The sequence below is a fragment of the Heptranchias perlo genome, chromosome 1 (assembly GCF_035084215.1).
Source record: "Heptranchias perlo isolate sHepPer1 chromosome 1, sHepPer1.hap1, whole genome shotgun sequence".
NCBI classification, from domain to species: Eukaryota; Metazoa; Chordata; class Chondrichthyes; order Hexanchiformes; family Hexanchidae; genus Heptranchias; species Heptranchias perlo.
In genome coordinates this window covers 74,961,995-75,034,083 of record NC_090325.1, presented here as the reverse complement: position 1 = coordinate 75,034,083, position 72,089 = coordinate 74,961,995, and positions in this window count along the sequence as shown.

Below are 72,089 nucleotides of genomic sequence, written 5' to 3'. Positions count from 1 at the left end.
AAACAATAGAAGTCTCATCACGAATAACGTAAATTGTAATGTTAGATTGATATCCTGGAGTTTTTGCTTGATTGACTTCAAGGTTCAGAGGGGAAAAAAATCATGTTTTATTCTCCTTGGAGGTTTTTCCTGTGGCTGTTCATTTCCCTTGGGAGACCAGATACATTATAGTCTATGACAGCACAAATTGTACATGGTGTGCTGACAGGAGTGTTCGATGAGATGAGTGACCTTCTCGCATTTCATACCGTCTAATGTTCTTATTAGGGAAGATTACATATTGGAATTGTACCACCACCTCACACCAGGCCTCCAGGTATTTCAGCCACATCTGCCATCTTATAGCATTGTGAGTTTAAGTAGCATCATAAACAGAATTGTATTGTTCTAGCAAAGTGCCAGCACAGCCATGATGTGCCACATGGCCTCCTTCAGTGCTGTAAACTTCTATAGTTGCATGGTTCTGTGCTCTTCCTGTAGTTTGTTTCTTCACAACTGTCTACCACTTTGGGGCAGATGGATTGGTCAGATCAGATGAGCCACACTTTCTAACATACAAAAAGAATACATGGAGATACAGGATGACCTGCAATGGGCCATTCACCCATAAAACACAATTATCAAAAATGATTTCCTGGACATCAGAATCCTGGGAATTCTTTTTTTACGTTTGTTTTTACTGAACTTTAGTACATCAAAATGAACAATATTACAACTGTGAAATGGAACAGTTTTCCATTGCAGGCACCCAATGGCAGCATTAAGCTTTCCCAGATCAGATATGGCATAGCCAACTGTAGAATAAAGCTATTACTTGCCTTCACTCCAACTTCAGAAAAGTACATCTACTACATTACCTACATCATTCATATTGTGAACTCTCTAAGAAAGTTTGACAATTTGGTGTCATCTTTTTGTTGTGGATCTAAACCCCCTAGGACAAATTAATTTTCTGTGAAAAAAGATGTCTGTGTTTTTATTATTGTGGTACAGTATCCTTCCTCATCCTCCTCGACCTGTATACAGCCTTTGACACCGCTGACCACACCATCATCCATTTATGCCTCTCCTCCATTGTCCAGCTTGTTGGGAATGTCCTTACTTGCTTTTACTCTCACCTATCTGATCATGGCCAGTACATCTCAATCTGTGGTTCTTTGCCATAGACCATTGGTGAAGCGGAGTCCATCAATTCTTTTAAAAAGGAATTAACTAGTTTGAAAAAGAGGAATATTAAAGGGTTTGTAGAGTAACCAGGAAAGTAGAATTACACTAGGTGGCTCCTAGAAAAAACAACACTGGTGCAGACTGTTTCTTTACTTTGTCGGATTCTACGATCCTTAGGGCATTCTGGGCTGGATTTGAACCCAGGCACCTGATGTGAAAGGACAGTGTGCTGACACACTGCTCTATATAGTCTTAATATTAATCTAATCCTTGGACAATCTTAATTCATTAATTTTTATTTGTGAATTCTGGACAAGTATTATATGTGCAATTTTTTGTTTTACAAAATAGATCCATTGTTTTTATTACTGTGATCTACAGAAATAAATCAGTGCATAACTTGCCATCGTTAGCATCTGGTAAAAAGGATTGACCTCATAACATAGCACACATTTATGTTAGATGACTTATCGCTGTGCAAAAATGTTCTGCTTAAAGCTCTTCATATTTTACAAAATGCTGCTCCTGTGACAGCTGCCTGCTCCATCAAACTGACAGAAGTTGAGAAAGTTGTTATTAATGACTAACTGCATGCCATCAGACCCCAAGTGTTAAACAAGAGAACACATTATATTCTTAATCTGCTCACACACGAAGTGCTGAAACATTATCTCTTTGGCTGGCATCTCTCAGTCTCCCTCACTCTGCCTGAATGTGAGGAGACTTGACTTCAGGACTCCTGAGGTCAGACAGGAATGCAGATCCCAATCAGTCTTTGCCCACAGACCAGAACACTTGTTCAGTTTCAGATTTGCTGAGCTTTACACCCTACAGGATATGGCTTGCTGTTATTTGTTAGAAATTACTATTCATTAAGCAGCTGTGAAACATGTTATTTTCAATTTAATGCTAACTTTGGAGTAATAATGTAACTTAGCTTATTTATTTAAAACAAACTGACGGAAGGAACAGGTCTGAACAATATTGATGGCAAGGTGAAATGCAAGTTAAACTCACTCCTTGTATGCATCTTTGTATGATGCCATTTTGTTGGGCAAATTAGAAGAGATACTTTGGCAATCATGCACTCAATTTGGTGCTTTGCAAATTTTCCTATTAACCCTTTGAATGTTTATCATGAGTTGTAAAATATACATGGCCAGTTGTTGGGGTGTGCTGGACTCCAGTACGATGCCAGCAGTAGCCCGAAATTTGGGGTGGTACACGGGTCCGCCGGGCCTCCGCCTAACTTAAGTTCCCTCAGATTGCACTTCGAGGAGGGTGCAGGTGCTTCTTAAGCCCATCCCCGTAACACTGAATATCGACTTTTAGGGCGCATCTGGGACCATTCCTAGGTTTCCCTGGGAATTCCACTCAGTTCATTGTGCAAAATGCTCAGCAGGACCTGCATCTGCTGAGAGCAGGCGTCGGGCCTGTCTGGGCATTAAGTAGGCCCCAAGAAGAAAAACATCAAAAGTAATTGATCCAGAAGGATTGATTGCTTTTACAAGGTTGCCCCTCTACTTCCTCAGGGCAAACATCTTCAGCCCAAACCGGACTTTGGGTAGGACCTCTTCAGCGGAGCGGGCACCTCCGATATTCCGCCACAGGCATTGGCACTCGGCCTGAAAATTTAAATGATGCTATCCCTCGGATTTGGCAGGCTAAAGCAGTGGTGCAAGCCTGTTTTCTGTCATTTGCAAGGATCATTTTCTGTAAATTGCAAATGCTTAATGTATAATTAGTTGAAAAATATGAGGAGTCACAGAATACATTGTAAAAGTTGCTCCTAATGCTTAATTATAATGTAAAATATCACTTGACAACATCATATCAAAATAAATTTAAAGTGAAAAATGGAGACATTTTTGTGCAATTGAGGCTGGGATTGACTTGGCAGATTCAGAGTGGATTGTACGTGGCACATCCATCAGCATAAACTGCAATGATTGTGTTCTGCTGAATGCTACATATTTTCTATCGCAACATATCTAAAATAATATGGAGTTTAATGCAGGTATGTTTTAATGTTATGTGTATTAACGTGTCTGATAACACATTACATAACAAAAAGGTGCGGAGGAATGTTAATCAAAAAGGTTCTTTGAATAATGAATTCTGCCAAAGTCCTTGAGATGTTTCAAATTATGGAAAGTTAAATAAAGCAAAAACCACGGCAGGACTTGAAGCAATAAGCTCAAAAAATATTTTAAACTTTTAACAAACAGATTTGACCTGAAGTAATTCTAGTTAGAATATTTTCCTTATTTATGTGTTTTTATGTTATATTAGGAACATAGGAACAGGAGTAGGCCACTCAGCCCCTGGAGCATGTTCCGCCATTCAATGAAATCATGGCTGATCTGTATCCTAACTCCATCATTGTTGTTCAAATGATAAAGGAAAACAACTAGATTTATTACAGTTGAAAATAATACATGTAGTAGTTGAGGCGAATAGTATAGATACATTTAAGGGGAAGCTAGACAAGTACAAAGGGAGAAAGGAATAGAAGGATATGTTGATAGGGTGAGATGAAGTAAGGTGGGAAGAGGCTCGTGTTGAGCATATACACTGGCACAGACCCGATGGACAAATAGCCTGTTTCTGTGTTGTAAAATTCGATGTAATTCTATGTAATAATGTTATACACAGCAGCTCACTGTTAGCTTAAAAACTCCATTTTGCCGACTAGCTCCTTCAATTCTAATATACCTGATTGCTTAATTGCAACAAAAATGCAGTACTTAAGTATTAAGGGAACATCTATAATTTCTCACACTCAGACTGATATATCATTGGAACTTGGGTATGAGTAGATAGAGACATGAAGAATACCTCTGTATTTTTACATAATGCTTACCAAATTCTCCTGCATTGACATCATTCCCAGGTCTGGTTTAGCTAAATAAAAACAACAGAAATATCAAAGCTTTTCTAAATAGATTTAATGTAAGAAGTCAAGAAATTTTATTACATTTCAGCTCCTCCTGGCCCCACAAAAATAAAAGATGAGAATGGTTTTGGGGCATTTTTTGAGTGGCCTCCAGCGGCCCCTTTAAGAAATGCTGGTTAGGCCGCAAAACGTCATTACAAATGGGCGAAGCGTCCACCGTACACGCTTCAGACATTTTTACCTCAAATTCTGTCATAGGACCCTGATTTGCACATTAATAGGTGGCTGCTTTTGCCGACATTTAAGGCTGGAGTGCCAGTATAAATGGGATGATAAGTGACCTGATGCCATTTTCAGGCCACAGTTAAAACCAGTCCCAGGAAGAGGAATCCTTTTCTGTTCATGAATGGGGGTGCCACTGGGGGTAGTGGCCCATTTGGACTAATGCATGTCATCAATAATGCCCTGCTCGTTGGGGTATACAGCCAGAGAGTAAAAGTACAACGCACTCTCATATTACAGTGCCTTTTCCTTGAAGAAGTAGATGAATTGAAGGAAGGCATCAGTGGCCTGCATGGTACAACTGCATACTGTAGGTATGGGCGACTTGGCAGATATCTCCTGCTGTTGTTTGTAAAGGACCCAAACTCAACTTTCACAGAGAAACGGGCGGAACGTGCATGGCACAAGTCAGCCCCACACTCCAGGTGTTGAGAGGCCTAACCCTTAAAGGGACTGCTGGAAGCCTCAACCAAAAAGATAAGTTTTTTTTAAAAAGATTTTTGTGCGACCAGGAAAAGCAGGAGTGCTTCTCTGGGCTCACAAAAATCTTACGGCCCACTGCCAACCAGTTCTCACCACCTCTGGCAACCATCACCCCCCACCCCCCACCTTTCCCAAAATAGGCCAACTGCATGCACTAACCAGCTGATTTCCCTCCCAATGAAACTGGCAAGCTGTAGCGAGGCGGCCATTTGGCGTCTGCAACTCGCCTTAAAAATGTTAATGAGGCCTGATCCTGAAAGTGGTTCAGGCCTCCTGACTGCCATGTTGGGTGGGTGCCAGGTACACACCACCAATATCGTGTGTATTCTGTGCCCAACTCAAAAATCTCCCCCATAGTCTCTGCATGCAGTTGTCTTCAAACATGTCCAGATATGATTTTCTGGCTTAATATACTGTGGTGGCATAAGTGAGAGTACTAACTGAACGTCTCTGGTGGAAAATGTACCTTCTTGGTGTGCTTTCTCTGACCCGCCTCTCCCTACAAAATCTGCAACCTGCAAGAGGGATGCCAGCAGGGATACCCATAGAGGCAGCATAGTATGAGATATCCCTAGGGAAACAGGCTGAGCTAGCAGATGGACTGTAGCTTTCAGAACTGACTGTATTTTCCTCCGTGGGACAACAGCCACACTGCAAAGCAGCAAAACTACTACGCAGCTTAACAGCAAAGAAGTAAAGTAGATGGAAAAGCAAACAGCAGGTGTGGCCCCTTTAAGAACAAAGATTCAACATGAGGAAAGGGGTTCTCTTTGTACTTTGTGCAGACACCAAGCATAGACTCGCTGTCTAGGCTCACACATGAAGAAGAATAGACACTTGATCATGATACCAGCCTTCTGTGAGTCCCCATGGAGCCATGCCCCAGCAACTGTCTTCGAGACAGATATAGAGAAAAAAATGACAAAATTGAGTGAAGAAAAATCTAAAAGTGAAACTCTTGTATGTTACTAGATCCAGAGCTGACTTGCTTTGTTGTGCTGCTCTTTTTCATTAGGGGCTGCAAGGGAGCAGTGAGCAATAATTCCATCAGAATTGTAACTATACAGTTTAAGAACAGATCTCTCTTGAAAGACTGAATTTCTACCATTTAGAGAACAGGACACCAGATGATAATATGGCCAGGACATCTAGTGGCTTTAAGCTAGTTTCATCTCTATCAATATTAATACACAGCAAAAAAGGTGAAAATGTGATGGTTTGGTCCAACAAATCTCCCTTTTGTCCCTCAGTACTAGTTTCCTACTACCGGTGTTCAGAACAGAGGTAAATTAGAAACTTGCCAAGTGTACATTTTTCCTCAATGTTGCCAGGCAACAAATTCTGTTACTGCCAAAGGCAATGTCACTCTACACAACCACATATAGAAAAATTGGGCCCTATCACTTTATTATTTGCATTTGTTACTGTTTAGCTCTGGTACCACTATTGCATACAAATTTCCATTGGAAATCTTTACTTTAACATTCTATTTATTATGGAATGCATTATGAATAATTTAAAATATTACAAAGTATATTCCAAGGTACTAACACTTTTCAGAATTCAAATAACATTGAAATCTGGGATGGCTTTGCTCTCAGAGAGCTTTAACTCTGTTGCTGTCATATACCATGTTCCCAGACATCTATTTTCTATATATACTGTTGTTCCTGTATTAAATGGTTACATTTAAAGGTAAATCAAACTGGTTGCTCCCTGTTATAACTAAAAATCTAGTTACTTTGAAAATTTCCCCAGTTACTTGGCTGTCACCTTTTCCAACACTCTTGAAATGATCCCAGTTTATGTGCAAGAACTATTGCCTTGCAATCCAGAAATCCCTGACCATGCCCATTTAAGAATGCTTTCATTATCCGGGTGAAGGTTCCATTTATTTGAACCATATCTGTCACTATAACTAGATACAGCTTCTGTAAATTTATACCATATTGTCAGCCTGTCATTTTAAGTAGTGGCTGTGACCATGTTTGCAGGTGGCTGTGCAATCTGTGAGATGAATCTGAGAAGAAAACTAGCTGCAGGTATAAACCACATTTAAAATGAATGGACAACTCTTTTTTATGATGAACTGCTGCGTACAATATGCAGCATATTAATTTATACATATTTTGAGACGGTAACAACTGCTTGTTTCAACACTTCTCCTTTTCTCCTTTATAAAATGGGATAGCTTTAGAGAAACATCAATACAAGGAATCTGGAATCCATCCATTTTTTTGGGTAAAACAATCCATGAAGTGGTTTCATATGCCTCAATAATTGGCTGACAGGTTACATTGTCCTGATGCACAAGAATATCCAATTTCACTATGAAAGATGCACAATGGTGAACAGTAGTTACATAAAAGAGGAGATTATCAATTTCTACTGGACCATGTAACTCACAGGTAGCAGACACATACAATGCATATCAATATGTTACTGCTGATGTATTCCTTCTGAATTCTGTGCATGAAAGTCAGCATGCTGCAAAAACATAGGGGGCCAGGAGAAGGGAAGAAGATAATTAGTGCTGAGGTTTAGACCAAATAAATCAATTCCTGAGCTCTTTTCCAGCAAACATATGTGTGTCAAATACTGTGCAGCTACCCTAAGGAACAAATATACCCTCAGCGTTCCAGAGCATATTTGTGGTTTCTATTCACAAGAAAGGGGAATCCTGGAGGGCCCAAAACTACACGGAGTCTCAGTGGTTCTTAAGATGCTTTTGTCATGTCATCATGCCAAGTATATTGGATACTTTGGAAGCCATAGGCCCCGAATTTCCTCAGAGCTGCTCCCGATTTGCTGCCATAACTTCACCGGAGAAGCGGAAATTCCAGGCCATGGAGTATTCTGAAAGGAACAGCTTAGATTTTACATGGGTGGAATATACAAACATATGAAAAGAAAAGTGAGGAAAGACCAAAAGGCCTAACCTATCCATTAGACAGCGAGACTTTGTGGATCGCTCTTCCCCACCACTAGTAAGACTAACTCCTGGAAAGGCACAAAAAGGTGAAGAAAACCTAGTCCCAAAAACCCATGTCACTGTTTGTGCTGCAGTAACGTTGACAGGGCAGGACTTCCACCCACTGGTCAATTGCACTGCTGACTCCATCGGGATCGGCTTATTTAAATATTGAATCGTAGGCCAGGAGCGCAACTCTTTTGTAACACGGGAGTAAATTGCTTGGGGATGTGGGGCTGGGGGTGGGGGAAGGAGGAAACTTGTTGCTGAAGGTATTAAAAGCCTGCAGCAACTTAAGGAGGCACACCAGGTATGTGCTGTGTGCTTTCTCCTCCAGCTTTTGTCAGTGTTCAGCTGCAATGGTTTCTTATGAAAGGGTTCCTTTGTGCTTCCTTGAGACTTCACCATGACGTCAATATCATACACTGATGGCTCACAAGGAAGGACTCAGGTAAGTGGTGCCAGAAGGAGGTGAGTCCCAAATTTTTCAGATACAGATTTACACATCGCCCTGGATAAGATCTGCCAGAGGAGAGACCCTGTGCTGGGCTCATAGGAAAGGAGACCACCGAAGGCAGTCGCTGGAGCCATGTGGAGGGAGGTGGCAGTGGCATGAAGTGGCACCTTTCTTACCCCCAGAACAACAGACCAGTGCCAGAAAAAGTTTAATGACCTGACAAGGGCAAACAAGGTAAGAGACCTGCAACCTTCCCCTTTTCACTTTGGCACAATGGTATCCCATCTATTAACCATACTTACTTCTTAAATGGAATGACAAGTCTTCATTAACAGTGCACCATGATACAATGACTCTCTAACTCTTTCAATTGGAATCTGTGTTTGTAACACCCCTCACAAACTATTCTTGCATGCTGCCCTTTACAGCTCCATCATCTAGCATTACATGGTCCTTTTAGCACTTGTCCTTTTGGTTACATCATTCTGTCATCTGGGAAATTTCCTTCAGATGCTGCTCTTCACCTACTGCAGTTAATTTTGTTCCAGGAGAAAATGGCATACAATCCCTAGAAAGACAGGTCACTGGTGGGGGCGGGGGACAGCCCTGATAGATTTTGAGGACCAAGCTTTGAGCTCCAGAGAAGGCAAACAGATTTGGTAGTCAGTGATGGTGAGGTTGGAGGGCGGGGCCAGCTGCAGGTGTGTTGATGTTAACTAACACCTGTTCCTGCTGCAGCAATTTAAAGAATAAAGCTGCCACAGAATTCTAGGCTGTCACTGTCTTGTCACCCTCTCTGGGTGCTGCACACACATACTTCCCTCATTTCCTCTTCTTCTCCAGCTCAATGAACATTAGACATATATGCAAGCACAGAGTTTGATCTCCAAGGATGTGCAGCAGATGACAAGGATCTCGATTTGGTCCACTGGACTCATATGCAGCAACGTCAAGGAAGTTTTTTTCTGGTCGTAGAGATTAATGCAGCATGTGGCAACTTCATTTCAGCCTGTAACTGCCTCCCCATCCCAGAGGTCACAGATCAAATTTAGAGAGCCCTGCATTCCGGCTTTCAGACACTTGGGGCTGGCTTGTGGGAATGCTGAGAAATGGAATAAAGTTGTCCAGACAGTAAGCACTTTAAATGGATCACTTGCACCAAATGGGTCAGCTCATGAGAAGGCTACACCTCATTTATGTACATGTAAGTTACATAGATGAAAATGATGCCTAATTAATAAATGATGGGAATTCTAACACCTTATACCATGCATGTCATTTGCATGTATATTCTGATGAAAAGGCAGACATAGAAGATGATCCCTCCCACCTGGACCACAAATCTTGGTGGTAAGGAGGGACTCTCTGGAGTTGGGCTGTCTCCAGGATAATACGCCTGATGATGGAAGATAGGAACTGAGCCATCCTTCTGTGGTAGACTCAGTAATGTGATACATAAGCCAGAGAGGCCTGCAGTACTCTAGTGCACTGTGATGATCGACCAGTCAGCCAGGCTCATTAAGGGGAAACAAAAGCCTTTCAATGGAGACTGGAATTCCAGCTGCAGATAACTCTGTAAAGCTGGGAGAGTGGTCCTAGCTGGACAAACACCTGGAAGCTTTCCTGTGCTCTTTGCTAGTAGGGTACATCATTTTAGCTGGTTAAACTCCAGCAGTATCCTGTTTACACTTAAAAGTCCCTTGCCTGTAAGCTCTCCAAACAGGAGGAAAATTTACACTCCATATCAGACAAACTGAAATTCTAGTGGGGTTGATTTTCAAGTGACTACTTCCATTGGGCGAGAGGAGGCCTGACTGAGCCTGCTGCCTGCCCAATAGAAGTAGTCAGAAACCCAAACCATTTTCATAGTCAGCCTCATTAACATTTCATTGGCAAGCTGCTCACACTTTTTGAGCAGCTTATCAATCAGACGGGACGGGCAATCTGGCGGATCCACCACAGAGGGTCGTGGGCAGTTGGGTTTCGGGGTCAATTTTTGTGAGGCCAGGACAGTCTTTACTCTTCCTCCTGGCCCCACAAAAATCATTTAAAAATTTTTTTGAGCAGCCTGAAGAGGCCACTTTAAGGACCGCTAGTTAGGCCGCTCTATGGCAAGTACCAATAGGCAAAGTGTGCACGGCCACCCCATTCCTGCTCGATAGGGGGAGAGAGGATGATAATTGGCTCCACTGTGCGGATCTCTTAGTTGCTTGGTTTGGAGGCTCAACCATGGTGATGGGATTGTACATTTGTCAGACACCTGGCTGACCAAAAAAAATTTACATTTAATTAAAATTCCTCATAAGAAGATATGATCTTTCTACTTTCCAATTCAACTAAAAATTTCTATGTGTCCATAAGAGAAAATTATTCTTAAAACACTATGTGGGACCTACACGTGGCATTGTCAACATTAACATGTAAGGGTAAGTTTACCAATTGTACACTCCAGCAGGAGAACCACGCAGGTTGGAGAATCTGCACTATAGTGTCGTAATCCTATCTGCGATCTGTGCTCCCTTTAAATGTAACTCTTCACTAGGAGCGTACAATCGGTAAATTTACCATGAAATTAAACCCAGGGTTTCACACACAACACACATAACATCAGATATAAACAAGGACACTGTTAATCGTAGTGTCATTCTGGTGACTCTTCTCTCTCGGTTATTCTAAGCTGAATTTTGTACTTATTTTCTCACTAAGTGTAATTGTACTAACGGTACTAAAAGCTAACAGTACTATCAGCTACATCCAGCACTGAAAATGTACTTCTGACCAGCAGTTGACATTTAGCAGGAACACTTTTTCTTTTGATCTTAGCACACAGATGGCATTCTATTATTTTCCCTTCTATGATGTGGACCTTGCTCCAATATAGAGTTATTATAAACCATTTGCACCCAACCATTTCATCTAGTGGAACAGTGATTAGTCAATATTTGATTAAAGAGGAAATCTCTTACTGTAACTTCAGAGGTTAGAGGGGCCTCTGCAAAAATTCATACCAGATTTTAAACCATCTCTTTGGAAAAGCAATTGCTAACATATAGTTTTCATTACTTTCTTCCTGGTTGTATAAAGCTGCCATTTGCAGATTTTAAACTTACTTTAAATTTTTTACATGAAGGGCAATGCCCACCACTTCACTGTTACCAGCCTTACATAAATTGAGCTGCTAGTGTGTGCCTCTTCTGTAGCCATGTTTGTTGTGCTCATAAGAATTACCAGCACAGAAAGACTAGGTCTGGAACCATGAAAGGTTTTTTGCCTGATTTATGGCACCCAGCTTTCATTCTTCTCCAAAAAAAATATCCAAGTATGCTTATTCATCTCCTGTCCTAATGGCACCAGGAGTCCATTTAAACAATTTTAATTGCCAGGAGTCCATTTTTATTGGCAGGTGGGTTGGTAACCAGACGACACAGATTTAAGATAATTGGCCAAAAAGCCAGTTATGATCTGAAATGCACGGTCTGAAAGGGTGGTGGAAGCAGATTCAATAGTAACTTCCAAAGGGGAATTGGTTAAAAACTTAAAAAGGAAAAATCTGCATGGCTATGGGGAAAGAGCAAAGGAGTGGGGCTAATTGGTAGCCCTTTCAGAGAGTTGGCATAGGCATGATGGGCCGAATGGCCTTCTTCTGTGCTGCATGATTCTATGATTCTATGAAATGTCATTGTAAGCAGTGTAGTAGTGCAGACATCAGGACAGCACAGAGTAGTAGAATATGGGTTGGCATCGACCACTCCCCACACTTGTGGACTTTTATTTTATACATGTGCCTTTCAGCACTATCTCAAAGATGGTCTCAAATACATTATTTTCCCACAGTATGAATTAATCAGACTTCACAAATACAGAACATGTGCAGCACCAATACTCACGGTGTTGACCCAGCATGACCCCTCTAAAGCTCCTCATTGCAAGTAGTTAACACCTTTGCAAATAGACACAGCAAAACACACTGGTACTGACTCTCCAATTCTGGTCATGCCTGGTACAAAAAATATTTTCACTTGAGCCTTAAGGGGAAAATAAAACCCAGTATGCCTTACAGTACACTCTTTGTTATAGGTACTGTTCAGTTTAGTGGAATGTTCATCTTATAAAACTAAAAAATGTGCAGCATGTGCAGGTCCTGCAGTGCGACAATCTGTTTCTTATGCTAATAGTTAGACTCATTGTGGTTATCAAACATTAATTGGCCAGTTTGAATGTTACTGGTTAGCTAAAGGCCCCATCGATATGACCTAAATTACATTTAATAATATATGATCATTAATGAATAGACAGCTTGACCACAAGCAGCTCATTGACATTTTGCTTGTAAAGCTGCTAATATTCTGGCAATGCCTTAGGTAATTCCATGTAGCTTGGCAGTTTTCACTAGATGATTAAAATGTTTGCATTAATACATCTGGAGTCCTAATAAATGTATTTTTCATTAAGGTTGTAAGCATTTTGATAGTGACTGCTTTCAACCATTATATTCCAGTTGCATCTGGCACCATGTTGAAGTATACGATTTTCATTATGCTTAATGGCCCGGAATTTGCGCTGAGCGGCAAACGACTGGCATCCGCCACTTGTTAAATTTAAACTCATCCACAATCTATCCACGGGCTTCTGGGCACCAACTTGCTGCAATGGGGAACTGAAAAAAGTGCAACGCCCTCTCCTGGACATCTGTGAGCTGTGTGAGCGGGCAAAGGAATGGTCTGTCCCCTCAACCAATCAGATTGAAGCATCCTTGACGAACCGCGTAGAGTCAGAATCAGGAAGTGCAAGCTACAACATTTAATTCAATATAAAATCAGTTAGAGAAAGTGAAATAAAGAGAGGGTAAGAAATATTTAATTAAAACACAGAGATAAAAGAGACAGAAAGAAAAAGTAAAAATATAAAAATTTAAACATTTTTTAAATGTCTACCAACAATTAAAATCAGAAGGAATGAGACTCCACATTCTTAAAAGTTGATTTTCAGTGCCAAAGAGGTTGTTTGGCAGTTATTAAGACCTTTTTTTATTCATTCCTGGGATATGGGCATCACTGGCAAGGCCGACATTTATTGCCTATCCCTAGTTGCCCTTGAGAAGGTGGTGGTGAGCTGCCTTCTTGAACCTCTGCAGTCCGTGTGGTGAAGGTTCTCCCACAGTGCTGGAATTCCAGGATTTTGACTCAGCGACGATAAAGGAATGATGATATATTTCTAAATCAGGATGGTGTGTGACTAGGAGGGGAACGTGCAGGTGGTGTTGTTCACATGTACCTGCTGCCCTTGTCCTTCTAGGTGGTAGAGGTCGCGGGTTTGGGAGGTGCTGTCGAAGAAACCTTGACGAGTCGCTGCAGTGCATCGTGTGGATGGTGCACACTGCAGCCACTGTGCGACGATGGTGAAGGGAGTGAATGTTTAAGATGGTGGATGGGGTGCCAATCAAGTGGTCTGCTTTGTCTTGGATGGCATTGACTTCTTGAGTGTTGTTGGAACTGCACTCATCCAGGCAAGTGGAGAGTATTCCATCACACTCCTGACTTGTGCCTTGCAGGTGGTGGAAAGACTTTGGGGAGTCAGGAGGTGAGTCACTCGCCACATAATACCCAGCCTCTGACCTTCTCTTGTAGCCACAGTATTTATATGGCTGGTCCAGTTAAGTTTCTGGTCAATGGTGACCCCCAGATGCTGATGGTAGGGGATTCAGTGATGGTAATGCCGTTGAATGTCAAGGGGAGGTGGTTAGACTCACTCTTGTTGGAGATAGTCATTGCCTGGCACTTGTCTGCTATGAATGTTACTTGCCCTTCTCAGCCCAAGCCTGGGTGTTGTCCAGGTCTTGCTGCGAACGGGCACGGGTGGATTTGCCATGCCATTAAAAGTTAGCTTAAACCTAAAAAACTGAGCGTACCTTTTTCTGGATAGATTAGTTCGTTTCCAGCTAGGCAGGAGAGCAACTTCGCGCTGGTCCATTCATTCCAATGGGGATCCATTTGGCAATCTGTCCTTTCCGCGCAACCTTTGGAAGAGCAGGGCATTTGGTGGAGCAACTTCCAGATTTCCGCGTTTGTCTGCACTTGTGCGCTCGCCGGAAGTTGCTATACCAGATGCACAAAAATAATGGTGAACGCTCTTAGCCTCACCGTTATTTTATGAGCAAATTCTGGGCCATTGTATCTTACAGAGGAAACTGGGTGGCACAATTGATTAGCACATGTCTTTTCATCTTTACAACCTGGATTTGAATTTAGCTACAGACTGAGTCGTTAAAAGTCTCCTCTCTCTGAAGGTGTTAAGAGTCCTGTGTGAAACAGGACAATTTCAACCCAGCTTTACATGTGTATGAACCCACTGCACAAAACTGGGCTTAATGTAGCATCAAATGACAATTAATTGGCAGTCTAATTGAGAGAGAGATCGTGAGAATGTGTGATGCAGGAACGTTGAATGATCGCACTAGTGCAGTGGGGCAACAGTGACCAAGTGTTTTGTTTTCATGCGCTGTGTACATAAAGCCTCAAGTGACACATACAAGGGTGAATTTTACAAATTCTCTCTCCCACCGGGAGTGCATATTGGAAATTTGGGCATGACGATCAGTGGGCACTGCAGAATTTTCCATCCATCAAAATGTATGGACGGAGAATCCTGCAGGGCCTGCTGACTTCACATGCAAATTTCCAGAGTGCGCTGAAAGCAGGTGAAACTCTATGCTGGAAGTGAATTCAGAAATTTCACCCTATTATGTATCATTCCATGTTCCCATGAATTTGCATATATCTGAAGCTGCTGATACTAACAGATCTTGGTGTCCTGATTTAGGAATTAGCCACCAACAAGGCAACGGAAACAAGAGAAGCCTTTTCCAAATGTCCAGATCCACTAAATTTTTAAATATATTAATTCTTGGGATGTGAGTGTTGCTGGCATCTCTAGTTGCTCACAGTTTGATAGCCACTTCAGAGAGCAGTTAAGAATCAACCGCGTTGGTGTGGGACTGAAGTCACATATAGGCCAGACCGGGTAAGGATGGAAGGTTCCTTTCCCTAAATTACATTAATGAATCAGTTGGGATTTTATGACAATCTGACATTTTCATGGTCACCACTAATACCAACTTTTTGTTTCCAAATTTTAAAAATTGAATTCAAATCCCCAAACGGCCATGATGGGATTTGAACCCATAGTTTTCTGGATTATTCATCAAGGCCTCTAAATTACTGATTCAATAACATAACCACTATGCTACTGTACCCTTATAAATTCAACCAGGGCAGACCATCAAATAAGAAATAATCACAAAAGGAGTTGCTTGAAGTTCTAAAGATGTTCCATTGAGCTATTTATCTGAGGAAACCCCCTATTGCTGACTTTTATCTATATCCTGTGTTTGATCATAAAAACAACATTCTGTTAGCAGGTTCAATTAGTCTATTACATTGCAGATATTTTTGAATTGCTTTTAATATTTAACCAGAGAAAAAATGACCCCTACATTCATGGACCTTTTGATGGATATTGCACTGAAGCTGTGGAGGAGTCTTTCATCAGTCCAGTCGCCCTCTAGAAGAAATGTAAGTGGAAATTAAATAAAAAGCACATTTCTTCTTCAGTAATTTCCTGTGACTTAACATTGTTTCAGACAGACATTGGAGATGAGTGTTCAGATAAATTGGAACTTCAGATCTGAAAGGTCCAAAACTGGAGTCTTTGAATTTGGTTCAAATATTGAAGTCACACTTACAAGTAACTATAAGGCCTTCCTTAGTCTGCTTCCTTTTTTAATATGCTGCCTTCCTTCCTTAGTCTTCTCCCTTCCATCGTCTGCTCCCTTCCTTTTTTAATCTGTTTCCTTCTTTAGTCTGCTTTCTCTCAGATCATCAGGGTCAAATCCAGACCAACTCTACACTAAATCAATAGGAATCTGTCTCATCCACCTTAATATTTGCTACTGGATTAAATACACAAGGATGGATTTTCCTGTCACCATTAGAACCGGACCAAATCAAGTGATTGGGAGCTGGAAAATTGAGCAAATATTCATACAGCTGGATCTGCACTTATACAGCTGGATCTGCGCTACTTCTGTGCTAAGGGTGGTCTTTCAGTCAGGCTTTTTAGGCCAGTCTAAAGTGATTTTGCCCAAAACAGGCAAGGATTTAATTTAAATATTCTAACGCATTTACATTAAGCACAGCACAATTTTCCATCCACTTCAGATGGAATATTTCAGTGGGTGCTTCTTTTGCCCATCTGGAGAATGCCTAAGGGATGCTGTGTGTAATATGGAATTCTTAAAGAGGCATAGGCTTTTTAGCCATTCATTTTTATTTCCAGATTTACCACACATTTTATAATTTTTTTGGCAACTTTATGAAAAACATTTTCATCTCTGTTTTTGATTTTATATTTGTTTGTGGTGATTTTTGTTTATCAGGGTCCTTGCCATCCACAATGTGAATAATTGCATTGAGATTCTGACTTTGACAGAAACTTGGCTCATGGGCGATGACACCTTGCCTCTCACTGAAGCCTTCACCCAGATATACTTTTGACCACCTACTTTGCCCAAACCACTGCAATGATGGTGTGGACCTTATCACCAAATCGTACCTTGGTCTCTCCTTTACATTCTCTGGTACCTTCTCCTCCTTCAAGCACCTCACCTTTTTCCACCCCTCGCCTCCCTAAAATTCTCATTCTTTACCACTCCACAAGCTCTTCCCCAATTTTCTTACCAAGATATCCTCCCTCAGCCTTTGCACTTCAATCTCCTTCTCAACCCAACTTGCCCTCCTGTCCTCCCTATCCATATATATTCTACCCATATTCACGGCCTTCCCCTTGACTTTGCCATTTTATATGGCCTCTCTACTCCCATCACCTCAATCTCACACAAAGCCATCTCCTTTCAAGCTCGCAACTGCTTAGCCTTTCACTCTCCATTTGCCAGAATACCTCTGCAGCTGTTGATTTTCTCAACCACACTCTCACTTCCACCTTTTATGCCCTTGTCCCCAGCAAAACATTTACTATCTCCCATCAAGGTCAATCCCCCTGTACTGCTCCCATCTTTGCTGCCTCGAGTACAAAGGGGGCAAGCTTGAGCATATTTGATGAACAGCTGGCTTAGCCATCCATCATCAGATCTGGTTGAACCACATCAAGTGCTATTGCACCTCATTCCCCTCTCCCCAAACCACCCACTACTCCAGGATCATCTGGGAGATCATAGAGAACCTGCTGGCCTCTTTTCTCCACTATCAACTATCTGTTTAAAGACCTCTTCCCTTTCCTCCACCCTCACCTCCAACAAGTGTGAGGAACACATGGCCTTCTTTTTCACCAAGATTGAGACCATCCGTTCAACTGTCTCAGCTGCTTCTACCCCTGCCCCTTCCGTTCCAAGTGAAACCTCTTCCCTCATTCTCACCTTCCCTCGTCCTTTCTCTAGCTTCTCGCCCATCTCCTTGTATATTTACTCTGAACTCATGTCATCCATGAGAGCTACCTCCTGCTCTCTTGATCCCCATTCCCAGTAAACTGCTGAACCTGGCCCCCATGGTAACTGACACTGTAAATGGCGCCCTCTCCTCAGTTACTGTAACCCTCCCTTTCAAAGCCACCATTATCAACCACCCACTGCCCTCAAAAAAATATCCTTAACCCCTCTGTCCCGGCAAACTACTGCTTCATCTCCAACCTCCCTTTAATCTCCAAAGTCCTTAAATGTGTCGTTGCCTCCCAAATCTGTGCCCATCTCTCCTATAACTCCCTATTTGAATCTCTTCAATCAGGTATCCACCCCTGCCACAGGGCCCTAGCCAAAGTGACAAATTATATTTTTTGTGACTATGACCATGGTGCATTATCTCTTTTCGTTCTCCGCAAACTGTCTGTAGCCTTTGACACGATTGACCACACCATGCGCCTCCAACTCCTCCACAGCTCAGTGAGATTGCCTCTTGTGCATCCTTCACTCCCTTGGTCCCACCAGGCTACACACTCTGAAAGTCCACCCCCAAACCCTCTCATTTCTCCACCTCCCTCTTTTTCTTTAAGACCCTGCTACAAATCCACCTCTTTGGCCAAGCTTTGGGATACCTTTCCTAAAATCTCCTTTGGCTCGATGTTCATTTTTTAATTCTGCTTCAGTGAAGTGCTTTGGGATGTTTTTCTATGTTAAAGATGCTACTTAGATGCATGTTGTTGTTGTTAGGAACATAGGAATTGCTAGACGAAAAAGACAAAGATGCATCTAGTTCATCTTCTACCATCCTGGTACTCACATGATACAACGATAAGGAGTTATTGACTAATCATAGCAATCAATCTCTATCAATGAGTCTACAACAGACCCAGAGATGACACAAGGAAAACCCCAGTGATGGAGAGCTTTGGGACCATAGGTCCAAAGTTACCTTTTCCTACCAAACCTGCTACACTTACCACATGTCATGTGTCAAATTACTCGTTTACTGTATCCCAAAATATTATTTTCTGTTGTGTATGGAGAACCTAAAATAGCAAGCCATTGTCAGCTCATTCGCTGGAAAGCTGACTGTAATTGGAGTGTTTACAAGACTCCAACAGAGCAAGCAGAGCTGAAAAAGAGAGTGCACATAAAAAGAATGTCTTACAATATAAACTTTCACAGATGTTCATGGAGTGATGAGGCACCAAAGTGCAAGGTATAGAGTTCCACGGCTGTTAGCAAGCCAAGTTGGTCATAATTAATGATGGGAGTTGGTTTTAAAGTGCCCCAAATAAAGTATTTCATAGTTTAAATAGTACAAGATGGGAGGCATGCTCGGAAGATCAGAAGGCACGCAAGACCCAGACTGCCTCCAGCCACTGTTATGCCACAACTGTATCTGCAGACTGTGTCATACCTATCTGGCAATAATCAAGGGAAACTGGCTCTGTGATTACTGGGTCAGCAGGGAACAATTTCAGGTCTGAGCTTTAAGGACACCTGCAGCCACCCAGGGACACCACTGCCAGTGACAATCGAGATCTCCTTTCCCCTCAACTTTTCTGACTCCTACCAGATCGACGTAGGGATCAACTGCAGTATCAGCCAATCTGCTGCCCATATGTGTCAAGCTGGACAACATGGCCAGCCCCTTCATCTCTTTTCGCACAGAATAGCAACAGCAGCATTGCACAGCTGCCCAATACCACTGCACGGCTGTGTTTTTCCAAATTAAAGGGGTCATTTGTGGCACTCCCCTCTGCCATCACAGCTCATTCCTCCTCACCTGTACACTTACACTCATTCATTGCTACCTCCTTATGCTCACTAACTACATCTTCAGCGAAGTGTGTAGCTGACACAGGGTGCTGTGAAGTGCTGTCAGGCTGCTCTTCCAGGCCGACAATGACAGAAACGGAACAGGTATCAGACACACTTTCAAACAGAGCTTCTACTGTGTGATACCGTGAGGGGAACGTTCAACTTCTACAGGGGGCATAAAAAGGCCGATATCAGATCCCCAAACCCTATACACCTCGTCTAATGATCCTTTCTATTGAAGTCAATAGAAATTAAAATCAGGCGGAGTGTAGAATGGAGGCCAATCCAATATCACCTGCTTTACGCCCCTGCCAAAGTTGAAAATTCCGGAGAGTGTGTGTTGTATGTGTGGTTGTGTTTCTGTATGTGTTGGAGTGAATGAAAAGAGGTTCTAGACAAAAGAGCTGGATTGTACTAGTACTGAGCTTGGGTGGGGTGGGGGAGGGGGGGCTATGGCTCCACCTTCCCTACTCACCCCATGCTCTTTTATGCAAAGATATTCACGGAGGCCTCATAGAATCATAGAGTCATAGAAGTTTACAACATGGAAACAGGCCCTTCGGCCCAACATGTCCATGTCGCCCAGTTTATACCACTGAGCTAGTCCCAATTGCCTGCACTTGGCCCATATCCCTCTATACCCATCTTACCCATGTAACTGTCCAAATGCTTTTTAAAAGACAAAATTGTACCCGCCTCTACTACTGCCTCTGGCAGCTCGTTCCAGACACTCACCACCCTTTGAGTGAAAAAATTGCCCCTCTGGACCCTTTTGTATCTCTCCCCTCTCACCTTAAATCTATGTCCCCTCGTTATAGACTCCCCTACCTTTGGGAAAAGATTTTGACTATCTACCTTTTCTATGCCCCTCATTATTTTATAGACTTCTATAAGATCACCCCTTAACCTCCTACTCTCCAGGGAAAAAAGTCCCAGTCTATCTAATCTCTCCCTATAAGTCAAACCATCAAGTCCCGGTAGCATCCTAGTAAATCTTTTCTGCACTCTTTCTAGTTTAATAATATCCTTTCTATAATAGGGTGACCAGAACTGTACACAGTATTCCAAGTGTGGCCTTACTAATGTCTTGTACAACTTCAACAAGACATCCTAACTCCTGTATTCAATGTTCTGACCAATGAAACCAAGCATGCTGAATGCCTTCTTCACCACCCTATCCACCTGTGACTCCACTTTCAAGGAGCTATGAACCTGTACTCCTAGATCTCTTTGTTCTATAACTCTCCCCAACGCCCTACCATTAACGGAGTAGGTCCTGGCCCGATTCGATCTACCAAAATGCATCACCTCACATTTATCTAAATTAAACTCCATCTGCCATTCATCGGCCCACTGGCCCAATTTATCAAGATCCTGTTGCAATCCTAGATAACCTTCTTCACTGTCCACAATGCCACCAATCTTGGTGTCATCTGCAAACTTACTAACCATTCCTCCTAAATTCTCATCCAAATCATTGATATAAATAACAAATAACAGCAGACCCAGCACCGATCCCTGAGGCACACCGCTGGTCACAGGCCTCCAGTTTGAAAAACAACCCTCTACAACCACCCTCTGTCTTCTGTCGTCAAGCCAATTTTGTATCCAATTGGCTACCTCACCTTGGATCCCGTGAGATTTAACCTTATGTAACAACCTACCATGCGGTACCTTGTCAAAGGCTTTGCTAAAGTCCATGTAGACCATGTCTACTGCACAGCCCTCATCTATCTTCTTGGTTACCCCTTCAAAAAACTCAATCAAATTCGTGAGACATGATTTTCCTCTCACAAAACCATGCTGACTGTTCCTAATCAGTCCCTGCCTCTTCCAATGGAATCTAGGGTTTGTAATTTCTGAGCCCACCTCCACTTCAGGTCTGTTCCAACATATTATGTGCCATCTTGGGAAATGGTCTAGTCTTAATCTATTGTATGTTTGAAGGAGCACATACACAGTGACAGACAGGTGCCCAACCTGCGGCACATCCTGCATGTCAATAAATGGCCCTGCTGGTCACTGGTGTAATGGGATTCTGCAGACTCTGATTTAGTGGGCATGAATGGACAGCTCAGTGGTGGAAAAATGTAAGGACTTGCACAACACCAGGTTATAGTCCAACAGTTTTATTTTAAATCACAAGCTTTCGGAGCTTACCTCGTTCTGACCCCCCCCCCCCCCCCGATCACCGACCTCTCCATTCCGCGATTGCGGCCGACCTCACCCCTCCCCCCACCCCCCGCCCCAAGTTCCGAATATCGACTTTCCCCCCTCTCGATTGCCAGGGACCAACCCCAAAGGTCCCCAGCTGAGGCCTCCTGCCGCTGGTTTTGCTGCCTGGCAGCCGGCCAGGCTGTCAACTTGGCCGGCTGATGGGTGGGAAACAGAAGAAAAAATGATAGTGAAGTCTTGCCATTATATTCATTAGGACATTGGCTGTTTTCGGCCTCCCCTGCACCCTCCCTGCCTCCCCGTAAATATCGGGGCCATTGATCCTCCTCCTGTTCAATACCAGTGAAAAAGTTGATAATTTCCACAGTAACAAATTAGAAAGAATAGCGAGGAACTTACACGTTCTAGTTCAGTGTTTATATTTGGAACTGAAAGCCCCTCCTTTCCTCCCTATTACCATTACAGACTCCAGCAGAGATACGGTGTTGAATAACCATTTGGTGCACAATGATGATGACTATTAAACAACCCATAGATCTTTAGCCATTTACTTGAGAGACATTATTCTTCTCAGCTACACACATAGGCTACGTTTAAAGTATCAAAAAGAGCCCTTGAGGTCTCTGGGAGAATTTTGTATATGGTAACGTTACAATATTACACTTTAAATTTATGTAGGAAATATTAATACTATTTCATGGTTCTAAAGATTTTTCGAATTCCAATTCACAATATTTAGAATAGGACCTTTCTTATTTAATTTATCTAGTTTTCATGTTATATAAAAGCACAGGTATGGATATTTTAACAGTTTTGAAAGAGAATTCCATATTGGAGGGTATGAAGCCCCTTTAAGTATACAGCCATTCTTTAACTCCCTTGTAGTTTGTTTTTTTGAAAATTTTAGAGCATTTTCAGAAATAGGTCTTTCAAGGCTTCATTTATTAATTTCTTTTACACTTTGAGCCTTTTTTAAGCATTTGATTGAAAACATTTTTAAAAGAAAGCGGCATATACTTTCTTCATTTAGAAATAAAAGTGTCTTTTAATTCACCCATTTCTGTCCCTGAGTTGCCTCCCCCCCTCCATCCATCAAACTCTTGGATGCATCTGAGTTTTCCCCTGGTCTCACTAAGTTTCTAATCTCACCTGTCAGAAAGTAGCCAATCAGCATGTCGATGCACTTATGGTCATTTTTACACTCCTCAAGCAGCTAAATCACCATTCCTTTCGAATGGGCCAGAAATACAGCTGTGCAGTGAAGAAATCAGACATACCCATAATTGAGGGAAGATGTCCTAATAAAGCTTTCTAAAAAGGATCTTGTTACATTTCAATTTTGCATGTCATGACAATAGCGAAAATTCTTAATTACATGAGACTTCCTGAACTGACCCTGCCATCATTTTCTGCCAGTTCTGACAAAGGGCCTACACTCCAAACGTTAACTTATCTTTTTTCCTCCACAGATGCTGAGAGACCTGCCATGCATTTCCAGCAATTTCTGTTGAGATTTCCAACATTTACCACTTTTCTCTGTAATAATATTTACGTACGTCGCACTTACAGAAAAAAGGTGGCTTTTAATACGAAGCCCTGGAGATTATCCGCAGGTAAGTCTAACTTATAACAGCCTTCAAAGAATGTTGGCTAAGGGGGAGTGTAGCTCCAGAGAATCACTGCCTGGAACAAGGCCTACCCTCAAACCATTGGCAGTGCTCTAAGAACCTCTCCTTTCACAGAACCCAAGCAAAGAAACAGCAGGCGTCCAGAAACACCCTATAGTCTCATAGATTTTGGCAGCCTAAAGGAAGACTTGAATTGCACTGAAGGTGACTTTGAGCTTATACCGGTCCTCATTCTACTATGGGGTAACAATGACCTTCCTGCAAAGGGACTTAAAGGTGTGGTAGACGAACAGCATCACTAAAACAGAAAAATGTGTTTTGGCTTTATTTAGTGTAGAATGTATACAGAAGTATATAGGATATTGTGGAGACTTTGGCAATTTTTTGTCTAATTTATTCACATTTTTGGTGAAAATATAAAGCCTCAACTAGTTTTGTCGATAGTTGCATAATTTTCTAGTTTTTGAGTACAAAGGGTCAGGCTATCTTGCTGGTAATATTAAAAGATTTTGAATAAGAATAATTGTTCTTTTTTTAACAGGATGTTTTAAATCAGGATCAACATGTCACAACAGAGCAAGAATCTGCAGCTAATTCAAGGTCAGGCTTGTGAACCTGCTACTTCTTTCACTTTCGGCAGTAGCGGTGTTACATGAATGTACATTTTGTCAGGAGCCTTTCCTAACAGTATTGACAATTCTGATGTGCATGAAAGTTGTGACACAGACTGTACTTATCTCTCAAACATAAAGCGGAGACAGATGCCCTTAACCAGAAAACTAAGCCTTTGTTAGAACAAGTAGCTGTCAGCTTGTGGGTTCTTAGATCATTTCGTTAAGCTGCGTTATGTGCCTTGGGATACAAGGCAATTTGCAGACAATGCTTTCAGTGTAATTCATTCACTTTCATCTCTCGTTTATTGAATGGGAGGGAAAAAGACAAACAAATCTATAAAATAAAAAAATACACTTTTTTTTCTTCTTTTCCCCTGAACAAACGGTAACCTTTGTGTTTAGAAATTAGAATTAATTATTGTATGAGAGATGCCAGCCCTGGCCTATAGAAAAGGCAAAGTTTGTAGTGAAGGTCATTAGTGAGCCTTGTATGGGGAATACTTGAAATCTACTCATTTCAAAATCTTGCGGTGTATTTTGTAGTACATTAGAAAGACAAAAGATGGATATAGATTTACCTATTTAGGGATTAGATATCAAACAGCACCGATAATATTTATGTATTTTTGGAGTATCGTATATTTAATATATTGTTACAGAAGTCGGACCTAAGGAATTTGTTAAACGTGCAAAGCATTTTTGGAGAAACAGAAAATCCTCCCTACAGTGATAATTGAAAATAGAACTAAATATTAACATTGAGTACTGATTCAAAATTGATCCATCAGTTAGGCTGCCCAATGGCTCAGTTGGTTAAGTTGGCAAATAGGTAAATGCCGACTGGATCAGAAAGGTTCCATCCCCAGCCTATGCTGAATTAATAGGTTTTAGCCTGAGTGGTGATAGGGTACTGCAACTGTTCTTAGCATTCCTGCTATTGGGAAGGAAACATTGGCCTCAGTTATGGCTTCTGATTGCTATCTTATGCCTACTGCTGAAAGTGTGAGTGTTGGGTGAGGACTGGATCGGGCACAATTGTGAAGACAAACTGTAGAGTCACAGGGCTCTATTTTCCAAAACCTGGAGGTGTTGCAGTGGAAATGATGGGAAAATGGGACAGTGATGCCTCCCGATGCTGACCTAGATTTTCTTCTCGCCACTCCTGGGACCACCGGGTGGAAGGTGACAGTAGGCTTGGGTAACGTCGGTAATGGCATAGAGAGAAAGGGTATAGCAAAGGCCTCCTCTCCTTTCATTTCAGCCCAATGGGCATGCCTTTTAGTGGTCTCAGCTGAAGCCTAAAAAAGATTTCTACCTTCTCCTCTTCATGGCTCTTCTGCCCCTTCAATACTTGGCTGTCTCTTCTGGTTGTGCACTGGCAGCCTCACTGCCGCAGCATCTGGAATTTTTGCCTTGCAACAGAGAGCTTCCTCTTGATGGGCAGATCTTGGTGGGAGCCTGCCCATCATCTATAATGACCCCCCTTCCAAGGAAATGGGTCAGGGTTGTAGCAGGGTTGAGGGCTGGGCAGAAGTCCCACCTCACCATTACCAGGAAAAATTCAATCCATACACTTCATTGAGATCCCGAAGGTTGACCAGTGACTATGGAAGCTGATGTTATCAAGTGGTTAACACCTTCAGGAGTGGATGCGGGGAGGAAACAAATTGGTTGAGAAAGAAGGAACAAAAATCATTTAAAAATATTATTGATGAATTTTGTATTCATCCTGCGGGGACTGGAACATTTTTCTACTTTTTGCCTTCAGTGTGAGCATCAAGCATTTCCAAGGCACTATGGGTTAGATGCGACATAGAACTCCCTCTACTGTGCCCCAACAACATACCTTCATCATAAGCCTAGTAGAGGACCTTCTACTGCTGAGTTAGTGCAAAACTTAATTTTTTACTGTATACATCTTAGATTCCTGAGTCAATCTGGTACTGATTAATCCTAAAATATGTCATATTTTTGCTATAGACATGCCCATAAAGATCAAGCTTTAGACTGTTCATATCTGTGTATTTCTTCCAGTCAGCAAGCAATTTTTATCCCATCAATCTGGCCTGGATACGACCCCAGGTCTCAAGGAAGAAAGGACAATGTATTAACATGTAACATGGATTCTAAAAGGCATTTAACGGCGGGCAACTGGCATCTTGGAAACCGCATGTGGTTTTTCTGTTGCTGTAGTACTGCTCTTTGAATACCTTGTTTAGCTGCCCTGCCAATGCACTCAGTGCACGATAAAGAAATCCATCAAGCAGAACAAAACAAGCAGCCGTCCCTTGTTAATGAAGTTAGGGATCTTAAACTTGGGTTTCAACTTTCAGAAAAAAAAAGTTGTTCTTATGTATTTGTTAGGAAATTTGTTGTACATGTTTTGTAACCATAGATCCCAGGTTAATCTTAGACTTAGATAGAGTGTGATGTGTTAATTTTTTTATCTCCAATTTCTCCCTGAATTAAGCAATGATTCTGAACAGTTTGTAAGTTGCAGCAAGGTCAAATCTTTGCAATAAGTTTTTTTAAGTTGACTCTTTTGTGCAATGGAGGAGGGTTAATAAATACAACTTTTTAAATATAATATTCAACATATAGTTATTGAATGTTAATGTTCTATAATGAGTTTTGGCATTGGTTCTGCTTTCTGGGTTGTGAACCAGAACAGTCAAGGCCCTTTAATGTACTGTCACAGCCATTAGTAGTTGTATTTCTCCTCCAATCATTCTCATTGCATTCCAGCCTTCTCTTTTTCTCTCTCTCTCTTTCTTCACTTCCGAAAATGCTTCGAAAATATGATTCTTTGTACTGTACAACAAAACAACAGAATATAATTTATTTCACTCCAAAGAGTCCTAAACGGACACTAGAAAATGGTATAGACTGAGAAGCTCTTGTGATGGAAATCATGGGCCCGATTTTTCTTTTGGTTGCAATGAGTGCTTAATGTCAGTGGGGCGGGACTTCAGACCCGTCCATGCCTCCACCTTGACTTTGGGAAGTTGTCATTTGAATAACGTTGACAGAGTCCCAGCAGTGTTTTGTCGCCACCGCCCCACCCCCATCTTGGGTGGGGAGGAGGGGAATGGTTCCGGCACCTGCTGTGATGAAGTGTAGTCAGCAGCACTGGCAGAAGCAAAAAAAAAATTAATTATTCATTTTCTTAATAAGCACCCAGTCGTTCAAAGTATGAAGCAGCGGAAAATCGCGTGACCTGGAGACCGCACCTGCTGAGACCGAGTAAGTGACGGGATCGACCGCTGGGACCATCCCGTGGGGGTCTTACGATTGGGAGGAGGGACGGGTCCGTCGCAGGGGTGGCCTCAGCTTTCCTTGTAGGGACATGAAAAGCATTCCTGCTCCTCCTGGCCCCCCAAGGAAAGTAAACAAAAAACATTTTTAAAATTTGCCTTTTTGGGTCTTTTCTGGCCTCGATCTGCCTCCCCGGTAGGTTGGCCTGGCGAGAAACTCACTGCTGCTCCCTGCTCTGGCCGCCGAGTTAAAATTGCATCTGTGATAAAAGATCCCGCCAGCTGTGGGCGGGTGTCCTTGCCGCCCGCTCAGTTAAGCAGTTTAAAATTGCAATCAGCAGCTCCAGGGCTGGAAAATAACCTCGGCTATTTTGATCCTATTGCCTGGCAGAAACCGAGCTGGTGGGCAGTTAATAATAATAACAAATCCCAGTCTTGTGGAAAGTTTTGTGGCTCAAAACACCTTAAACACCTCCCTCGTTTCAGTGGCTGTGGCCTGTGACTTTTTAAATCTGTGTGAATTCACTTTATTTTAAAACGTAACATTTAAACATAACTCATTTCCAAATCCTTTCCGTGAAAAAAAGAATAAGCAAAATATGAAGTGAAGCGAAATATGACAGTGTGACAGAGGTAATAGGTAGATGGGACAATGAGACAGACAGAGGAGGAATCTGTGCATATCAAAGAGGGAATGTAATCCAGATTTCAAGTAAATAGTTGGAAACAAAACATTACAAAAATCACGTTGATGGGTTTGATATAAGAATATCAGTGAGTATACTTGGTAACATCTCTCAAACTTGAGGCTCTCTGTCAGTACACAATTTATTTTCTGGCTCTTGAGCTTTGAAAGGTTGGCCACCCTTGGCATGTAAGAACAGCCCCAGCAACACTTGAATAAAATCCCAATTTATCATTGCATTGTAGCTAGTTTATGGAAACCAATAACATTCTTCATCAGCTACTGACACAGCACCATTTACTGTCGAACGACTGCACATGAAGCTTTTTGCATGCTAAATAAAGTGGTTGAAGGGAAGATTATAGTGAACTATTGATTACATTAGATAAACATTAGGCTTAGATTGCCTTCCAGATATTAAATCTTCCTTGAGCACTCATCAGTATGTGCAAGATTACCCATTGAGGGATAAAACGATCCGTTCCTCTAAAACAAGAGATACTTGTGCCTCCAGTGTCTTTAAATTGCTCTTTCAACCAGATCTAATTTTATTTTATTTTCCAATTCTTACAATTGTGCACAGCGGATCTACTTCCAATTGAATTACCATGGATGTCACATTCGGCTACTCTTATCGCTACCATGTCTGCCTCGCTGGCTCCGTAAACCCCGAATTTGCGAGCCTCCGTTGGTGGTGTGCACCCTTACTGTGGGCACGGGTGAGTCAGGAATTTGGGTGTGCCCGTGTTGGCTCGCCTGGCTGTGGAACGTGGCAGCACGATGCAGCAGTGAACTTTCAACCCCGAAGACAAGCCCCCAGTTGCACCAAAATGGCACAGCTGAGATTTTGGATAGGGTGCGTGTCGAGGCCAGTCTCCGGATGGAAGTACCACTCCACTGCACTTCTGATGGTACAGTGGCAGGAATTTTAGGGACCTGGAGGCAGTAAGAGTCTAAAAGTGGGGTTGGTAGCCATAGGGCCCTGATAACCTACCCACTGTCATTTTGAAAGGGGCCTCTCGCTGGGCGGCATGATTATTTCGGGCGATAGTCACCTTTTAAATGCATATCGGGGTCCTATGATGTATATAGGACCTTGATAGCCATTTTCGGGCAGGAACTGATCGGAGCCTCCACCATTCAGTCTCTGATGAGTTCCACAAGCAGAGGAGAAGAGGCCCAGCAAAGGTAAGTTTGAATTTATTATTGTGAGGCCTGGAAGAGCAGCAATGCTCCTCCGAGCCCCACAAAACTAAACTAGGCTGCTGCAAGCCTCCCCCTCGCACTTACCTTGCTGGCGGACGGGATGGCCTGATATTGGCTAGCCTTAATCTCGCGAGCTGCATAGCGACACATGTTTGCCGTCTGCAGCTCGCCCGTCTGATGTAAATAAGGCCGGGGCCTCAGAATCGCAGCCACTGCTTCACGGCCAGGATGAGACTCCCTGCCAGAATCATGATATTTGAAAACCAGCCCCAATGAGTAAAGAGCTATTGCCTTGACTGAATTTGCAGCGTCCCCCCACAGCTGACCACGCTTCTGGCTAGGGTTCCTGCTCAAGTGTTCTATTCACTGGAAGCCTATTGCAATTGAGAGATAGAGTTAGCATCACAAATTTTGGTCAAGCTAGTCTTCCCTGCTGCTGGAACAGGCATCCCCTCATTTTGGGGGGGGCGGGGGCGGGCGCGGAGGTGCTGTCCTGATTTTGCTCAGATTACAAATTTGAGGCTGTAGTGGAATTTTGTCAAACCAGCATCTACAGTGGATAAAACCATTACTTTGGTCTCACACCATTACTGCTCTGATTTTAGTCACAGTGTGTAATATTATTTTACAGCTTGGTGGTTAAGGTACTTTGATTCGCAGTAATTCCTTTGATGCAATCTAGACATCACTGCCAGCACTTAGATCTCACTATAGTATGAGCCAGTGCACCTCTTTCCTTTTTACATACATTTATATTCCTTTTCTAAATTTTTGAGCTTATTTTAGATAGAATTCAGTAAAACGTGCACAAAATGTTGCACTGTCTGGATCTTTCTCTGGATCCATTTCTATTATTATAAGGAGACAGTAGCCCAGAAATTCTGGCAAAGAACCTTTTCGGGGGGTGGATCTAGGATGAGTTGGAACTTCCATATCCCAGGGTCAGGCGCATTTAGATGGTGGTGTCCATGCCATGCCATAACAGCACCGATGGAACACCCGCCTCAGGTGAGGGGAGAGATTTTGTGATAATGCCTTGTCACAGGGTAAGTGAGCTCACTATTCCCAGCCCAATAGGTGAAAAAACATTTCCGTGCTGCTGCCTTTCCAATAGGCCGGTTTCACAAAAGATTTCAAGAAATCAACCTTTTAAACTTTAAATCCTCCTGCTGAGATCCTTAGCAACGTTGGACATCAAAAACATATAGATATTCCTAGTACCCAGTGTTACATAGGAACATAGAAACAGAAGTAGGCCATTCAGCCCTTCGAGCATGTTCTGCCATTCTATTATTTCATGGCTGATCTGTACCTCAACTCCACTTATCCGTCTTTGATCCAACCTTTAATACCCTTACCCATCAAAAATCTATTGATCTCAGATTTGAAAATTTCAATTGACCCAGCATCCACAGCCTTTTGAGGAGAGCGTTCCAGATTTCCACTACCCTTTGAGTGAAAAATGTTTCCTAACTTCACTCTTAAATGGCCCGGCTCTAATTTTAAGATTGTGCCCCTTGTTCTAGATTCCCCTACCAGAGGAAATAATTTCTTGATAGCTTATCAAATCCTTTTATCATTTTAAACACCTTGATTAGACTAAGGCACAAATGACTAGAAATATATGACATTTCCCTCATTTGCACAGCATCATAATTCGCCCACCCACATGCCCCCACTTCACTCACAATTTCTGACAGGCATACTAAGAGGTAGAGACACGGTGTGACCAGCTCCTGACCTAAATTGCATTCTCACCCAGCCAGATAACGGCAACCTTGTGCCCTCAGGCCACAGATAACTGTTCCTGAATAGTTATCCAAGATTATCTCTATACAATACTTTTAGCTGCTAAGATTGAAGAGAATTTATAAACCAAGTGCCATATGTGTGCATTTTCTTCAAGAAAGGAATTTGAAAACTCTGTCCACTACAGCTGAAATACTGTTAGCTGCTAAATTATATCTAATTTAGAGATATTTAATGCCTTGAATTCTGATGATATTATTTTGACGACTCTCTCTGGGTGGTCCCTCAATGATATTTTATACATTGATAGACAGTGTCCAAATTTACTACTTTGTTACTTTTTGGTGAGATTGGTCGAAACTATCCACCCTGAAGGTAGAAAGCTTCAAAGTCATTCCATAGTGAGTAAGGTGTGACCTTGAAAATTCCTTGAGGACATCCTGGAATTGATTTTGATTACCAAAAGTCTGTTCAGATCACACAAAATAAGGACACTTCAGTTGATTTGCTTATCTCCAGTTCATTGTGAAATCTTTCATGTATTTTAAATAACATCTAATAGAATGTTGACATTTTCTGCACAAAATAACCAGAACAGAGATAAAACAACGCACTTACTACAGAAATAGTTGAATCCCACATTTGGAATTGTCTGATGAGATTAAAAAATTGATATTTTTATATCTGTGCTATTGTGATGATACAATAAAATGCTAACCATTTTAAGATACCAGGAGCTTGTGTGCTGCAGTGAGAGCACAACGCTACAACATCCATCTCAGGGGTGTATGTGGTGGCTGAAGCCTGAGAACTTCCATCTCTGGGGACGGGAAAAGTCTGAAGTTATTTGTAGGAGGATGTGGGACAAATATCTTGGAAGATATCCAACCTGTGTATGTGCAGAGAAGAGAAGGGCAAAGCTTGGAAGCTCTACTTGTGGGCGGATGTGGTGTTTTAGTCCACAGGCGCTCTCCAGCCTGTCTGCCTGGAGTTCCTTGAGCTTGCTGTTTTCACTGAGAAGTCTTGGAGCACAGAATTAGGGAAACATTGGCCCCAATATTTACTCGGAGCTGGGAAGAGATCGGAGGGGAATTTCTTCGGAAGCGAAACCTGGAAGTGAAGTTAGCGGGTCGGAATCTGCGATCACAACTTAACTTAACCTTTTCTTCCAGGTTTCACCTTTCCAAGCTGCGCAGCGGGCGTAATGCGCACGTACATGATGCGATCTGAAGTCCACTATTTAAAGGGCCAATGCAAAAATGGAATTTAGAGGAGAAAGGGGGAAATTAAGCTATGGATTCATAAAGAGCAAGGCCAGCACCCAGATTCACCAATTCTTCCCTTGAAGTACTGCTGGGTGCAGTGAGGACCAGGAGGGGTATAATTTACCCCAGCAATGGGAGAAAACTACTTCTCTTACCAAGAAGGCATAGCTGGAGGTGGCTGAAGAGGTGAGCAGCAGGAGCATTGTGGCTCGTTCTTGGATGTAGTGCAGGAAGCGCTTTAATGACCTACCCAGGTCAGGAAAAGTGGATACAATTGATGATTCACCTACATCCTCTGGTGTACAACAGTCGCCCTCTTACTCTGTCTTGCCAAGCGTACTCCATCACATCATTCCTCACACCCACTTAAGTTTCAGCAGCACCCATCCTTCACTTTCGATGCACTTCTTCACCTCCCCATCCACTGCTGCCACTCACCCCAATTCTGATTCAGTGTCATGCATTTGTCTGATAGTCACCCTCACCGAATGCACTGCATCCATCAAGTGAATACGAGACCTTCAGTCACTCACAGGTCTGTTCTTTTGCCCCTTGTAGGAGAAGAGAGCTCAAAACGCAAGCGAGAGGGAGAGGACTGGAGGTGGATCACCACTATAGTGCAACACACTGATGCAGAGGAGGACGCGATGGAGATAAGTGGCACATCCGCATCCTTCTCAAGTGGAGCTGGAGAGACCGGGAACTCACAGGTGCCTGGTGACAGAATTTAAAACATCTTTCTCACACATACTCACTTTATTTCATCAATGACTGAACCATGAGAAACCTGAGTATGGTGATTGCCAAGATTGTTACTTTGCCAGGACTAATTCATATTGCTTTCTTTTGTCTTCCAGGGCCTTCACACGTACAAGAAGAATGTACGGAGATGGATGACATCGATTCCTCAGAAAGCCTCATTCCTTCTGAGGGTGCACCGTCACAGGACTCACAGCCATGCACCAGCACAAGTACTCGCACTTCAGAGAGTCCTGTTATACAGTTAGTTGTTTTTTTACCCGGTGATTCACAATCCACAATCCACAAGTGAGCACGAGCAGACACTGGTGGCTGGGGCAGCTGTGGAGAGTCCGTGTTGGAAGACCCACTCCTCTCCAAGCTCTGCTCAGCTGGACACAGATGCTGAACCCCAGGGGCCATCCTTGAGAAAGAGAATGATTGAGGGACAGCAGCAACTTTGCGAGGTACAGGCAGACATGCCATGCACAATTTCCACAATAGCGAGAGGATGGAGGAGTCCAGCTCCAACACTAGTGGATTGATATTACAGGTAATTGCGAGAATATCTGCCATGGAGAGAGTGGCCACCTTCGTGGAGTTTCAAGCATGGCTCTCAAATGAGTCTATGCAGGCCATGAACATGGCCGTGCAGACTTTAGATGCCAGCATGTCTGCCACCTTAAATAGGATGACAGATACCTTACCCGTGGCCTTACAAGGTGTCACTGATCTGCATCAAGCTGCTCTCCAGCAGAGTGGCGGGAGTGATGTGGCGCTGGCTCAAGAGAGGGATGATGGCGAAAAGTGGCATGGAAGTGGGAACTCTACTGAAAACACTCTCATGTCTTGCCCGTTGCCCCCCACCACCCTCAGCCAGTACCTGACATGCTGCCTCCTCTCCCGATGGCCGAGTCTGCTCCTGCGCAGGTGTAGGTGGAGCAGTCTTTGGTGGGGCCAGAGGTCATAGGCCAAATGCATCTCAGCAGTCAGGGCAGGGACCTGAGCAGCCTGCCTCACCCTCTGCTGAAGCCACAGGGGATGCAGCACGTAGAAGCTGTAGGAACCGTAAGTTCAAGAAATTGTAGTTCACCAAGAGTGTGTGCATGGGTGTGTGAAGAAGTGTTATGTTGTGAAGGTTCCTTTTTTTATATCGACACAGAAAATGTATTGATTACCACTACTTCCATGTCCTGCCCATTATTGCATCCCGAATGACAACTTGCCTTTTTATTTACTTCAGGATGAACGTCAATACACGACTGGACCCATTGTGCAGATTTGTAATGGGTGTATGCGTGGTTGAAGGACTGTTTTGTGCAAAGGATGGTGGGGGGGAGGGGATTTGGTGGTGGGAGCCAGATTGATTATTTTAATGTTTATTTTTCTCACACTGACTAAGTGAACCTTTGAGATATGCGGGCATCCCTGGCATCCCGGGCAGCAATGTACATGACTGGTCTGGCGATGGGTGACCTATTTTCATATTGCTGATCATCCTCCTCCTCCTCCTCGTCCTCCTTCTCCTCTTCCTTTTCCTCAATGTTCTCGTCATCAGAAGATGATTGATGAGTGCCTTCATTGTCCTCCATCTCTAATCCTCTCTGCTGTGCAATATTGTGCAGGATGCAACATCACTATCTTTCTGGACACCCTCGCTGGCGAGTACTGAAGGGCACCTATAGACTTATCTAGTCACCTGAAGTGCATCTTCAACATGCAGATGGCTTGCTCGATGACACACCTGGTGGTCATGTGGCTCTCGTTGTAGCGCTCTTGCGCCTCATTGGTGGGTTTCCTCACAGGTGTCATGAGCCATGTTTGAAGGAGGTATCTCTTGTCTCCAACGAGCCAGCCCTTAAACCTGTTTCCTGGTAGTGTAAGATTCTCAAAATTCACAGATCCCCCCAAAATCAGAGAAAAACCCTAAAGAAAAGGACTTTGGACTCTTTTCAGAGTGATGAAATGCATTGGGCCTAACAGAGGGTGATTTAAGGTCAAAAACCAAGATTTGGTATTTAAAAAAAAAGGCATGTTTTTGGCTTGTAAAGGAAAAGGCTACAACAGGAGTTGGGATCAACCTCTGTAATAGACGGTTTGAGTATTGGAGTTAATCAAACTGTCTGGGGAACTGTGTGACCTCACTCAGCCCCTATCAGACATTTACATTCAGACAATAGACCCACGGAAGTGCAGTCCCCACCCAAATTACAGGACCCATCCAAAACATGCATAAAACAAATCCAATCACCCCACTCCATAGAAATCTCAGGCCCAGTCAGGAAACTCAAAACCTGAGCACAACGACTACAATCAAGCAAGAGCTCAACAACTCATGAAACCATCCCGAAACCACTTCACACATTCACAAACAAGTTACTCTTAACGAGCCCGCCAAAATCTTACAATAAACCGGGTCAGATTTGGCGCGCAGATAAGGAGGTTTCAATTAGTATAATTGAAGGCCCGTTTTCTCAAGAAGGCAGTTCAGCCAGGAGTTCGACAGCTCGGAAGACGACAGTTCAACAAGGCGAGGGGCAACAGATAGAAGTTCAACAGAGAAGGTCAGCAGCTCTAGAAGCAGGCCGACACACAAGAAGGAACCAGAGCAACAGCCCCAATGACCATCAGACACCTAGCGGCAACAGGGCCTTACGAAACAACCCAAATATTACCACCAACCAACCGGGTAATATTGGGCCACCGCGACCAAAGAAAACCAACTCGGGAGAAAACTGAAGATCCGCAAAGTTTCCATTCTACAATCTATTCCTGACTTACCCCTGGGTAAGTTTTCTACTCAAAAGACTCTAAATCCTATCCCTTTACGAAGAAAAGTGGGTACTCACCCGATAGATCCAATACGCACCCTACCGCATCAGCAGACTCGCGAAGACTGACCAGCTACGCAGTTGAAGTTCTCTACCGCGTCCGGGGTACGGCAGACACCAACCAACACATACAGCGAACCCCGAAATCACGAACCAGCTCAACTGTCAAGGATTCGTTTGGTGAGCATTATCCCTGGTCCTTTAGAGCCCAACTTAACTAGTAAAGTTGGATTGGGAGGGGTGAGGAATCTTTCTACTGTAATTTTCCTCGTGTGTACCGAAGTGTTCCCCATTTTATTAGAGTGTTAGGATTGTTGTGTTGTATTTTCTCTCTTGAATAAAGATCAAAGTTTCTTGCACCAAAACCAGTTGTCTGCTGCACTTTTGTCACAACCCTCAAATAAGTCCAAGGTCTAGAACCAAGGGAGTGGGAGCGATTCGAACCGCTCAGAAGTCAGAGGAGAAGCTGACACACACCACCACCCCCTACAGTAGGAAGAGGTTTGGAATGTTGGACTGCCACAGTATAAAGGCATCGTGCCAGCTCCCAGGGAATCTGCTGCACACCTGCATGAATCTCTTCTTGCGGTTGCACACCAGCTATGCACTGATGGAGTGAAATCCCTTGCGATTGATGAAAACATCTGGTTCATGTGGTGGTCCTTGGATCGCCACGTGTGTGCAATTGATTGCACCCTGCACCAGTGGGAAGCCACCCAGAGAGGTGAAACTGACTGCCCGCTCATTCTGGCTTTTGTCGTTGCGGGGGAAGTTCACATAAGTGGATGCCCTGGCAAACAACCTGTCTATTCCTGTCTTATATATTTACGTGCAACCCACTGAGAGACCCTGGAGATGTCTCCGGTGTCGCAATAGAAGGAGCCAGAGACAAAGAAATTGAGGGCAGTGGTGACTTTTACAGTGACGGGCAATGCGTGGCCAGCAGGGAGCAGCTCTTCTTGAAGAAGGCTGCAGAAGTCTGCAGTTTCAATCTGACCCCGCATAGGCACTGCTCCTCAGAGAGGTCCAGGAAGCTCAGCCTCTGCCTGTAGGCCCTTTCACGTGGGTAATGTCTCCTGCAACCTCGGCCCCTCTGTTGCTCCCCTCTTTGCTGTTCCTCACCCAGCTCCCCTCTCTGCTGTTCTCCAGATCCATGTTTTGCACCTCTCTCTTGTGCACCTGCAGATCCCAACACAGCACGAAGTAGCTGCTGTGGTTGGTTATTTTCTTCCTCCTCAAATGTCCTATCGAATACATCCATTGTATCCCCCATCCTGATCTTGTCAGTTTGAAAGGCTGCCAAGTCCTGAAAATGATGTACGAATACAAGAACTCTCTGCCAGATGTTTGCCAGAGGGAACTGTAATCACTGAGCTTTTATTCACATGGGGCAATCACAACTTTAAATACCCCCATGAACTGTGGCTCAATCTCGCCTCTGTTTCACCGATGAGATTCACGAGCCCCCGGAAACCCGTGCAGGAGGCGATATATTTGAAGGTCTGTTAAAATCAATTTAAAAAGACCTAATTAACATCTTATAATGGGAATAAAGGGATATAGGGATCGGACGGGAAAGTGGAGTTGAGGTTGAAGATCAGCCATGATCTGTTTGAATGGCGGAGCAGGCTTGAGGGGTCGTGCAGCCTACTCCTGCTCTTATTTCTTATGTTCTTAATTGCTCCGATAACTACCCGCCTGCCTGCACTAATTAGGGACCCGAATCTGGTGAGTTGGTTACTCGCATGCTTCCAAACGTGCCTCCGTTAAACTCGGAAGTGGGCGTGTTGGATCCAAGTTGCGGTCGCGCTGGAAAAATCATTTATTTTAACTTCCCACCTGTCGCCAACCCACCTCTTCTTGGGGGTTAAAATTCCCCCCATTTGTGGGAAAACTATCAATAAAGGAACCCTGAAAGTGGAAGCTCTCATTGAGGAGGTTTGTAGCAAGAAGAAATTATCAATAAAACATGGAGAGTATGGGAAGCATGCCTGTTCTTCCAATGGGGGAATAGAATGGTGACTATGGTTGAACAACAGGTGGGAATGGAGATTAGCAGGTTTTGTGCTTGCTGTAATGGAGGGCGACTGACCCTGCTGAACCTTCTGCTGCCAGATCTATTTCAATATTTATAGTAAACTCTGGCCCATATTGGCCCTGGCACTAGAACAAAGGAGAATGGGAACTTGCATGGCAGCAGTTTTACAGAAGGGATCCAGCCACTTAAAGGTAAGTTGGACATTTGTTTCAGTATTTGTGAAAGGCTCTAATTATATTCAGTTGAGATTTTGCCTTTACAAAGGCGTACGGGGGAAAACATGGCAGCTGAAATAAATGTCAGAGGCAAGAAATGGAGTCTGTGGACAAGTGATGGAGAGGTGCAGCACCCACATTCCTATTTGATGGCTGCCAAAGTGAAGGTGCTGCTGCATGAGGTGGGTTGCCCTGTTTGCCACTCCAGGGTAATTTCCCTCAATGATAATAGCACAGCATGTTTGGCAGGAGGTGGTGGCCAGATTCAATGCTGTGTACAGTATCGCAAGACCTGCAAATACAGAAAAAGATGGCATACTGGAAGGAAGCTTCCAAGGTAAGAATACCCAACAGTACCATTTCCCAGATACATGGCATATAAGCTGCAAAGTGTAGCCAGGAGAACCTTTGCCTATTTACTGCTGACCTGTGTCATGCCCTCACACAACTTTAAGCTCTTTCATTGCTGGCCAATACACACCCAGACTCCAGAGAACACACAATCAAGCTGCAACTTATAATTAGAAGTCTTGGCACACTCATATCTGTAAAATGCTTCACACATGAAAACATTCTAACACAGCCTAGCTACATGATATATGGTCACTTACTGGTACACGTGGGCTGTATGATTATCATTGTACATGTGCTCCTTCAATTTACATCATCTAAAGACTTGTTATGTTTTGTTATGCTAACAAAATAGCACAGAATCAAAGTGAACATACTCAAATTGAAGGAGGGTCAGAAATTACAAGCCTCACAATCTTTTTCAGGAGACTACCCTGGATATCCTAGCATATAAGAACGTGGAGGAGTAGGGAAAAGTAAAGCAGCAGGCATCTCCCAAGCTCAGGAGTGGTACCAAGCAGTTATTGTCTGGTTCCCTTCCTCACTCACTTCCACACAGATATAAATACAAACTTCACACCCCATTGGTACCTTGCAGTGCAAACTCTGTAGGTGCTTGGAGCTAGCATCCCAACATTTGTCCCTTATTTATTAATCTAGGCATGGAACAGAAGCCAATCAGCGCTGGTCTAGGATAAGACAGTCTTTTGCAAACAGCACAGCTACACACACACTAGAGAATGTAGTTAATGAACTGGGCGAATCACAATGGACAACTGAGAAGGAGCAAGTGGCTGGTGGTAGAGGAGGTGCATGAGTCTCCTGCCTGGATCACCATATTCCTGCCATCAATTGTTTCTCTACTTTGGGAAAAAACATGCAGTGACATTGGGCTGTGTCATGATCTTGTTCCTATTCAGTGAGAAAGGAGATGAAAGTGTTGGCTATGCTGACCAATGCATGAGGCATCTTTTTGATTCAGGTGTGGCCAGCAATATGTCTGGTCCTTCAGATGAACCCCATGCTAGCCTGGAAGGAGTTTGAGGTTAAAAGGTTATGGACAGTGGTGATCTCCCTTGTACTGCCAATACTGCCATTATGTTAGATGTTGGCTACAGGCATCTTTGAAACTATTTATTTTTGCAATTGGCTTGGTGCTGACTCAGAGTCTATGGAACCAGTTGTCTACTGTACGTTGAGCCTCACCATCTGCAGTAGGATGAACCAAGCTTTTCTGTTTTTCCTGATTTTTTTTTTCTTTTTGCTCATTTTTTGCCACCATTTACATGGCGCTCACCCTGAGCCATGCTTGTAAGTCACAGAGACCCACTGCGACTCCACCTAACCTCCACCTGAGGTCCCACTAGGCCCAATGGGGCTAAGGAAAAAATTTCTAGCCTTTGGCTCCATAAGTAACTGTTTAGCCCCCAGGCAAAGTAAACTGATCCTTTCTGGGATTGACAATCTTAGTTTAGTAAGATTTGGGGCTTTTCAGAAGATCTCAAAAGGACTCACATCAGCTCTCAACTCCCTCTAACTTGCTCCCTCGGTTGTGGGGGGGGTGCGGGGGGCGTAAAATAAGCTCATTGTCGGGTAGGTGTACCAGTGCAGATATTGTTGGACTCATAAAGGGTGCAGGTGGTGCAGATCTGGTGCCTGCTGATCCCACCGGCATGCCTTCTTTCACCTTGTACCACTTCAACTATGAAATAGTGCAAATGGACATTCTCAAAGCAGCCACCATCATTAATATTAAATACTCCTGCTAACTGGCATGCAACTCTGCAGCATGCATTAGATGACTTATTGCTTCCAGAGCAGGAGTCAGTATTTTGTATTGAATAGCCTCTTTTCATATGTATTCTACCATTTTCCTGTTCTCCTGAACTCTTGTAAATGCTTCGATTACAATGGACTTTCCATGGGATTTTGCAAACAATATTCTGATTTTTTTTGCTTTCACTAGAACATTCCAACCATGTTCTGGTGGACAAAATGAGCAAAAAGTTAAAAAAATCAGGAAAAACAGAAAAGTCTGGTTCATGTCTACTGCAGATGGTGAGGCTCAGCGTACAGTAGAATCCTGTCATGAATTGCGAGAAATTATATGTGTGCCCATACACTGAGGACTGATTTAAGCATTAAGATGAAGCTCTTGCACAAAATGTGTGATAGCTATTCATACAGTCATTAAACCTGAACGGAAATTCGTGGGCAGTGGAATTCCAGTGGGGAATGGACGGGATTGTGCATGAAATTTCTCGTTGCCTGGCTGGCTGCCCAATTGTGCTGTTAGAACTGATACACCGGATGGGAAATATCAATTCTTACTGTGCTGTGTGTGGTCAGTGGTGGGGATTAAAGTAAAGCTTGGTCTGGAATTAATTTCAATAAGTTCAGATCAGTTGTAATTTATTAAAAAGAGTCATAGCTGGACCACTTGGCTAGTTTCTTCTTGCAAGACTGCTGTGTTATGCCTTTGTCCAATTGAACTTCGCCTATGTTTGCTGAAAACACATTGAGGAATGTTTTCTTCATGTATAAACAGTTAGAAAAAGAAGTGCATGAACTGGTGACGAATCTAGATACTATTGGGTAATTCCTTCTTGTTTGAAAAGTTTAGAAATAATTAAAGTGGTAGAAAAGAATAGCTTGTTAATAATTTGTTAACCACTTGTCTGTTGATGTCAAGTCATGGATGGGCCAAAACTTTTTCCACTTGAACATTGGGAAATCTGAATCCATCCAATTGAGTTCCTGCCAAAAATTCTGTGACCCTAAAATTCCTGGGGCTGGAAAGGGTGGAAAGCCTGATTTCCACCCAAGAGGGGGACCTAGAAATTGGGACAGAGCCATATTCTGCTGGGATTCTGCCCATTCAAATTGGCCCTTTTAAATCCTGGTACTGGGGTCCATGAGCTTATTTTCTGCCCCCCCACCCCGAGGGAGCAAGTTGGAGGGAGTTTAGAGCTGGTGCGAGTACTTTTGAGGCCTTCTGTAAGGCCCCAAGTCTTACTAAACTAAAGTTATCAATCCCAGAGGGCATCACTTTACTTTGGGGGCTAAACGGTTACTTATGGAGCCAAAGACTAGAATTTATTTTCTTTAGCCCCATTGGGCCTAGTGGGAGCTCAGGTAGAGCAGCTATAAGACTTTGTGACTTACAAGCGTGGATCAGGGTGAGCGCCATGTAAATGACCCCAACCCTGCAATTCGGAACGGGGTCACTGACCTGGGGATTAGATAAGCGGGGGTTCAGTTCAGCTACATTTGCACTGGCAGAGTGGACCCCCAGGAATTTCAGGGCCTGTATCTTTGCCAACAACTCTATCCCCCTCGTTGGCTGCTTGCTCCGACTGAACGGATGGTGTTTGACCTTAGTGTCATGTTTGAACCAGAACTGCACTTCAATCCTTATTCCTATCCATTGCCCATGACCAGTTAATTCCACCACCACATTGCCAGTCGCTGCCCTTCCTCACCCCCATCATGTATGGCAATTGAACTGCAGGAGATATGGTATTTTCTTTTGAAGCCAAGCATTCATTCTTCATATAGTAAAGCATACATGCTGCAAACTTCTGCAAGGTCGCACAGACTGTAACTTGCCCACTCAGCAACTGAGTCATCACTTGCTGCCTCTACAATAAATTGTACAAAGGCATTGACTTGCATAAAGTTATACATTACTCCCTCCAACTTGCTCCCTCAAGGAGAGGGTGGGGGGGTCAGTTATAAGCCCATGGTCCCCAGTACCAGGATTTAAAAGGGCCAGTTTGAATGGGTAGAATCCCAGCAGAACCTGGCTCCATCCCAATTTCTGGGTGCCCCTCTTGGGGGCAGAAGGGATAGCCAAGGTACTAAATGAATACTTTGCATCTGTCTTTACCAAGGAAGAAGATTCTGCCAGAGTCTCAGTAAAGGAAGATATAATTGAGATACTGGATGGGCTACAAATTGATAAAGAAGAGGTACTAGAAAGGCTGGCTGTACTTAAAGTAGATAAGTCACCCGGTCCGGATGGGAATGCATCATAGGTTGCTGAGGGAAGTAAGGGTGGAAATTGTGGAGGTACTGGCCATAATCTTCCAAACATCCGTAGATATGGGGGTGGTGCCAGAGGACTGGAGAATTGCAAATGTTACACTCTTGTTTAAAAAAGGATGTAAGGATAAACCCAGCAATTATAGGCCAGTCAGTTTAACCTCAGTGGTAGGGAAACTTTTAAAAATGATAATCCGGTACAGAATTAACAGTCACTTGGACGAGTGTGGATTGATTAGGAAAGGCCAGCACAGATTTGTTAAAGGCAAATTGTGTTTAACTAATCTGATAGATGAGGTAACAGAGAGGGTAGATGAGGGCAATGCAGTTGATATGGTGTATATGGATTTTCAAAAGGCGTTTGATAAAGTGCCGCATGGTAGGCTTATCATCAAGATTGCGGCCCATGGAATAAAGGGGGCAGTAGCAACAAGGATACAGAATTGGCTAAAGGACAGGAAACAGAGAGTAGTGGTGAACGGTTGGTTTTTGGACTGGAGGGATGAAGGGATTCACAAAAATTCACATGTCCACCCCCCCCCCGAAGATTTTATTGGAGTTATTAAAGAAACCCTGGTGTGACTGTTTTAAAAAAATCCAGGGTCTCTCAAAATGGCTGCAGTCAGACACATGGCCTAAAAGCCTGCTGGATTCTCCAACAACTTGGCAGGCTTCGTGTTTCAGACAGGTTTCTTTAAACAATGCAGTTGCATTCAAGCCCTGAGGCAAGCCATCAACATGGCTGGCCTACACATCAAAATTCGAGCAGGAGAAATTCCAGGACAAAAGATAGACCATCAAGGAACATTCGGAACAATGGTAAAGCAGTTATGGAACAGATCAATACAGGAACCGGCCATTATGTAAATGGGCCAGAGATTGGGGTCCTTTGTCTTAAAGCAATTATGGACAGGAACCGGCCATTATGTAAATGGGCCAGAGATTGGGACCCCTTTTGTCTTACGTTTTCAGCCCAAATCGGACAATGGAATAACCCATTATAGGGAGACTATAACTGGGGCTTCCCAGTATCTCTCGCTCTCTTCTCTCTTCGCCTGGTGGCCGGGATCCTGCTGCTTGCTAGCAACCAAGAAGGAAGGCCATCCAGTAAACCTCGCAAACACATGTCGACGGCAGCAGCAGGAGGCCAGGCCTTTTCATCTGTTTCACCGGTGAGCATTAATTTTCTGGCCGCCACAAGACAACCTAGCATAGGTCTAAGGGTGGGGGTTAAAGGGGATATTGCTAAACTTGTGATTTTAGAATTTTCCCTCGATGTGTCCGTTTCTTCCACCCCTTAAAGTGTAAGACTGTATTGTATCTATAGCGATTTCTTTATCTTCTGTATAATACTGTTTACCTTGTAGTTTTAGTTTTCTTATTAATAAACATTAGTTTTCCTTGTACCAATCCACTGGTCTGTTAGTCTGTCTTTGTTACCGCCCGATAAGTCCTCAGCTCAGAATCAGGAAGGGGTAAGCGATTCGCAACCGCACTGCGGGCAGGGCAGCTCAGGAAAACATAACTGGCTGATCTATAATAAGCCCGTGAAACAGTAAAAAAAAACCCTTACAGGGAGGTGTACAGTGGTATTCCCAGGAGTCAGTGCTGGCACCACTGCTTTTCTTGATATATATTAATGACTTGGATTTGGGTGTACAGGGCACAATTTCAAAATTTGCAGATGGCACAAAACTTGGAAGGGTGGTAAACAGTGAGGAGGATAGTGATAGACTTCAAGAGATAGGCTGGTGGCATGAGCAGACACGTGGCAGATGAAATTTAACACAGAAAAATGCGAAGAGATACATTTCGGTAGAAAGAACAAGGAGATGCAATGTAAACTAAAGGGCACAATTCTAAAAGGGGGATAGGAACAAAGAGATCTGGGAGTATATGTGCACAAATCGTTGATGGTGGCAGGGCAGATTGAGAAAGCGGTTAAAAAGCATATGGGATCCTGGGCTTTATAAATAGAGGCATAGAGTACAAAAGTACGGAAGTCATGATGAACCTTTATAAAACACTGGTTCGGCCACAACTGGAGTATTGTGTCCAGTTCTGGGCACCGCACTTTAGGAAAGATGTGAAGGCCTTAGAGAAGGTGCAGAAGAGATTTACTAGAATGATTCCAGGGTTGAGGGACTTTAGTTACATGGATAGACTGGAAAAGTTAGGGTTGTTCTCCTTGGAACAGAAACGGTTGAGAGGAGATTTGATAGAGGTATTCAAAATCATGAAGGATCGAGACAGAGTAGATAGAGAGAAACTGTTCTCATTGGGGGAAGGGTCAAGAACCAGAGGACATAGATTTAAGGTGATTGGCAAAAGAACCAAGGTTTACATGAGGAAAAACTTTTTTATGCAGCGAGTGGTTAGAATCTGGAATGAACTGCCTGAGGGGGTGGTGGAGGCAGACTGAATCATGGCCTTCAAAAGGGACTGGATAAGTACTTAAAAGGAAAAAATTTGCAAGGCTACGGGGATAGGGCGGGGGAGTGGGACTAGCTGGATTGCTCTTGCACAGAGCCAGCGTGGACTCAATGTGCCGAATGGCCTCCTTCTGTGCTGTAACCTTTCTATGATTCTATGATTTTAATATGTAATGTGCTGCAATATTATCAGTGCCTACTATTAATTCATACATTTCTGTTTAGCCTTCCCCTTCACTACAGTTAAAACAGTACCAAGCCATGTACTCCTTTGCTAACTAAATGAAGAGAGAGTGAATTGAACTTGTAAGAAAGAATTTTGTGAATCAAATTCACACTTGAATGACTATTCAGTCTGCTTTATAAATGTAGGTTCTTAATAGGCATTCACTTTACACAATAGGCCCATTCATTTGGGCAGCAAAACCGTATTTGGTACATTTTGTGCAAGAGCATAATCTTAATATTTAAAGCTGCACATTTTTTTCTTCAATTCATTTGGACCCAATGTTCTTTTAAGTAAAGTTGAATTATACTGCAAATTATGTGTTTTTATTCATCTTTTCTGTGTGCATATGATCCCGAAACGTAGAGGGTTGCTTGTCCTGCCTGGACTCTAGTCTGGCAGAGTGTATGGCTGACGTGATCTGAACACATCTATATTTTTGAGTTCAGGTCATTTAATAGACTAGATCTTCCCCTGGCACAGTTCCACCTTCTGACAGCCAGAGCACTTTGAAGCAGGAGAGAAACGTCAGCTGCTGCTTTGGGCCTGAGAGGTGTGCAGCAGTAGTACTGGCCACGGGCTCCAGTGCAGAACCTGTAAATAAAAAGGAATCATACCTTTTTTGGGCCCTTCATGTCCTTGTTGTCTGCTCCATTTAAATCCTCTGACCTGAGCAGGGTTGGGTGCAAGGCCCAAGGCCTTTCGCTTCCTAATTGGCACCTGTCACCCCTTCTCCCCCAGCATTGAAAGAAGGAAACGAGGTGAGAGCTGCCAGAACATCCCTCCTACCCCATTAGCACAGGAATTCAATGCTTGTGTCTGCTGTAGGAACGAGCACTTCACACTCTCCATAGGCGCTCCCTAGGCAATGCAAAAAGTAAGCATTCTCCATGTACAAAGGAAAATTGGCCCTTAGATGTGCTATAAAAAAGTAATTTTATGAGTTTACGTTGCTGGCAGAGAGCCTTGTCTGCCAGAACTGCATACCAGAAACTTAAGTGCAGTTTTCTGACCGTAAAAGACTTGTAAAATTACCCCTAATGCCCATGATTTTCCGCAAGGATTGCCCTGATCCCCTACCTTAACTTTGACAGGAGATTGGCAGAACATCACCCCCTCTCCCCTCACCCCGGTCAAACAGCATAAGCAGCCATCTTCAGCTGTTTATGCTATTTCTCTGCTGTTTTAAATGATAGATGCGTGCAGCCAGCATTACCTGCGCTGTTGATTGGCTGCATGCATCAGCAGCGGGCCCCGATATTGCGAGTGGCTCATGCTTTTTAAAGGCAGCCTGCACCTCTTAAAGGGGAGGTGCATTGTGGCTGCAAGAAGTGGTGGGAGTCGTTTCAAAACTAAATCTGATACTTTGAGGAATGGCTGAACATGCGAGAGAGTGTGCACCAAGGTTTTCTGATATTGCACTGGAGGCCTTGGTGCAAGAAGTAGAGAGAAGGAGGGACATTCTGTATCTGCAGGGTGCAAGAGGCCCTCTAGACATATGTTCAAGAGACAGTGGGAGGAAGTAGTGAAGGAGATAAATGCCAGGAGCTTAGCTCCAAGAACATGGATGCAGTGCAGGAAGAAATTCAGTGATTTAAAACGAGTTGTCAAGGTGAGTAAGTTTCAAGTGGCATATTGTACCAACTGCACCACTAGCCTCATCCACTGCTCAATTCACTGCACCCCCATCACTCATCTACCAACAATCTCGTTCAATTAGCACCCAACCATTCAAATCATATGCTTTACCTCACCCTCACACATTTCCACTGTTGCACACCTCATGCTCACAACTCACAGTTCACACACACTGGCAGCTATTCAATCATGACAGTCACATCACCCAAACATCTTGCAGGACATTCGCTGACACACTTCTCTCTTTCCTGCAGGAGAAGGTGGCGCATAACAGGAGGCAGCAAGAATGAGCTGGAGCAGGGCAAGTACACCTACACATCTTAACTCCCATGAAGGAGACAGTGCTGGCCATCAATGGAAGGGCCGTCGCTGAGGCCGTGGCCACTGGTGGTATCGATGATGAGGGTCTCTGCATACCTGATCCTCCTTCTCTCTCCCCACTTCTCCCTCATCCCACAATCTTTTCTGACTCGCAAGCTGCAGATGGTGTAAGCACACACTTCTTACTTTCTCCTCTCCCCCCACCACAACTCAACCCTTGTCCCTTTGTCGTTTCAGATACCCAAGAACTGGAACCTTCCCAGTCAGAGGAGGCAGAGGAAGAAGGCAGTGATGATGAAGTGACACCGTCACTAGATTTTAAACTCGCAGCCACCAGCTCAAAGACTGACATTGCATGTACCTTAGAGGCTACGATAGAGGAGGGATCTGCACGTAGTGAGACACTGGGCACAAGTGCGCAGGAACCAGGGCGGGGATGATGGATACCACAGGTGCCAGCTCGCTGGAGGGTGAGGTCGCTAACTAGCTCTACTGCCGAGGAATCAGATAAGGACTCAGATGCAGAGGATTCAGATGATGGCTTCAATGGGCCAGGTTACAGAAGACGACTGATGGGTGTACACAACCAAATGCTTGGTGCGTTGGAAAGCCTGACAGAAAGCCTGCACACAATATCAAGGAGCATGGAGGAGTCCAGCTCCAAATTGACACAGTGCTTTGCGCAAAGGTTGGAGCCCATTCACCTGCACACCTGTGCAAACCACCATGATGCAGCGTCTGATGATCAATGTCACAACTTCTGTTGCAGTACAAATTTCTGCCATCAAAGGTCTGACTGCTGCCTTGGAAGCTCAGACTGCTGCTACTGTGGCTCTGGGTGTCATAGCAGTCCAACAATCTGTTCTCCAACAGATCACCAGCATTGCTGAGGCGCTGACCCAGGAGAGTGGCAGTGGCTCCGTAGAAGATGAACCTGCTGTCCTCTCTCAGGATGACAGCATTCCTGCTCCCAGCCCTGCCACTCCATCAGCGCCCTTGCTGTTGCCTGTCAGCCAACAAGCCCAGACTGCTGCAGCCCAGGCCAAGAAGATGCAGTCTGAAGCCGGGCCCGCACGACCCAGTGCTGCTCAAGGTCGTCCTCCAAGGCCATCTGCAGTCTCCTCAATTGAAGGCCAGCAGCATCTCACCACCCATGCTCCAGCCACTGGGGAAGCACCTCGTAGGAGCACTAGGAAAGGTAAAGGCACACGAACGACAGGCACTAAAGGAATGCACAAGGGTGAATAGTCTCATTTTGTTTCCATCGTTTCATGTGTTAATTTCTAAATGTGGATTTGAATTTGTATTTGGTGGTGGTTTTCATTTCTGCGATGAGCTGAGGAAGGAAGCAATGTGTAATCATAAGGAGGATGATTTGATGGGACAGAGGAAAGGGAAGGAGAGTGGGACTGTTGGTGAATGGGGAGGTTTTGACGTTACTGGTATCGCTCATTAATAATCTGATCACACAGAGCCCTGGCAAACAGGACCTGTCTACTTTGTAGCCTCCCTGCCTCTTCCTCCACCTCCTGTTGCACTTCCTCTTCCTCCCCCAATTCCTCCTCCGCCTCTTCCTCCTCTTCCTCTTGCTCAGGTTCTCGCCTGATAGGTGGTGGCAAGGGCTGTTCCCTCATAATGGCCAGGTTGTGCAGCATGCAGCATACAACCACAAATCTTGATACCCACTGAGCTGAGTACTGCAGGGTCCTCCAGAATGGTCCAGGCAGTGAAAGCGTTGCTTGAGGATGCTTATGGTGTGCTCTATGATGTTCCATGTGGCAGCATTACTCTCACTGTGGGCCTGCAGTGCAAGTGTGCGTGAGTTCCTGACTGGAGTCATGAGCCATTTCGTGAGGGGACAACCTTTGGTGCCCAATTGCCAGCCTATGACTTGCCGTACTGGTTGAAATACAGGTGGAACAGAGGACTGCCACAGAATGAACAAATCATGACTGCTGCCAGGATAACGGGCATTGACCTGCATGATGCGCTGCCTGTGGTCGCACACCAGCTGCACATTGAGGGAGTGGAATCCCTTTCTGTTGATGAATATGCCCGAGTTCTGATGATGAGCACGCATGGCAATGTGCGTGCAGTCAATGGCACCCTGTACCATGGGGAAGCCTGCAATGTGAGCAAACCCCCATGCTCGCTCCTGCTGCTTGTCTCTAGCAAGAGGGAATGAGATGAATCTGTTTCGGATTGCGTACAGAGCCTCAGTGACCTCCCTTATACAGCACTGCACTGCAAACTGCGAGATGTTGCTTATATAGCCAGAAGCAGCCTGAAAGGACCCAGAGGCATGAAAATTAAGAGCCATGTTTACCTTGATAGCCGCAGGCAATGCTGTCCTAGCTCAGCTTTGAGGCTGCAGTTATGGCTGCAGCAGTTGATAAATTTCAGTCACAATCTCTTAAGCGAACCGTCTGGTGCACTGGTCATCTCTGAATTTGAGGTAAGAGAATTGTTCCCTGAAGACCTTATACGGATATGGCTTCTTGCTGAGTGCCCTGTTCCTCCTCTTCTCCTCTTCCCTCTTCTAGCAGCTTGTCCTGCTCTGCGTGGCCTCTCTTCATTCTCCCAGTCATGTTCAATTCCCAGAGGAAGTTCTACCAGGCCACCCATGTCTGAAAGCAACTTTTTTCAGCACAATATTTTAAATGCCACTAAAAGTACTACAAGATCAGCCAGACCACTCTTGATAAAATATTGAAACTTTAGCCAAGTATAGGAAACTTCCAAAAATACGTACAATTGCACCAGCAGCCAGAAGAAATAATCCAGCAACTAACCTGTAAGTACCTCATGATCCCTTTAAATAGCGTTGGAGGGAGGGAGTCCTTTATGCTGTTTAACGTCGTGTTCAGCTGTACAAGGTTGGCTGGAGTTTGGAGTTCCAAAATTTCACCGATTGCTTCAAATCAGCATTTCGCACTGATTTGCATCATAATCTCTTTACATGCTGCCGGTGGTCATTAGGTGCATGAGCAAACCCCTTTACCAAGATGGTGTCCAGCGCACTTCCCATTGAAGGTGCGCGCGCATCTCAGACGCTATTTTCGGGACTTAGGTGTCCGCGTAGTGCCTAAATAACGGGCATTAAATGGCCCAATTTCACCCCTAAACTGTTTATTTTAAACCTTTTATTTTAAACAGTTTATCTCCTCCATTAAAGTAGCAGAGAGAGGAATATCATACAAATGTATTAACTGTCCACAAATATCGGCAATAGCGATTCCTAGCCAGACATCGCAATCGAATTTTAAGAAATTGTACTGGATCAACTCTGTCTCATAATGAGCGATGTGTGGCTGATTTTCGCTTGGGTTTGTCTAGAAATTATTTGAATGAATATTTTATGCAGAATAAATTACCTATTTTTAAAGCAATTGATCACTTAAAAACATTTTGGCACAGCTTCTAGCTTGACAAAGCAACTAAGGCCAGGATATTTTTTGGAGCTGCTCCTGCTCCGTTGGGTGCTGCTCGGAGGAATTTCCAAGCTAAAGTTAAAATTAGAGTTATGTTGCAGAGATAGGAAAGATGGAAGTCTACCTGTTTTGAAACCTTCACTATATTATTGAGGGAAGAGTTTTTTTTAATTCATTCACAGGATTGACCCCCCAACATGGAAGAAAGATCACCTGGGATGAGTGCTGAAGTGAACTTGATCCTTAGTTATGGAAATTTGGATGAATTCATAAAATAATTGAAATAGTGCTAATTATTTCCCTGTTTTAACAAAGAAAATGCAACCAAGGTGTATTTTTCCTATTCTGCCAGTTTCTCCACCATTGGTGGACAAATAAGTGTCATCTTTTAATGGAAGCAGCAAAACCATTGGCAGTCCAATGGGAAATGCAGAATGCGGCTTCAGGGTAGATATGCACTTATCCAATCACTGGAAGACTACTTCAAGAAAAGGTAGAAAGAACTTGGATTTATATAAGGCCTTATCATATCTCTTGGGACATCTCAAAGCAATTCACATTGAATTAATACTTTTTGAAGTGCAGTCACTGTTGCTATGTGAAGAAGATAAGAAATTTGCAGATGTCACAAAACTTGGAAGTATAATAAACAATGAGAAGGATAGTAATAGACCTCAAGAGGACATAGACAGGCTGGTGGAATGGGCGGACACATGGCAGATGAAATTTAATGCAGAGAAGTGCGAAGTGATACATTTTGGCAGGAAGAACGAGGAGAGGCAATATAAACTAAAGGCTACGATTCTAAAGGGGGTGCAGGAACAGAGAGACCTGAGGGTATATGTGCACAAATCTTTGAAGTGGCAGAGCAGATTGAGAAAGCGGTTAAAAAAGCATACAGGATCCTGGGCTTTATTAATAGCGGCATAGACTATAAAAGCAAAGAAGTTATGTTGAACCTTTATAAAACACTGGTTCGGCCACGACTGTATTATTGTGTCCAATTCTGGGCACTGCACTATAGAAAGGATGTGAAGGCTTTAGAGAGGGTGCAGAAAAGATTTACTAGAATGGTTCCAGGGATGAGGGACTTTAGTTACGTGGAGAGACTGGAGAAGCTGGGGTTGTTCTCCTTACAGCAGAGAAGATTGAGATGAGATTTGGTAGAAGTGTTCAAAATCATGACGGATTTAGATAAAGTATATAAAGAAAAACTGTTCCCATTGGCGGAAGGGTCGAGAACCAAAGGACACAGATTCAAGGTGATTGGCAAACGAACCAAATGCGACTTTAGGAAAAACTTTTTTACACAGCAAGTAGTTATGATCTGGAATGCGCTACCTGAAAGGGTGGTGGAAGCAGATTCAATCGTGGCTTTCAAATGGAATTAGATAAATACTTGAAGGGAAAAAAATTGTAGGGCTACGGGGAAAGAGCGGGGGAATGGGACTAGTTGGATTGCTCTTACAAAGAGCTGGCACAGGCTTGATGGGCTGAGTGGCCTCCTTCTTTGCTGTAACCATTCTATGATTCTATGAAAGCAGGTAAAAACCACTGTTATTTTTCACTTGCATTCCACAAATTTCAGATTCAATCAGCCCTGGATTTCAGCTGTCCAAAAGTAGAACCTGAGTCCAGTCCTTGGTTAACCTGAATACTCATCCCCACTATTGGTCAATTGGTGTGTGGGTTTGTTTAACAAGTGTCCTTAAAACACTGGTGTATAAAGAATTTTTATGCTGGAAGATATGGGGCTCCTTTGATATCTTCTTTATTGTTTGAGTCATTTGGATTTATAGCTTTCATCAGTACTTTTGTATGAGAGAGGGGGAATCTTTGGTCTATTTATCCTGATTTCTTTAGTTCCTAGGCATGAATTGTGGATGTACAAATAGGTTTACTTTATCTGGTATGGCTCAAATTTACTTTCTCATCTTCAATAAAATTCAAATATTCAAAAAGCAATTGGAAAGACTGTGACGCTTGAAAGTTATTCATATGTGTTCTGGAGTCAAATAAAAGTTGGCATTACACTGCAGCAGAAAAAAATATCTAACAAGGAACACTGGGGGTGAACTTGGTCTTGGTGGTAACACAAGATGGGCAAATCGGCAGCCTATTTTATACATCGCCCGATTTGAAGCCGATTCACTATTGCCCGTTTTGCACTACTGCCCAAGACCAATTTCACCCCCACTGTTCTAAAAATGTACTGTAAATATTACAAAAAGAAAATTGCAAATGTGTTCACGGAGCTTCCGTTCCTCTGTTCCAAATGGACGCAGAAAGGTAAAAGAGGAAACCTAGCCTTGCACCAACACAGGGGAATTGTGGCAGGTGTCCATTTAAATGTTTCTGCGCATTAAACCTGGGTCCTAGTGAGCTCAAGCAGAAAATGGGCAGAAACACCAGCCCACCAATAATAAACGAACAGAGAATTGGCGAAGGGCCTGTAGGGGGTGGTGGTGTGAGTCAGCTTCACCTCTGACTACTGAGCGGTCCGAATCGCTCCCACTCCCTGGGTTCTAGACCTTGGACTTATTTGGGGGTTGTGACAAAAAATGCAGCAGACAACTGGTTTTGGTGCAAGAAATTTTGACCTTTATTCAAGAGAGGAAATACAACACAACAATCTTAACACTCTAATAAAATGGGGAACACTACAGTACACGCGAGGGAAATTACAGTAGAAAGATACCTCACCCCTCCCAAATCCCACTGTACTAGTTAGGTTGGACTCTAAAGGACCAGGGATAATGCTCACCAAACGAAACATTGACAGTAATTCACCCAGAGGTAGGTCAGAAATAGATTGTAGAGTGGAAACTTTGCGGATCTTCGGTTTTCTCCCGAGTTGGTTTTCTTTGGTCGCGGTGGCTCAATATTACCCGGTTTGTTGGTGGTAATATTCGGTTGGTTGTTTCGTAAGGCCCTTGTTGCCGCGAGGTGTCTGATGGTCACTGGGACTGTTGCTCTGGTTTCTTCTTGTGTGTCAGCCTGCTTCTAGAGCTGCTGTCCTTCCCTGTCGAACTGCTTTCCTTGTTGTCTGCTGGAAACTGCTCTTCTTTCCAGACACAGGCAGAACCAAAACAGTTTCTTCTTGTGTGTCGGCCTGCTTCTAGAGCTGCTGATCTTCCTTGTCAAACTGCCTTCCCCTCGCCTTGTTGTTTGCTGGAAACTGCAAACTGCTCTTCTTTCCAGACACAGGCAGAACCAACACAAGCAGCCCACCAGAGCCAGCAAGCCAGAGAGAGAGAGAGAGAGCTTTCGCCTTGTGGCTGTCTCTTCTACAATGGTCTGTTTAAACAGTTCTTACAAAGTTCTTTGATGGCCTTTTGATGGTCCCAATCATATTGCAAATTGCTTCTCCCAATGTGTCATTGTTTTTAATTCTGATTTAGAGCTTGTCACATAAGGCTTCCTTTTGTATCCAACGTCTTAGGTGTTGATAGGTTTTGCATTAAAACAAAAGCATGGCCCCACCAGTCTGGAAACAGTTATCTCTTTCAATGGGAGTGCTTATCGACCCCCTGCTGTCCGTTTTGCATTAAAACAGAGACATGTCTGAAGCAGTAATTCTCCCACCTTCCACGTGTGGGTTGTAGATTTCGTCTGGTGACCTCTCAACTATCCTTCCATTTTAGGATTATAGTCAATGGCCAAAGTTTTCCCATACTCAGGGTAAAGGTGAATTTCTTTAGGGTTTTTCTCTGAGTTTTTGGGGGATCTGTGAATTTTGAGAATCTTACAGGCCTATTCTCCCAAATCCGCACTTCCCCTGTGCCAGTTGGGTGCCTGCTCTCCCAATGCCTGGGGCAGGGAATGGGCCCAAGATGTACACATTTAATTTTTTTAAAAACAGAAAACAAGCTGAGTGGCATCTCAGTATTTTTATTGAAATGAAAATAGTTTCACATTTCATACACATAGACAATAATGACAGATAATAATCCCATATTCTCCACTCTGCAGCACAGTGCAGAATTTGATAAGCTCATCATAAAGATTGGGAAGCAGACTGGAGCATCATTTAGCAATGAATTTGAACCAACATCAAAAATTCAATCTGGACACTATTAATTGCCCTTGGTGCAATTTTTAAAAGCTTTTGAACATTGACTGAATGATATTCCACAGTGAATTATAAAGGTGCGATTCAATATTATTGAAATATCATACCAATCACTGAAATGTAAGTGTACTGATGAGAAAATGGCTGGGATCCAGAAACACAAGAAGGAATCAATTCTCCAGCAGTTTCTGTAAGGCACCGCTGAGGATGTGAAGGTGTGGAGAGATTGTTCAATTCCCTTTGGCTGCCTACAGTCATCAATGGGCCTGTTTTGTTTTTCTCCTGAGCACACAATTTGCTGCCCACATTTCACAATTTAACCGAAATGGTGATAGATACCATCAGTACAGAGTGCTCTTCACAATAAGTGTTACATTCTGCATAGGTCACCAGTTTGTAAAGATTGATTTTCTCCCATGAACAGGGTTCAGAAAAATATATTGACTACAGCACACACTTAGTTACTACAGTTATAAAGCAATTACTGCCTCACCTTTCATCTTCAAACGACAAGAGATCACATTAGCTACATGTTCAGTCAAATTAGAATTATTCGCTGGATTGTTTTCAAGTTAAAAAAAATAATTTGCATTTGTTTTCCACAAGGCTACCTTAGAGTTTTTTTGGTATTGGAAAGAGATTAAGCTCTGCTCATATATGTGGAGGCTGGATCTCACTCACTTTCCCTTTCAAACCATTTATGTGATACATTTATCAAAAGCTGCATCAATGGGTAGAACTTCATTTCACCCATTTTATGGGTATAAATCAGACGCAATGAGGGCCATTTTTGGGAACTAACCTCCAGTGCCCCTGAAAGATGTCTGACCCGAAATTAGGTTGGACAATTTTTCTGGCACCCCTGGCGGCTGTCTAAAACCGGTGTTAGGCACCTTACATATTAGGAATCCTCTGCCAAATTAGGCAGCGCAGGGCCTGTTCTGCTCAAGATACTTTAGTGGCCACTGCAGACGCCACCAAGAGGTCAGTTTAAAAATCCAGGGATCGTGGTCTGGGCCGGGGCCTAGGTTGGGCATTGAGGTCGGTGTCGGGGATCGTTGGGGTTGGGGCTGGTGATTGTGGGCGTGGAGTGGGGAGCGACGGTGAGTGGGGGAGGTCAGATCGGGAGCGGGGGAGATTGGAGGTCGGTGTCGAGAGGGTAGGTGATGGGGGAGGGGAGTAGTGGTGATCAATTCCTTTAATGTGGGGTCCAGAGGAGCACTCCTGCCTTCTTGCTTGGCTGGCAATCCCATGCTGCCTCAGGGCAAACCAATCTTGGAGAGGGGACCTTTAGGCCCCTTATTTGCATATACAAAGGTTCCAGCGCCTGTTTCGGGGTGGGTAAAGGACACCTCTTGTTTGTCCTTACCCAATATGGCGGGCGGTGCACTTCTGGCTAGAAATGAGCACACTCTTCCTGCGAGCTGGCACCAGTGGCCTCCTATCCTCCTGTCCTAGCTCCACGTGAAGACCACTCCTCTAGCCTAGCCTCTAAAGTACACATGCTGCCTCTTTCTGAGCTGGTGCTTGCGAGGGTGAGATCAAGTGGAAAGCTGGCCTCTTCTCCTCCAAGTGGCAGAAGTGTGTCCACGTCTTTAGTGCTTGAAATGAAAGAGAAGGATAAGGGTTAGCTTTTAGTGTAAAGGGAGAGCAGAGAGAGAAGTGGCTGGCAAAAGCATTTTGCAGTTTGTCACACAGAGTGTGTAGGATAAGATAGAAGTAAGAAGGAAAAAAGAGGGTAAGGTGTGAAGAAACCCTGCATGATGTCTCCTCCAGCACTGCCAGTTGCCATGACCATGACTCTGCACCTGCCTGTGATGGCCAGCACACTTTCTTCGAGGGGGACGAGGCTGTGCAGGCAGGCTCAGTGGTTTGGAATATGGGCCAGCTTCTCCTGCAAGAAAGGAGTGTGTTAGTGACAGTCTTGTGAGGTGTTTAGAGAATGTGCCTGTCATGGGAGAATAGCTGGTATGCAGTGTGTCAGATATGAGGTGTGGGGAAATGCAGGTTGGAATAATGGTGAGTGTGTGAGTCTGAGGAGGTGGAGTGAAGTGCAGTGCAGTGATTGTAGGAACGTGAAGGAAAGTGGGAGAGGGGCGTATCGTGAGTAGTGAGGCTGGAAGTGGTGGAGGTATGAGCAGAGAGAGTAAGAGAGCAATATTGTCACCTTGACAACTCCGGTGAGGTTGTGGAACTTTATACAGCATTGCAGCCATGTCCTTGGGGCATAGCCTCCTGGCAGTGATCTCCTCTGCGATGTTTTCCCATTGGCGGCAAAGATGTTGCCTGGTGGGTTTTCTGCCCCCTGGGGGGAGGAGGGTGTCCCTCCTTCTGTCCACTGCCTGCACCAGGGCCTCCAAGGCACCATCGAAAAACTTTGGTGCCCTCTCAGTACTTGCTGGAGCCATTTCTCTATTTACAAGTGTTTCCCTGGTGTGTGCAGAGATGGTGCACCTCCGCTTTAAGCGGTGCTGGCTGCCTTTAAGCGGTGCTGGCTGCCTTTAAGTGGTGTCAGAGACGCCTGATATCCAATCCCCCAAACAGGCGTGCAGCCAATGAATAGTGCAGGTAACGTTAGCTGCGTGCCTGACTCATGATAATGAGCAGGCAGTACCAATATTACCTGCTGCCTGGGACAACGCTACCAGGCGCGTGCAGTGCGAGCCCCTCCCCCTGTGTGCCCGTTTTTGGGCGCTATCAAATTTCTAGGTCAAAGTGTTACCTGCACTAACGTAAACAAAATTCACAAAAATAATAAAAGAAACCCCTCCTCTACCTGCAAGTAACCACAATTTATTTGCCTCCTTCCAAGGCTGGTTTGAATTCTCTTTTTATTACTGTCGCTCCTTGGAAACATTAAGGCAGTGACAGCCCTGACTATCGAGTAAACACTTGAATCTCTCCAGACCCATGGATAAATTTCAGGAGCTGTGACATCAAAAGGCCATTTACGACTTTCAAATACATTTTAATCACAGCCATATTTTGAGAGCAGCAGATGTAATAACACAAGGGACTTACAATATTTAAAGAGCTGGTAGGTGCAGTCAAGCCCTGTCCTAATTTCAAAGTCCATGTGACAGTCGACCATAAGACCAAAGCTTTCTGTTATACTTCCAACCTATCATTGGGGTAATTTAATTTAAATAAGGCTGTTTTTGTTGAAAGAAAATTGCCTATTTGAGTTGCTATAGCTATCACCCAGCAGGATTCTCCAGTCACCCAGACATATCTCCACAGGAACTAGTCCTTGTGACATGACATTATCAGAAAGTTGCAGCTTCTACAACTCTCTGCCATATTTTCAACCCCCAGCATGAAGATGCTGATGAAGTAATTAGTCATAAAGAACAGACCTGCAGAAAGTTCCAAGGCTGATAGGGAACTGTTAAAAGTGCAAGGAACTTCTTAATAATCAACAAACTTTTGAAAACTGAAATTCTGGTTTGCAATATCTACCACCCACTGTTTCTCACTTCCTTACTTAATCTTCTTTGACTTAGTTCCATTGTAAATACTTTTTCCTATCATTTTTCTATCATAAGTCTGTTTTATAGCAAAGGTTTAGCTGGAAAAAACGTATAATAACAATATTCCAGTGTATGCTTCCCACAGTGGCGCTGAGAGGCATAATGAGACACCTTTGTTGATATCACCAACTTGACGTAGTTATTGTAATTTATAAGGTATGTGAAACTAAGTACAGAAATATTTTGCCGGGGAAGAAAATGAAAATTTATCAGTATGAAGGATGTGATATTTAGTCTGCAGATACAATTGCCTAAATCACAAAAGCAAACGGAATTTGTTTTAAATCTGTTTTTAATACATCTGTCTGTGAGGCACAATGTCAACCCATGCTGATGCACAATAAAAATAGAATTCTCCCCACAGTGCCACTGTTTTGCTGTTTGTGGTGCTAAGTGCTGTTCTGTGCTGAAGAAATCGAAAAGATCTATCCCCAGCATGCTTCTGTATCAATGTGTTGAAATTTTACTGAGTGTTAGGGAGCGAATGGCCTCATCCGGCCAAGTCTATTTTTTTGCTGGTACAGAAACACAGGTTGTTTATTTCTTCTGACTTGTTGTCAAATGAATAGCATCCCTACTGCTGCTTTCCTGTTATGATGTCTAAACAGATGGGTTCTGCAAAATGGAAGGGTCTAAAATACATCAGTTTATTTGTTTTGCAGTAAAATATAGTTGCTTTGCAACTTGTGTTTACACCATGGGACACAACAGATGGCCCTGAAATCTCAAGTCCCGCTATCCGTCACAGGACACATGCCCAACTAGCCCAACGCTGACCCCATCTTAAATTCCAGGGTCAGCAAACTTAAATGCAGCTTGGTGGGACAGAAGTGCAGAACTTCTGCCAGCCCCACACATGACCCTTTACATCAGAGGGGTTGGGGCTGTGACTTGGGGGGGGGGGGGGGGATTTCCCAGGCCGGGCGTTTCTCTGATTCCGGCTTGGGTTATGCTGATTCTCTGGAACGCAACAGACAGGAAGCACACTGTGAAAAAACAACATCCAGAGGATGAAATTTAAAAGAACATCATCTAGATGAATGTTTAGTAGAGTTTTCCATTTTGTTGGCAGATAGAATGATGAGTCACTGATGTACTGGGTGCTCTCTTTCTTCACCCACCACCCCCCACCGACCCTGCCGTACATTGAGGCATTCCAGTTCTCAGCCTGGCTGATGTGGAACCCACCTGGCTTGGATCCTCAAATAATAGCACAAGATCGGCAAGAAATAATCCCCCTTGTTTAGCTGTACAGGGAGGAAGAGAAAGTTCAGGAGGGCAATAGTGATAGGGGATTCTGTAGTTAGGGGAACAGACAGGTGTTTCTGTGATCGCAGACGTGATTCCAGGATGGTATGTTGCCTCCCTGGTGCCAGGGTCAAGGATGACACTGAGCGGCTGCAGAACATTCTGGAGGGGGAGGGTGAACAGCCAGAGGTCGTGGTCCATATTGGTACCAACAACATAGGTAAAAAGAGGGTTGAGGTCCTGCAGGCAGATTTTAAGGAGTTAGAAAAGAGATTAACAAGCAGGGTAGAAATCTCTGGATTACTCCCAGTGCCACGCGCTAGTGAGTATAGAAATAAGAGGATAGAGCAGAATGAATGCGTGGCTGGAGAGATGGTGCAGGAGGGAGGGCTTTAGATTCCTGGAGCATTGGGACCAATTATGGGGGAGGTGGGACCTGTACAGGCCGGACAAGTTGCACCTCTATGGAGCTGGGACCAATGTCCACGTGGGGAGGTTCACTAGTGCTGTGGGGGAGGGGGGGGGGTTAAACTAATTTGGCAGGGGGATGGGCACAAGGATCTAGCATTGGAAAAGAGAAACAAGGTGCACAAAGGATTGGGAGAGAAAAATAGCACTGGAGCAAGAAGTAGTACAGTAGTAGATGGGACCAGACCAAGAGAGAGTACAAGAAAGTCTAAGATATGTTTACAGTGCATGTGTGTAAATGCATGAAGCATGTTAAACAAGGTTGGAGATGGAGAGCTTTTTTTTTTATTCGTTCATGGGATATGGGCGTCGCTGACGAGGCCAGCATTTATTGCCCATCCCTAATTGCCCTTGAGAAGGTGGTGGTGAGCCGTCAATTAGTCACATGGAAATATGATGTCGTCGCAATAATTAACGGGGGGAAAATATTCCTTGATAATACTCTTAAGATCTCGTTAAAGACAAACTCATGGGGATTGCACAGAAGGATATAAATGTAAAAGCAGCCCTGAACTCTAACTCAGACCTTGCTGCATTGAGAAGCTAACTGAATAACTATTTTGTCAAATTATACTTTAACAAGGACCACGCAACGAAATTATACTTTAACAAGGACTTTACGACAACGTAAAATCGTCGAGCAGAAATTAATAGCCAAGTTCCGCACCCATGAGGACGGCCTCAACCGGGATCTTGGGTTCATGTCACACTACACGTAACCCCACCAGCGAACAAATGTTATCTGTTTTTAATATAACGGGTCATTGACTGTCTTCGTTCTGTCTCTCTTTTTTTTTTCTTTTTTTTTCCTTTTTTTTCCCCTTTTTTTTTGGGGGGTTGTATATTCAGTGGCCTTTTAGATGACACCTTTCTGTCTGCTCACTGTGATTGCCTTGGCAACGGGCAGTAATCACCAGGCTTTGTTATGTGATCTTAAAATGCGAAGGATTCAAAATTGTCACTTCCACACCGCCTGAGGAAGGGGAAAGCCCCCGAAAGCTTGTGGGATTAAAAATAAAATCGTTGGACTATAACTTGGTGTTGTAAAATTGTTTACAATTAACAAGGACCAGCAGTAGGAGAGGCAGCCACGGTTTTACCAACTTGTGGGGTGAAATGGCATTGTACAGGATAAGCATTATGAAGCTTAGCTTGTCCCAATGAAATTCCTTTGTCTGTTATTTTAATGGAGGCATTAAGTGAGAGCCTCTGTTAAAACAGCAAAGAAATTCCATACACACGCATTAAACATTCCTCTGCTAATATTGCACAGCGTGATTTCACCACATTGGCTGGTTCCCCAAAGTACAGGCCATAACTTTCTGTACACATAAGGGCCACTTCTGCAGTGGTTAGTTGGGAGCAGACCCTCACCAGCAGCCGACACGTGTCCTGAAAGGAGGTCTCAGCATCCTCGGCGCTGAAGCCCAGATTCGGTGAGAGGAAACGTTTTTAACATTTTTTGAAGCAATGCTTTGTCTGTACGCTGACCTCATTGGCCACCTAAAAATGATGGCCCTGAACTTCCTCAATGTCAGTTACACCGTTGTTATGCCGTTGTTGTGCCAGAAAGTTACGTTCACCAGCAGAGGGAATTACACACAAATTTCCTGGGGTAAGTTAATTTAAATGTTTTTAGTGCAGCTCTGGTGTAACTTGAAAGTAAAAAATGTGTAATTTGCTCAAACACGCACACAGAAACACACACACACCAGGAAACTTCCATGCAACCACGGCATAACTCTTCAAAAGCACTCTACAGATGCTAGGCAGCAGCAGAACGCTATCCGACAGCAAGGTAAGCAGCTGACAAGTGGTTTCGCTGGAAGCTTCCACCAAATCACTTGACGGCATCTCTCACCCACAGTATCAGTTCAGATTGGCACCATCATGCCCAATTAGGTGTCAGCTATGCCAACTGGGCACCCCGCATGGCAGCAATCAGAAGAAGCCCAACCCACTTCTCTGACGAAGACCTCCAAGCTCTCCTCCAAGAGGTACAAGACAAGAGCCCCACATTCTTGGGTCTTTCTTTCACCAAATTGGACACCAAAATAAGTGGTGCTGTTTGCAAGGATCTGGCACTAGCACTGGCACTGATCCCCAAGTCCCTCAAACCCAAGGCTGATCAACAGAGCAGAAAGAAGTGAAATCACTTCAAGAGGGCAGGCAAGGGTAGCATGTCACCACCCTGGGCACCACCACGTTCTTCACCCGCTTAAAGCAACATTCACATTACTAACCCTTCACACTGCAGTTTAGGTTAATGGTACAACTCCCCTAACGCACACTAACTGCTTTGCACAAACCGAAAGCACCTTCCTCCATTGTAACATCCACATACTCCACATCTCTCACTTCACCTATCTTATCACAATTGCCACACACTACTTAACTGACAGCCTTATCCTCACACACACAACCTTCTACCCTCTTATCTTGCAGGTAAGGCTGAGGTGCTGCCACTGCAGTCGATCAGTCAATGAAGATGTCCTGCAGAATCTTTTTCTGATGCCCCTTGCAGTGGCGAGTGAGAACACGGCCTAGTTTTCATCACAGTTGAGCTGGATGTCCTGGGAATGGAACCTTTTTTCCTTTCACATATGCCAGTGGCTCATCACCTTTAGTGCCATGTACATGCCATTGTGGAACCCAGCAACTTGGGGAAACCAGATATCCTGGAGATGTTCCTGGCTCTGTGCCTCTGCTGCCTGGTGATGCTGAAGTGGATGAATTCGGCTGCTCTATGAAAGTGGGCATCCATCACCTGCCAGATACAGGTCCTGACAACTCCCTGGTTAATGTTGCTCAGATCCCCTGTGGCAGTTTGAAAGGATCTGGAGCCATAAAAGTTGAGGGCTGTTATTACATTATTTGCCATGGGCAAAGCAGTTGTGGCACTGGAGTGAGTCTGCAAATCGTCCTGATGTAGTTGGCAGAGATGCCCAGTGGCCTCCTTGGAGAGGCGCAGCCATCAGATGCGCAGCTTCTCGAAGAGGTCCTCATAGGATTGGTGTGGTTTGTACACACAGTGAGGAGGGTCGTACCTGGTGGGCGTCTGTCCTCAGCCACACTGCCTGATTCTCCTTACACACTCACAGCTGCTGCTGCAACTCCTCCTCCATTATAGAATCATAAAATAAAAGAAATTTACAGCACGGAAGGAGGCCACTCGGCCCATCATGTGTGTGCCAGCTGAAAATGAGCCACATAGCCTAATCTGATGTTCCAGCTCTTGGTCCGTATCTTTGTATGTTGCGGCACTTCAAGTGCATTTCCAAGTACTTTTTAAATGCGATGAGGGTTTCTGCCTCTACCACCCTTTCAGGCAGTGAGTTCCAGACCCCCACCACCCTCGGCGTGAAAAAAATTCTCTTTAGCTCCCCTCTAATCCTTCTACCAATTACTTTAGATCTATGCCCCCTGGTTATTGACCTCTCTGCTAAGGGAAATAGGTCCTCCCTATCCACTCTATCTAGGCCCCTCATAATTTTATATACCTCAGTTAAATCTCCCCTCAGCCTACTTGTTCCAAGGAAAACAACCCCAGCCTATCCAATCTTTCCTCATAGCTCAAATTCTCCAATCCTGGCAACATCCTTGTAAATCACCTCTGTACCCTCTCAAGTGCAATCACATCTTTCCTGTAATGTGGTGACCAGAACTGTACACAGTATTCTAGCTGTGGCCTAACTAGTGTTTCATACAGTTCTAGCATAACCTCCCTGCTCTTATATTCTATGCCTCAGCTAATAAAGGAAAGTATCCCTTAACCACCTTATTTACCTGCTACCTTCAATGATCTGTGGACATGCACTCCAAGGGCCCTCTGTTCCTCTACACCTTTCAGTATCCTCCCATTTATTGTGTACTCCATTGCCTTGTTTGCCCTCCCCAAACGCACTACCTCACACTTCTCCAGATTGAATTCCATTTACCACTTTTCTGCCCACCTGACCTGTCCATTGATATCTTCCTGCAGTCTACAGCTTTCCTCCTCACTATCAACCACACGGCCAATTTTTGTATCATCTGCAAACGTCTTAATCATGCTCCCTACATTTAAGTCTAAATCATTGACATATACCACAAAAGCTACTACTGAGCCCTATGGAACCCCACTGGAAACAGGTCTTCCAGTCACTAAAACACCCGTCAACCATTACCCTTTGTTTCTTGCCACTGAGCCAATTTTGGATCCAACTTGCCACTCTCCCTTGGATCCCATGGGCTTTTACTTTTCTGACCAGTCAGCCACTGGGACCTTGTCAAAAGTCTTGCTAAAATCCGTGTAGAATACATTAATTGCACTATCCTCATCTACCCTCCTTGTTACCACCTCAAAAAATTCAATCAAGTTAGTCAGACATGACCTTCCCTTAACAAATCCATGCTGACTGTCCGTGCCTTTCTAAATGACGATTAATACTGTACCTCAGAATTACTTCTAATAGTTTGTCCACCACCGAGTTTAGGCTGATTGGCCTGCAATTACTCGGTCTATCCCTTTTTACCTTTTTAAACAACGGTACAACGTTAGCAGTCCTCCAATCCTCCAGCACCACTCCTGTAGTCAGAGAAGATTGGAAAATGATGGTCGGAGCCTCCGTTATTTCCTCCCTTGCTTCACTTAACAGCCTGGGACACATTTCATCCGGGCCTGGCAATTTATCTGCTTTCAAAGATACTAATCCCCTTAATATTTCCTCTCTCACTATGTTTATCCCATTCAATATTTCACACTCCTCCTCCTTAACTACAATGTTTGCATCATCCCCTTCTTTTATGATGGCACAATGTGTTATTCCCATGGGTAAAGCCATCCCTTGTCTGAAGTGGAAATGACTGTGGGTTTGGGAGTGGAGGAGGTCTGGGAAGAGGGGAAAACGGTACAGTAAAATGAAGTGCAGGTGTCAGTGACTAAAAAATGTGAAAAAAGGGGTCAAAAAGGTTCCTTGGAAGCCGGCGATCAGAAAGTGATCACCAACCCCTCACTTACACTTGTCTGAAGTGACAGGGGGAAATGTTTATTCTGGGGTGTAAACTTGTAGTAAAAGCTAAACCCAGGGAACTTCTGAGCATTTGAACAGTGCAGCTATGCAAATGAGCCCTGAGAAGCTTTGACGGGCCCAAAATTTGCACTGTTAAGAAGGTTGAGGAAATTTGTGTTTAGTGTAATAACAGTGCATAAGCAGCGCAATGCGCTTAAACACAAACTTCCTCTATTTTTTTGACACAAAAACAGTATAACAGTGACATAAGTGCTGAGGGCAACAAGGGAATTCAGGGCTGATGCTAATGTATGCAAATTGGTTCCATTTCAGATTTCCAATATAACTCTTGATTCACTGAGCAACTGCATAAAGTGGCCTCTGTTGGTTGTAGAACTCCACCACTTAAAGCCAGCTTCTAGATCTCCTTTCAGGTCCTCATAGTTATTGAGCCTGAGTTTACCAGATGTCGTCATCAACAACAACAACTTGCATTTATATAGCGCCGTTAACTTAGAAAAACATCCCATGGTGCTTCACAGCAGTGTAATCAGATAAAAATGGATGCCGAGCCAAAGAAGGAGATATTAGGAGGGATGATGAAAAGCTTGATCAAATAGGTGGGTTTTAAAGATGGTCTTAAAAGAGGAGAGGGAGGTGGAGAGGCGGAGAGGTTTAGGGAGGGAGTTCTAGAGTGTAGGACCTTGCCAGCTGAAGGCACGGCTGCCAATGGTGCGACAATGGGAAGAGGGTGCACAAATGGCCAGAGTGATCACTGATGTAATTCCACTCATATGTGTGGGCTGGCCATTGGCCCAAAAAGGTAATTTTGTTTTACAAAAGTCCAATCCAACAGGACATCTGTAGTGCATTCTTCGAGACACTAGAGGGGGAACTAGGAGTTTTCTGTGCTGTGATTGTGCAACTGCAATAATAATCAGCATTTGTAAAGACAAACATGACAACCTCAATAACCTGGTCAGTGAAACAGGCTCCACTAATATTTAATTGTGCCATTTGTTAGAATTTTGCACATTTTACAATTGGATTAACAAACCATCATTTATACGGGTTAACTGGTTTGTTAGCTGCTTGGGAACTGTGAAGAGAGTATTATTATTGGTGCGGTGTGATTGGTTGGCAGGTTTTCTGTCATTCCCACTAGCAATTTCCTGTTGCACAAAATCAGCTCCTGCAAAATCATGTGCATCTGCTATTCTTTTGTGAAAAGAGAGGAAAATAGGGCCCTTGGTCACCAGTGGGAATGTGGTCTGTAAACCACAATAGAAAAAGGAACGAGTAGAAAATTAAATAACTGGATGCCAACAGCCACCAAGAAACAATATCACATTTCACAGAGAAAGAATGTGGTCATAATTTTGATTTACAAAATTATTTTTGCCCCAGTGGCACAATGCACTACTGTTTGGAGCAGTATGAAAGTGCAGGAGATATGGAAGGCCCAGGTATTTATGGAATAAATCTAAGATCTAGCAATTTTGATCAATTGACTGTGTAAAATTGTTAATGTTCTTTTGACACTTTCAATATATTGCATGTTCTTGATATTTGTGCCTTAAATCAGTTTGTTATATCAAGCAATGCAACATACTGTTTTAATCAACAAAATGTGAAATGTAAAGAAAATAAGATGCAATGAGGTGTGCATGATATTTCAAGATGGGATGTTGTCTATCTGAATTAAATCAGTGTAAATTTCAAATTTCATTGATCCAGAACAATATGTTATGGTGTGTATTTTTAAAGGATACCATTACTACAGTTGGGAAAACTGATAATATTACTACTCTATCCTTTTTAGCTTTCTCACAGAAAAGTTTTTAAAGCTCTTTTTTCCTGGTAGGAGGAATCTTTATTTTAATATATGCCTGTAGGGATCCACATCAGGAAGATGCCCAATTAAACATCCATCATAGTCTCAACCTTCACTGATCTGATAGGCATCCCTTTTGTTTTTGGATACTGGTATAAAGCATTAAATGATGTTAAAGAGGTTGTTCCATTCTGTGTCCAACCTCCTGGTCTGCCATATATAGGCATAGGTTGTCAGGTGAATCATAAGCAGGTCTGCAATAGGACATTGGATAGGAATATCAGAGTAGAGATACCACCACTCACTAGTTCAGCTGGTAGGGTAAGCTCAGTGGCATATCACATTAAACATACATTACACTTACAGTATTATTTTCAATAAAAACACAAATGATTAACCTTTGCAGTCATTGTTTACTTTAATGATTAATAGTTTCCATACAAATATCACTGCTGATAAAAGAATGTTTATAGAAAAATGTCCAATGAAATATAAATGCAGGTCTTGAAGAGAGAATTACTCAATCGGACCCTGACAAACTCATGCATTGGCTTCTGTTAACTCCTTATGATCATTTTAGTCCTCCTCCTTTCCCAACTCTATGCATTGAGACTGTTTATCTTCCTGAAGTATGTGCATTTGCCTTAGATGGCTATGTTCTACAGCTTCCTTGCTGAGATGTAGCCTTCTCAAGTCAAGGTTACTTTGTAATAGCAGGAGTCACGCTGTGCGAGCTGCATGATCCTAGTTGCACTCCTCCTGAGACCTAATTTTTTTCTGTCCTTCTCTTCCTTTCACCCTCCTCTTCCTCCTGCAACATGTTCACCAAAGTGAGAGTCACTGGTGCACCCATCAGTGTGGACTGAAACGGAATCTCTCCTTACAATGTTCCCTGTTCTCCTCCATGCTGCACCCCTGCATTTTTCTCACCTTCATAGCAGGGGTTATTAGTGTGATGTGGACTGAAAGGCAGGCATGAGTAAATTTGCACATTTGCTTTAATTGGTGCTGCCTAAAAATCCAAGGAAATAACGTTAATACCTGCACTGCCCATTAATCCAATGTAGACTCAAGATGAATTTGGGAGTAAAGGTTAAAATACTCCAGCGCTCTGTCAATGCAATTTTCCTTTCAGCAGACTTTAGTCAAGCAATCAATGGCAGTAAAACTACATTCCCCACCCTACCAGTGTGCGGGCCAGTATAACTCCGTGCTGCCTGGTCTCGGAATCATCCTAACGTAAAGCTCTGCAATATAACTGTGCCAATAAAAACAGAAAATCAATGGACAGCCCAGCAATTTTGATCACTTGCCCTTTATTACCCTCTTCCGCCCATTTAGAGGTAACTCACTATGACTAATCTTATCACCAGTGGAAAAATTGCTTTCCTGTGCAGTAGCCACTAGGAACAAAAAGAATTACTCATTTATTAGGTGGTAAGTTCACATCAAGATCTAGATCTAGATTCAGAGGGTAGAGTGAATACATAACTGTCGACATGGTTACAAAATCCCTGACAAGAAAAATAGGATTACAAACCTAAGACAGTAATTTATATCTAGGTTTATGTGTATGGCTTGATTTTGTGAGCATTGTCAAGTTATAGATACAAAGTGCCCCCTCTCCCATTTCATAATGCTAATGTTGTTTAATCACTATTGTGTACTGAGGAACTAAATCCACAATATGCCATTCTTTTCCAGAACTTCAAAACTGTGGATCTCCTTCATTTCCTCGATCTTTTATTCCTTTTCCATTCTGCAGGCTTTTACAATCCAACCTTGTTGTCACTTAATCATTACCTAATCGTCTCTCCTACTTTTTTTAAAGCTGAGCTGTGTCCTGCACTATGGACTCTTGGTCCTTTACAGGTTGCTCAAAAATTGTCACAATGACTTGTTTGCATGTTAGATGTTTTTATTCCGCTTTTCCCATTTAGCCTCATAAAAATTAAAAGGACTGAACTAATTGGTATTTGACTGTGTTAAAGCAACAGTCCTCGATTTCTTACTTTTAAAATTCTGCACAATATTTAACAGACGTTGAAGTGCACTTTGCCTCGCTGCAAGTATTTACCAATTAAATACCACGGCAGCCATGCATACAGTGAACATCATTGGATTTGTTTTGGCACAGATTTAACTGCACTGGAATGCATTTCCATGGCAGCAGTTTCAAAATATTTGTATGTAAAGAGGCAAAAAGTCACATCCTATAAATGCTTTTCAAATGTTGCCTGAAGTGCTAATGTTCAGTCACCCTTTGGAGGTTAAAAATCCAGGAAGATCTCATAACCTCCGCTGAAATTCGGTTAAAATATATAGAGATTTTTTTTTAGAAGATTGAAATATTTTTCCTGAAGCTATTTTACTCTAATTCCCATGATAACTCGTTTCCTTCCTAAAGTTATCTTTATCTCTGTGGAGTTCTTTTGCTAGTATTATTCCCAGAGCAACAGTAAGTTATTTTAAAGCATGTGTAAATAAATATTATGTTTGCACATGCATGTTTAAGGATCTGTATAAATTAAGTTACATAGGCCCTGATATTAGCGGGGAGGCAGGATAGCACCGGGGGGGGCGATTGGGTGTGTGGGTAACCCGCCCAATAAAATGTGTCCGTTCCCCATGCGATCGTGGGTCAATTGGAGCCACTTAACGTGGCTTCCATGTTTGCCGTCCGAAAGCTGCGCAGCGGGCAGACTGTGCACCCGCATCACAGGCTGTCAGCTGGAGGAACTCTATTTAAAGGGGCAATCCTCCAATGCTGCTCCTGGAGCAAATACCCACACAGCACAATGGAGTAGCACAGGGGAAAGGCTGCTCCTAGATTAGGCAATGCTTCACTCTAGGTGCTACAGGATGGGGTGAGGAGGAGGAGGAGGGATGTCATCTACCCGGCGGACGGGAGGAAGTGGCCTGCCTCTGCCACCAAGAAGGCCTGGCTCGAGGTGGCAGAGGAGGTCACCAGCAGCAGCAACATCTCCCGCACCTGGATCCAGTGCAGGAAGCACTTCAATGACCTAACAAGGTCAGCAAAAATGAGTACACTTACTCATTCTCCTACATTCTCTCTTCCACATCACCACCCCCACCCCACAACTCCTTCTGCACTGCCCACACTACTCCATCACATCACTCCTCACACCCACTTAAAGTTCATCCTCAACTTACCTGCACTTCCTCACCACTTCTTCACCGCCCTATTAGTCACCCCACCACTACCACTCATCCCAATCCTCATACTCACCCTCTGATGCATCTCTTTCACGGTCAGCTGCACCCAAAGCAATGCATTCAGCGGTTGGCCACATCACCATCCCTCACTCACGCGTCTGTACTTTCTCCCCTTATAGGAGAAGAGAGCCCAGAATGCACGGGAGAGGGCGAGGACCGGAGGGGGGCTGCAACAGATAGTTGTCCTCACAGACGCAGAGCAGGAGGCGCTGGAGCTCAGCCGCACCCTCGAGTGCCTGTCCTTCGGGGATGGCGAGACTGGCACCTGACAAAGGTCTGGTGACAGAACTTTAACATTCAGCACACACAATATGAATTGATGTTAACATGCCCCGCCATCTTCAGCATATCAGTATGCTCATCGCAACATGACACCTGTGATCATGCTTAATATTGCCTTCTGTTCTCTTACAGGGCCTTCAGCAACCGCTGTGACGGCAGAGGGCGATTCCTCAGAGGACCTGCTGGCCTCTGAGGGGGCACTGTCATCCAGCAGCACAGATACACACACCTCGGTGGGTCCCAGTCCATAGTTAGTTGGGGTCGCACATGGTGAGTTACCACACACATGTGAGCACGAGCAGACACTGGTGGCAGGGGCAGCCGTGGAGAGTACGCATCGGTGGGAGCACTCTTCTCCAGGCTCTGCTCAGCTGGACACAGATGCTGAACCTTGGGGGCCATCCCTTAAAAGGAGAATGATCGAGGGGCAGCGCACATTTGCGAGGAACTGGAACAGATGCCACGCACACTCTCCACAATCGCGCAGAGGATGGAGGAGTCCAACTCCTGCATAAGTGGAAAGGTGGCACAGGTACGGGAGGGAATCTCTGAGATAGTGTCGTGGGTAAATGCAGGAACGTCTATGATGGAGGGAAGGCTAGCCTCCATGGAGCTTCAAGCACGGCTCACAAATGAGTCCGTTCAGGCCCTGACAACAGCCGTTCGGACTCAGGGTGATCAACATTCTGCCGCCTTAAACAGGCAGGCAGATACATTAGCACCGGCCTTACAAGGCTTCACTCATGTCCTCCAAACTGTCATCCAGCAGAGTGGTAAGAGTGGTGTGGGCTTGGCACGGGGAGGGATGATGGCGAAAGGGAACATGGAATAGGGGACGCCACTCAAATTGCCCCCACGTCTCACCCTTTGCCCCCGTCTCAACCAGTCCCCGCAATGCTGCCTCCTCTCCAAGGCTGAGTCAGCCCCTGCACAGGTGCAGGTGGAGCAGTCTTTGGAGGGGCCCTCATGGGCACCAAAACCCAGAGGGCGTAGGCCAAATGCATCGAATCGGTCAGGGCATGAACTCGAGCAACCTGTCACTACCTCTGCTGCAGCCACAGGGGATGCACCACGTAGAAGTAGTCGGAAGCGAAAGGCAAAGGTTTTGTAAGCACAAAGGGGATGCACAAGGGTGTTTGACGTTTGGTCATGTTTTTTATTTATATTTGCTTTTCGTTAAACTCATATTAAATATTATTATTGTCACCACTACTGCCAAGTCTTGGCCATTCTTGACTGGCTTCTATAATAAGACCCTTTCATGAGGTTCACCATGAATGCCGACACTTGATGCCACCCAGTGGGTCATTCGACAGTGAGTGTATGTGTAGTTGCAGGACTGTTTTGTGCAGGGAGGTGGGGCTGGTGTGGATGCTGCTCTATCCAGGTGGTGAGGACTGGACTCTTCACACTGTCTGATGTTAGGAGAACCATTCACATATCAGTGACTCCCTGGCCTCACGAGCAGCGAGGTGAGCTGTTGTTCTGCCCATGGGTTGCTCCTGCTCCTCCTCCTCTGCCTCTTCCTCCTCATCCTCCGCCTCCTGCTCCTCATTATGGGTGGCAGATGTGGATGCCTCCTCAAGAGGCACCCCTCTCTGTTATGCCATGTTGTATTGAAGCGTTCCCTCAGAATGATCAAGGCACCTGAAGTGCATCTTGAGCAGCCCTATAGCATGCTCAATTGTAGACTTGGTAGCAATGTGGCTGTCGTTATATCGTCATTGTTGCTCGGTGATGGGGTTCCTCAGAGGTGTCATGAGCCACGTGTGCAGGGGATATCCCTTGTTCCCGAGGAGCCAGCCCTTGCATGTGTTCGGTGCATGGAAGAGGGGTGAGATGTTGGATTCCTGGAGGATGAAGGAATCGTGACAGCTGCCAGGGTATCTGGCGCACACGTGAAGGAATCTCTTGCGATGGTCACAAATGAGCGGAGTGTTGATGGAGTGATAGCCCTTCCTGTTGATGAACAATCCTGGCAATCGATGACACCCTGCACCCGTGGGAAGCCAGTCACAGCATGGAATCCCACTGCCC